Source organism: Populus alba, chromosome 18, assembly GCF_005239225.2.
Source record: "Populus alba chromosome 18, ASM523922v2, whole genome shotgun sequence".
Classification (NCBI taxonomy): domain Eukaryota; kingdom Viridiplantae; phylum Streptophyta; class Magnoliopsida; order Malpighiales; family Salicaceae; genus Populus; species Populus alba.
Genome location: NC_133301.1, coordinates 10063804 through 10133909, shown reverse-complemented (window position 1 = coordinate 10133909; position 70106 = coordinate 10063804). Strand labels below are relative to the sequence as shown.

The window sequence follows — 70106 nt, the reverse complement described above, 5'->3', positions numbered from 1 at the left end:
TGTTTTTTATAAAAAACAAAAATATGGCTCAAGAGCATAAGCCTAGGTTTTTTTTAAGGCACTGACTCAATTGCCTCTTATGCTTGTACACCTAAACTCATTTGGCTTTTTTAAAATAATAATAATAATAATAAAAAAACCTTTAACATTGGGTTTTTGATGAATTTTCTTATTGTTTTTCTTTTACAATTGCATTTTTTAATAATTGATTGATTCTGAATTGGTTTTTATTTTTTGTCATACAATTAAAATAAAAAAAAAATTATTGAACTAATTGGAATCCACAACTCAAATCACATATTTATTGAGTTGGCTCGAGTTAACCTGAATTAATCCAATACATAATCCTCTAAATACACGCGCGCGCGCCAACTTCAATTTCTTTTGAAAGTCGAACCGCTTTTTGCTGATCTTTCAAGTTGCTTTTGAACCCGCATGTTTTTTTTTGTCATCTTTTCCTTTGATTTTTTTCTTTGGACCCCTTAGATTGACGAGATCACATCATGACATCTAACTCACAATTTAATTTGAAACCCAGACTTAGTAAGAAGTTGAATCAAGAGTTCTTAGGTTTGACTCACTAGATTTGGTTCAATAATAATGTCAAAGAGTTCCCCACGACTTGGATCTTCTTTTTTTACCTTCAAAAAATGTATCTACATCATAACATGGGAAGTAAACAAATATATAATACTCAACTAGAACCTCATTTCGATTGAATTAGAACATTTAAGATATATATATATAAACAATCCATAAAACCTAAATTTGCTAGGTAAAGTCTAATCAAGAACTTAACTATGTTTTTTCAACCTTTTTTCAATGATATAACATTGTTTTAGAAAAAAAAAATAAACAAATTATTAAATTTTACTGAGCTCGGTCTCACCTAGGTTTGGCTACATCAACATGTTTAATTGAATCAATCTTCAAATCAGTTTGAAATGAAACCCATTTTAAGTTTTAGGTTTGTTAAGTCTACCCTAAAATGATGTTTTATTTATTAAAATAAAATGGCATATGTTAAAAAAAAATTAAAAAAAACTTTGGAGTTCACCCAATTAATATCAAATCAATTTTTAAATTGATTTAAAATAAAACTCAGTTTAGACTAGACTTTGAGTTAATAAATTATCAGGCCAACCTGTCAAGTCAAGCAAGGTAATAGTTATAATTATATTATAATAGAATGAATTTGTCAAATATGACAAAAAAGGAAATAAAAAATAATATACTCATTTTTTGCCCATTCTCATGAAGCCAAATTTATTGAGTTTGATCTTCTTGGAGATATATAGTATTTTATGCATGGATATAACTAATTAGAAGTGGTAAATAATTAAGAGGAAAGTTTAAAGAGGAAACTCATGAGTTATATAGTGCGAGCTTTCAAGGTAGTGGTGATAGTAAGATTGGAACGGAGCAAGGCATCGTTGTTTATACTCAAGCTATCCACCTTCTTCTGGTATGGATCTTGGACCTCCATCATTTCTTTCATTCGATCTTTCAAGTTCTTTTTCTGCTTCAGTTACTCTAGAACTTTGCCTTTCAATCTCAATTTCTCTAGCAAACAACTCAATCTAAAGTTCTTTGATGCGAAGGTACAGCCCAACTATCCATTTCTTAAGCTTTTCTAACTTAGCTTTGATGTTTATGAGTTAGGTCTTCTTCTGTCATTCCAGCTCTTCTACTTTTTCTGTAAATTATGTGTGGGCACTCAGTTCGATCTCTTCCCAAAGCTCAACCTTACTTTTATAATCCTATCTTTCATTTTCAGCTATTGTTCGAGCTTCTTTTTAGTTTCCACCTTTTATCACATCTTTCCTTGGGGCTGGTAGCTGGAGTTTCTGGTTTTTGTCCCTGGAGAAGAAGAAGAAGAAGAAGAAAGGGATGAGGGTATATATATCAAAGCTTCAAACGACATCATTTGGCACTGATAAAGTTCAAGTTGGTCCTTGACTGTCAGCGCGTTTTCATTTTTAATCGTCCTGACCTGAAGTTTTGATTATCCAAAGGGTGCAATATGAAGCCAAATTAATAAACTCTTTCATTTGAGTCCTTGACTGAAATTAAATAAACCCTTAAGCTTCTATGATTTTCCAATACGGCCCCTGGATGCGTAAAACATTTACATTAAAATCAAAATCAGCTATAAAATCATCAATTTATTCAATTAAACCTCTAATTGAATTAATAGAACCTCTCAAATTATGCTAACTTGACAACTTTGCTTCTTAATACTTTAATTTCTTCAACTACAACTAATTTCTTTTTAATTTCAATTATTTTAAAAAAATTTATCATGTTCAATTAAAACCTCAATAATTTCGACCAATTAATTTAAACAAATAATTTCTGTCTTCTTGTTTGGAAATATTTTGAAATAAAAATTGTTTAAAATAGTGGAAGGAAAGGTGATGGTGAAAGTGATAGGAAAAAAAAAGATGAGATAATAATGGTGATTATTAAAATAGATAGATGATATTATAAGTGAATTATTATTTCTAAAATATCTAACAAATTTATTTTTTAAATTAAAAATTAATTATAAAATATTTTTTATTAATTAATTTTTCTGTGAAATATTTGATTTTACTGTAATTACATTATAATAACGAACGACTGATTTCACATCATCCATAAATACCGCCGGCTTTCGTCGTGTTGTAAAGTTGACTGAGATAATCTTCATCCCTGGCCAGAGTAAAAAGCCTACGCTCCATGTGACCGATCGAACGCGAAAAGAAAAAATAGAGGGAGGGAGAGATTAGACTGGAACGACAGGTCAAACAAGAAGGAAGGGCAATATCGTAACTCTGATCGCATAGACCAAGATAGTCGTCCACATGGCAAGCACTACCATGCCAAGATAACTACAAGAGCGGCCACCCACTCGTTTTACACCGGACCCCAAAACTTTTCTCAATTCCCTTAAATGCAAGTGTCCACCTTTTGCTCATAAACCCTCACTCGATCACACGTTAAGAGTAACGTAAACAATACCGTCGATTCGATATGGCCCCGATTGCTGTTGGTGATGTCTTGCCTGATGGAAAGCTCGCTTATTTTGACGAGCAAGATCAGCTCCAGGAAGTGTCCGTACACTCTCTAGCTGCCGGTAAAAAGGTCATCGTCTTTGGTGTTCCCGGTGCCTTCACACCCACCTGCAGGTAAAAGAGTTATTATTTTTATGGTACCGATTTAAGTATATATATGATTGATTTTGTTGTTTGGTGATGTGTAGCTTGAAGCATGTGCCGGGGTTTATCGAGAAAGCAGAGGAGTTAAAATCAAAGGGCGTTGCTGAAATTTTGTGCATCAGCGGTATGTCCTTGTAGAAACTCAAAATTGTGTCTACAGTCTTCATTTCCATTTGGGGATCGATTTTTTTTAATTAATTTGATTTTCTTACTTTTGAGTCATTTTGATTAAAAATCTGTACAGCAACTAGGGTTTCACCATTTGTTGCGAATAAATGTAATCTGGGTTAAGTTTTTGTAACTAAGTTGACCAGTTGTTCTAATTGAAATTGGAAGGAAGAGCAAAGCTGCTCGAAATGCTGGATTTGTTTTTCCTAATTTGGTAATCTGTCCGAAACACCTAATCTGCTACTGGTATTGGTGTTGGAGGAAAAACTAAAATGTGTGCGGCCCTACTTCAACTCGCATTGTTCTTAAGTCTGCGTCTCTTTTTTTGGTTGGCATAAATAATATGTATGTAACTTAGCAGCTGGATATGTTATATTCTGATGGAATTCAGACTAATTACAGGTTTAGAAAACCAAAAGAAAGCGATTGGTTTCCATGTTTTTTGAGTTTTGGTTTCTTATTCATTTGCAGTCAACGACCCCTTTGTGATGAAGGCATGGGCCAAAACTTACCCTGAGAATAAGCATGTCAAATTCTTAGCTGATGGGTCTGCAACTTACACCCATGCTCTCGGCCTTGAGCTTGACCTGCAAGAGAAAGGGCTTGGCACCCGTTCTAGGAGGTTTGCTCTCTTGGTTGATGACCTTAAGGTGAAAGCTGCAAATATTGAAGGTGGTGGAGAATTCACTGTGTCCAGTGCCGATGATATCCTCAAGGATCTTTGAATTTCCCTTCTTCGTTTGTTTCTGGGCCATTGAGCCTTTTAGTTTCTGGACGCAAAGGATGTCATGAACTTGATATTAGATGATGTTGGGAATAATGGAGGATATTTCTTTTTCCTATATAATGTTATTTTCGAGCTATATAATCTTTGAATTTCCCTTCTTGTTATTTCCCTTGTTCTTTTAATTAACAACATATATTAGAGTTGAACTGTGAAGTTAGGAGGAGATTCTGTAGATGCCAGCATTATGCTGCTAGTCAAATTTACTGTTAATTGGAATAGGAATTCTAAGGTGTGTTGTGGTGAAGCACAGGATGACCGTTTACAGGAGCTTTTCGTGCGCTGGAGATGATGTGAATATGGTAGCCTGCTCCGCAATCCCTGGATGTTTGGTAGTGTGGTAACGATTTTTTTTTAAATAATTTTTTATGTGAAAATATATATTAATAATATTTTTTTATTTTTTAAAAATTATTTTTATATTAACATATCAAAATGATTTAAAATATATAAATTATATTAAATTTTAATAAAAAATAATTTTTTTAAATTTTGTGAGAACATGATTTTGTAAACGCATGTGAAGATGGCTTCTTGTTCAAAAAAGTAATTTTGATGGAGCGGAAAAGACTTTTTAAAAAATATCGTTATTTTCCGTTCAAATCCATTGCGAATGTCTTGTGCCTTTACCTGAATTCACTTGTTTGATGAACAGTGTTGTTTTTAATTTATTTTTTCAATCTTCTTCAAGAAACTCTTTTGTTTTAAAATTTTATCCTTGTGTATGTTACTGATTTTTTTTCTCTCTGTATATTCTTGCAGATTCAGATTATTAGATAAAAACTGAAAATTGAATTAGTTGATAGTTGAATGGAATAGGATTTACACTTATAATATACAAAACAATTATCAAATTAAGAATAAAACAAAAATTTTCATTTTGATGGATAAAGATTCAATTTATGAATTTTTGGTCCATGTAGTTTTTTAATGTATGTTTCAATTCTAAATTGTATTTATTTAATGTCTTTAAATTTGAGAAATGAAAGAGAATAATGGGAAAGAAAGGATAAGAGAGAGAGGGGTTGGTTTGTCACATTCCAACAACAAAAAATGATCGTGTTAATATTGCTGAGAGGAGTGCCAATGAGATGATTTTAGAACTTTCATTCTACCAAAAGAAGTAGATATTGAAAATATTTTTTTTATTTAGTTTAATTTTGACTCTTTTGAACCAATTAAAGGGTGTTTTGAGATTACAAATAGATTTAATATAATTTTTAAGATGTTTATTAAGTGTTTTTAGGTAAAGAATATTAAAATATAGGTTTATAAATCTAAAAACTCGGAGCCCGACTTTCCTACCACTACAAGTGGCTAGAATATGAACCACCAAACATTGCATCGTCTACTAATATGTATAAAACACGTTATATTTAATTTTTTTTTAAAAAAAATAATAATATAAATAACATGTCATTCATTTATAAAAAAAAATCATGCACGCAAGGGTTGACCTTCTTTCTTTTGATATAGGTGCACAGACCCAATCTCTTGGGCCTAGGCATGTGGTCTCTTTCTATAAATCTTTATATTTTTTTAAAACTGTTTTTTTTTTTAAAATACACTATAAATAAAATTATTAAAATGATATTTAATTATTATTTTTTTATTCTTCAATAGAATTTTTACATGATTTTACAATATTAGTTTTCTTTTCAATCACATACAAAATGTCAAAGCATTTTAATTTTTTTTATTAAAACTTGCTTTTAAAATCATAATATTTTTTAAAGTAATTCAAGAGATATAGTTTTTTCTAATGAATGAAATTATTATGAACCTTTATTTTATTTCTCGTTACCTTTTATTAAAAAAATGAGCTATTAATAAAAAGATATGTTTATTCAAACAAAAAATACATGAATAAAACAAAATTGTCCAGTAAAATATATTTTCTTCATATAGAATTTAAATCATTGTCTTTCATATAATTATCTATTTTAATGGTAAAACAACTAAATAAAATGAAATTTCAAAAATTGGCCAAAAGTGTCGATTGATAAAAAAAGTAGAAAAAAAAAAACTAAAATACATATATTTTACTATTTATACGTTTGGCAATCTCTAACATTTAACTGTTCATGTCATTATTCATTACCACTTTTTTACTTTTAAGTTCTTGAATATTTTTTACACTTTGGTTTTTTTTAATGGCATCCTTGCAAGTTATGCTGGTATGGTTTTATGTGATGGGATCAATTTAGATTTACATGCTTTCATGTATTTGATTTGTTATAGAAAATTTCAATCTTAAATTAAATATTGATTTTACAAGATAAAATTTTAAAATTGCATTTTTGATACCTATTCTTTTAGATTTTTATAATTTGATTCTCAACTTTATTTTTATTAAGTTTTAGTTTTTGAATATTGAGAATTGAGAGAAAAAGTTTCTTGGCAACCCAAAAAAAAAAAACAAATTTAATGTTATTTTGTTTATTTTAGATATGAGAGTGGAATTGAGATTGTTTTGCCTTTCAAATATAGTAGAAAAGTGGATTATGATTTTTTATTTTTGTTTTAATTTTATTTGATTTATGATTTTAAAATTGATCAAATGGTGTTTTAAGATTGTAAATGGTTTTTTTTATAGAAGATCCTAAAATATTTTAGATGTGTTTTTAAGTAAAAAAAAAGAGTTGAAATTAAAAAAAAAAATCCAAAAAACCAATGACTAGAATTTGAACTAAAAAAGGATATCTCGTCTGTTCTATTAAGAAAATTTGGGTGGAAAAATTTAAAGAAGAAAAAGAAAGTCGACAATACTCCTGACCTTCAAAGTTTATATGTGTGGACCTTTTCTTTTTGATAAATAGACCCTAATTAAAAAAAAATCATCTTTAAATACTTGTTAATATTCAATGAAAATAAAATATGTATTTTGTTATTTGTAAAAACATGGGTTTAGGCATGTATTGTTGAATGAAATCTTGTGATTTGATTCTTTGAACAATATCATTGATTTATCTTGAAAATATTGTTAAAAAACTCTTATAAATTAGGTTTGATCGAACATAATTTTATTTGTAGACTTTCAAGTGTAGATGAAAGAGACATAAGAGTTTTTAAGAGATTCTTTACTTGAAATGTCTTGAAAAAAAAAATTGTATCTTCAAGAATTTTTTTTTTTTTTTTATTTTCATCTAGAGTAATTCCTTGATTTGCCAAAGCCACATTGCATTATTTTATTGTTAATCTTTATTATCTTAAATATATCTCACCATCATATGTATCAACCATCCATTTATTTTTCATGTCATTATTTTTATTTTATTTTATTTTCTTATATAAAAACAAAATAAAAATGATATATTGTGAAATTTGATTGTTAGAATTTTTTTTATATCTACAATCCTGCATTAGCTTTTCTAGGTTAGAGATAATTTATCTTCAAGTTTAAATTTCTATTTCCTTTATCTCGTGGATGTTTAGTCAAAAGTTATCAACCATTTACATGCTTAGCCTTTTCATTGAAAACATTGTACTTATCAGTAACATGCTTATATAGATTATAATATCCCACATCGGCGAGTGAGGGAGTAGTAGCTGGCCTTATTAAGAGTGTTGGTTGCTGACTTGTTATACGTGTTTTGATACGTCAGGCTCAGATATGGGCTCGCGTCACCAGGAACAAAATTTTGAGGGCAGTAAGGCCCAAAGCTGACAATATATATCAGGTTGGGTCGAGCTGTTATATTTGGTATCAGAGCCAACCTCATTGATTTTCCGGTTGTGCCAATGGGGTTGTTGGGCTCTTTAAAGGGGGTGGATTCTAATATCCCACATCGGCGGGTGAGGGAATAGTAGTTGGCCTTATTAAGAGTGTTGGTTGCTAACTTGTCATATGCGTTTTAGAACATCAGACTCAGAGATGGGCTCGCGTCACCAGGAACAAAACCATAAAGACGGTAAGGCCCAAATCGAACAATATATGACAGGTTGGACCGGGTTCTTACATAAATACTTCAAATTGTATGTTGTACTAAAGGTAAATATGTTTCCTCGTTAACCAGAAAAGTTTTTCTTATTAATCGGTGCATGTGACAAACCAAAATATCCTTAATGGGTATTGAATTCAAAACCCAACATGACATTATTGTCCTTAATGGCAACTAGGATGGAAATTGTCCTTAATGTGTATAATTATTGACCATAACAAAATCATCTTAAAACTTTTCAAGCATTAACTTTGAACACTTGATTGTTGGCTGTCAATAATATGCTGAGAATTTCTATTGCTCTGATATCTTTAAAATTAACTTTAAAGAACTCTTTTAAAGTGTAAAAAATTATTTACTTTATCGAAAATATCCTTATAGATCCTAATTTACAAAACATCTAGGATTTTTGCAAACCTTAAACCTATTGACATCTTGAATCTCTTTCTCATTGATTTGTGGTGGTTGATTCTCATCTACAAGAGAATAAAGGTTGCATATTCTCATCACGCCTCTAAAATAGTCTCTCAAAACTAGCTAAAGACCATAGTCACTCTCTTTATGATCTCTTAGGTTTCTCTTTATTAATTGACAAGTTCATTTAGCAACTTGTCTTTACAATTCTTGAATTAATTGTGCTATTATCTTTACAAGTCACCAATTATCACAAACTAATTAAAACAAAAACCCAAATGTTATTTGAAAAAACTATCAACAAATCCATTGTATTTTTAAAAAAATCAAATTTTATATATATAAAATGAATCCTGCCAAGCATTGTTGGGCCTAGTATATAATATCTCATATCGACGAATGAGGGAGTGGTAGTTGGCTTTATTAAAAATGCTGGTTGCTAACTTGTCATACGTGTTTTGGGATGTCAGGCTCAAAGATGAGCTCACGTCACCAGAAATAAAACCGTGAGGGGGGTAAGGCCCAAAGCGGATAATATATGGTAGGTTGGGCCGCCGATGTGGGATATTACAATCCACTACCCCTTTAAGGAGCTCGACGACCCCGTCAACACAATCGAAAAACCAGTGAGATTGGCTTTGATATCAAATGTAACAGCCCGGCCCAACTTGCTATATATTGTCTGTTTTGGGCCTTATCACCCTCATAGTTTTGTTCCTGGTGACGCAAGCCCATCTCTGAGCTTGACGTCCCAAAATACGTATGACAAGTTAGCAACCAACACTCTTAATAAGACTAGTTACCACTCCCTCGCCCGTCAATATGGGATATTACATACCAGGCCCAGCAATGCTTGGTAGGATTCATTTTTTGAAAATACTTTTCCAATGTGATTAGAGATTCAAACCACCTCCATTGAATACACCTTTTAAAGATGAATAGCTTCCATGTAAGGATTGGCATTCTTTTAAAAGATCAACCAAAAACTTTCTGTTTTCTTTCAACATTCAAAGATTGGAACTTAATAAAAATAAAGTTTATGATTAAAACATAAATATTTAAAACTATAGTGACAAATAAAAAAATAAGGGATCAAATTGTATTTTTACATCCTTTAGGAATAATTTTTTTTTGCATTATAAATGCATTGTCGTAGTCTACAATATAAGGTGGTGTTTGAGAATATGATAGCGATTGTTTTTCAAAGTATTTTTTATTTAGAAATGCATCAAATAATATTTTTTTGATTTGTTTTAAATCTATTTTTGATATTAACATATTAAAACAATATAAAAATACTAAAAAATTTTATTTGAAGTAAAAAAATTTAAATTTTTATAAAAAAAATAAGTTAAATCACGAATTCCAAATCGACACTTTAATATCTCTTCGTTTAAAACAACTGCTGCAACAGTAAATTAGCTTGCTCTTTTAATTTATTTTATGATGTTAATGGTAATATGAAGAGTAAAAGAAGTATTCACAATGAAGTGGGGGCATAAATGATTCAATTTATAATTTTTGTTCTTTTTTGGAGAACTTTATTTAAACTTTCGTTTACCTTTATGCGAAATTTTCAACTCGACGACGGTTATTGGAGTTCATTTTACAGATTCTTTTATAATTCACGAGGACAATTTAAACTTTAAACTTTTAAATTAAAGCGACTGTAATGAAAGATTCACAATTTAAAAACACGGTTGTAATTATTTTTTAAAATATTTTTTATTTAAAAATATATATAAAATAATTTTAAAATATCAAAAAAATATTAATTTGAAATAAATAAAAAAAATTAAATTTTTTTAAAAAATATTTTTAATAATAAATTGCATTAGACAAGTAATTAATCATGTGTTTGGTGATTATCCGTGAAAATTTATAATCAACTTACCTGTGCTAGAATGAAAAATTAATCAAAATCAGTTGTTGAATGTACAGTAACACCATGTTTGATATCAGGATAGAATTTTTAAAAAAATATATTTTTACTTAAAAATACATTAAAATAATTTTATAAAAAATAATAAAAATAAAAATAAAATATTTAATTTTATTATTATTATTTTAAAAAAAAAAGCTTTAGTTATAAATGATTTTAGTATAATGGATCTTTGAGAGTACTATCCTAATGATAAATTATTAAATCTGAATGATTTAGATTTTAGAGCCTGCTGCAAATATTTATTGAATAAATGCTAGCATGGTTCTCTTTATTTTTATGCTTGAAACTATATTTTATGATTTTTTTAATTAAAATTATTTTTTAAATATTTTTTGAATTATTTTAATGTTTAATATATTAATATTAAAAATAAGTTTTAAAATATAAAATAACATTATTTTTTATATATTTTTTTAAAATATTTTTAAAAAATAACTACTACCAAAAACCACCTAAATCAAATAGATGGACGGCAATGCATGAAAGGACCACCACCCCACTAGTCCTTGCATTTGTATTATATTTATTAGTTCAATATTACCTAACGGTCGCATTTCAGTTGTCGGGAAAGAAACCAATTTTTAAACACATGTGCTGTTTTTTAGCAAGCCACTAGTTGACTCTTCATGCTTGAGTAATAATTATTTTTTAAAATATTATATATTTAAATATATTTTTTTAAAAAATTTTATTTTTAACTTGATAATATAACATTAAAACAGTCTAGGAATACAAAAATAAAAATTAAACAAAAACATTTCAAGATTTTTGGAATAATATTTTTTTAAAAAAATATTTTTTTCATTAACCCATCAAAACAATAAAAAAATTTTAAAAAATTAACTTGAAAACAGAAAAAAATAATTTTTTTAAAAGCTAAGCACCACGAAAAAACAAAACAGTGCTAATAGAAACGCTGGCTACTGCTCTGTTTTTCTCGTTGTTGTTTTCTTGCTTGCTTTCGAGTTGAAGTTACCGAGACTTGTTTTTCTTTTTTATATTATTATGCGATGGCACATAAAGAACAGAGAGTTGTTCTTATGGCTTGATGGATCCTTGGCTCGTATCCTCCTGTAGTGTTGAGATTTTGCCAGCAGCATCAAGTATTTTTACTACCTGCCTAAAATATTCATCTTTCTTTCTACAGCTTTAAGATTTTGCACAATGATTGCTTATGTTTTTTCCTTATTATTTATCTATTTTGTGTCATTTATATTCTGCCCTTAATTAATATATTTAAAAAAAAAAAAAAACATTTTAAACCAAAACGCTGCTCCGTAACATTGGAGGAGGCATCAAATCCATCCAAACGGCAGGGATCGAATAGTTCCCGTTTGAGAGAGGGACCCAGTTTTCTGCATTTCAAAAAATATTTCTGTTGGCTTTGAAATTTCTTGAGAGGGACGATAAAGAGCGATGGACCTTTGACTAAAGACAGAAACTCCCTCTCTCTCTCCCTCTCTCCCTCCAACAAAAATAGAGACCCGAGAGAAAGACCTCTATTATATCATCCCTTCAGCTTTCCACATTCCAAGCTCGCACTTCACTTGCTTTTTTAACATCTTCGGTTCAACTTTTCCTTCTTTAAGCATCTTTCTTTGCTTTAACTCAACCTTTTAGAGGGTTTAATATATCCCAAACTCTCTCGCTGTAGTTAAAAGAAGAGTTACTGTGCAAGTTGTTCTCAGGTTTAAGAGGAGATGAGTGCTTCCAAGTTCATTAAATGTGTTACAGTTGGAGATGGAGCTGTTGGCAAAACCTGTATGCTCATTTGTTACACCAGCAACAAGTTCCCTACTGTAAGAAGTCTTTTTTTTTTTTTTTTTTGGTTTTTAGACATACATCCCCATCCTCGCCCAACCACTTGACATTAACAACCCTTCTCTCACTGTTTTTGGCTTTGCTGCTTTAATTGGCTCCATTTATGACTTCCCGTGACATATCTCCGTATGGGTCTATTTAAAGATTGCTTCTTTTACTTCTTTTTTTGGTTGGGTTTTGCATCTTCATCGTTATTGGTCAAGGTTTCAGTAAGAGTTTTTGAAAGTTTTTGGTTAATGGCTGTATAAGGATATTCCTCCCTCACAGACCCATATTTCTTGTTTGCTCTTCGCAGGATTATATACCCACAGTGTTTGATAATTTTAGTGCTAATGTGGCTGTGGATGGGAGCATTGTCAATTTGGGACTGTGGGATACTGCAGGTATTTGGATGTCCCCCATAAACCAAGCCTTTTTTAAGTTCTAATGCTGCCTGTCATAATTTCAGAGTCTGTTGTTAGGTTCTGGTTGCAACTAAATTTATGACTAATTACTTTAACTTAATCTTAATTGAAGGTCAGGAGGATTACAGCAGGCTGAGGCCCCTCAGTTACAGAGGTGCAGACATTTTTGTGCTGGCTTTCTCATTAATTAGTAGGGCAAGTTACGAAAATGTTCTTAAGAAGGTACAAACTTTAATGCTTGATGTAGTGATGTCTTTTCCTACTTTTCTTTTTCTTATCTTTTCACTTTGCAATTGTCAAGGATATTTTAAGATCATTCTTGGAAAAAGTCTCATACTATTCATTTCAAATTAAACCCTCTTGTACTGTTGTTTACTCTGCGCTCCCTCACCTGACATTAATGTAATTCCTGGACTGGACTCTAGACATTGGCTATTTTCTTCAGGAGCTTTTTGTTTCTGAATTAGATATCTCGATACATTAATAACTGAGGCTTTCCATCCAATTTGATTTTTCAGTGGATGCCTGAACTGCGTCGATTTGCACCAAATGTTCCGATTGTTCTTGTCGGAACGAAATTAGGTAAGCAAGTTCGAAAAATAGAAATTTGATCCTGACCATGTGTGTCTATTTAGATAGCTTTTCGTGTGTTTTAATATTTTATCTGTTACAGACCTTCGTGAAGACAGAGGATATCTGGTTGATCATATGAATTCTAATGTCATAACATCTGCTCAGGTATGTATTTGTTGATTTTTGGCTTCAATTGTGAGTTTATTTTTCTTGTGTCGCATACAGTTGCTACAAAGAACTTATGTTATATAACTAGGGGGAGGAGCTCAGGAAACAGATCGGTGCAGCAGCATATATTGAGTGCAGCTCTAAGACTCAGCAGGTAGATTACTTGCGTGATTCTTAGCTTTGAGAAATGTTTTATATGGTGCTCTGAAGGTCCATTTTTTCCTTTTCCTTTCCTTTTCCTTGCGATGATTAGTGCATGAAATGATTTGTGGTTGATCATTCAGAATGTCAAAGCTGTTTTTGATACTGCAATCAAGGTTGTTATTCAACCTCCAAGGAGGAAGGAGATGGCAAGGAAGAAAAGGAGCCGAAGTGCTGGTTGCACCATTGCGTTAGTACTTCATTCTGCCTTCACTTGTTTGATATTTCTCATTGCTCTACTGCATTGCTTGTTACCAAATAAAGTAGAATTAGGTAGTAGATGATAAAAAGGGAGTGGGAAGCAATAGAGAAGCTTGCAAAGGGAAGGTTTCTCGCAACCAATTACAAGTTAATTAGCCTTTTTTCTTCCCGCATTTGATTGTAGACTATTCGGACATCTAATCCTGACATTGAGAATCCAAAAATGGATATTGAAGTCCAACCCTTAGTGGCTTACTTTAGCTGGTAAGTGAGTTTGTCTCCCCATGTTATCGTCTAGATTTTGAATCTTAGAGAAAGCCACAAGGAATGCGAATGCAACATTCCATGTGTGGATGTCCTGTTTGAAACCCAACATGGAAGATAAGTATTATTCCATGTGTGGATGTCCTGTTTAAACCCAACATTCTGGGTGTGCAAAAGGTAGCTCGAGGGGATGCCTTTACTGTTAAAACAGATATATATTAGTATTTGATTTTGGTGTCAACCATGAACAAGTCAGGACTCATGAGTAGCTGTGGTCTTCTCTTCATCATTATGGTCAACAACCAAGGTTGAATCCATTATATTTCTGAACTTGAGCAGTTGAAACATCCCTTTCCTCGCCTGCAATATCTTAATTACATGCATGGATACTTGAGCTTCTCCGTTAAATAGGCTAGTGCTTTTTATCTACTGCAGGAGCATCGTGTGTGGAGGTTGTGTCGCATAGGTTGATGACGGCAGGATGGATTGAAAACACCACCCCACTCTTGAAGCATCGTTGTTTTGAAGGGACTTTTGGGAATTCAATGCCTGGTTCCTAGCAGCTGATTGCAACTATAATTTTCTTTTTTTGGTGTGTATGGAATGTTATGGAGGAGCAATTTTCTTGTCTTACAAACTTGATTAGAAGCAGCATGGAGGGAATTGTTCATTCTCTCTTGTAATTTTAATGTAGTGAAGTAAATTTATTTCAAGTTTAGTATAACTTGCTTGCCTTTTTTCAACTAAAAGGAAGGTATATATAATGTTTCTTTAGAAGACAAAAAGAAAGTAAGAAAAAAAGTTATTGGAGCTGGCATGGCATGCATTGATGCTTGTTGATTGATTACTCTCTATTTTACATAAACAGAAAATCCTTGATGAAAACCACTGGAGTATAATCAAATTGAGCGTCTTACAGATTTTACATGAATTAGTGGACACAAATTCGAAAACAAAGTTTGGAACTCCTCTTCAATAAGCAGGAAAAGCAGGTTGTTGATTCATGAACGTGGCGACGGTATCACCTCGATCAACCACCATCCCTGTCTGTTGCGAGCAAGACCATAAATAAGAAACCTCTCGAATTAGATGGATCATGATGGCCCCACGGCCATGTTGCACACTTTTTCAGGCTACTCGCTTTCTCTGCCGGTCTAAAATCAAGTACGTAGACCCGCGAGAGCAGTGACTGATATGGTTTCATCATCATCATTTAATATTTTTTGTACAGAAGGCTGCATCTGCATTTACCCCAGCGATCTGTCCTGTTTTAGGGTTATATTTGGTTGTAGTGAGGACACCATATCTATATTACGACAAAGACGATATGCGGTGATCCCGTCGTTGAGCTCATTTGGATATATTATATTGATTTATTTTAAATAGTTTTAATTGATGTTCTGATCGGATGTTTTAGAATTACGCTGTTTATATATTTTTCTTTCACTTTTTTTATGATTAAATAAAAAATGATAGTTTTTTTTTTTCTTGAATTTTTTTTTTCTTAACTTTATTTTTTAAAGTTTTATTTTATTTTAATTCTTTTTTTTTTAAAGAACGGTCACGGAGTCCACCATAGATCCTTCAACCAACATCATCTATAGCACCAACCACTACTGCCATGTCAGCCCTCACTAGACATGCCATCACAACAGCCACGTCAGATCCAAGTCGCCATGTCTCATCTGCAACGTCAACTTCATATGCCACATCAGTTCCCGCTGTCATATCAACTGCCATGTCATCTGTTGAAATTCCAGCGTGCTCCCTTTGCAATCGGGTCAATAAACTACCATAAAATATGATTCCTAAAGGGAGAATTGTGTTCACCCTTCACAAAATTTACAACCCGCAACAAAACACAGTCAAATAACTAGTTTATATTATTAAAGTTTCATAGAATAAAAAAATATATTCTTTTTTATTTATTTTTTATATTTAAATTTAGGAGTGCCTCATTTGAAAAAAGGTTAATTTTAATTAACATGCAGACTCATTTAGTGTATCTTTTAGTCTAAAAAAAAGTGGGAAAAATGATTTTATCAAAAAATAATTTAAAAATAAAACCACTTTACATATATATATATAAACCCAAAAACAACACAACGAAGTTTCCGACAAAAAGGAGAGAAAGGAAGAACTCCAATCAAAACCTGCCACAAAACCCATAATGGACCGATCTCCGCCGCCCGCAAAGAGCTGGAGCATCCACACCCGACCCGAAATCATATCCAAATACGAAATCCAAGAACGAATTGGCTCCGGCGCCTACTCCGACGTGTACAAAGCCAGGCGTCACTCCGACAATCTCACGGTGGCTCTCAAAGAAATCCACGACTACCAGTCTGCATCTAGAGAAATCGAGGCATTGCAGGTCCTCCAGAATTGTCCAAACATCGTCGTTTTGCACGAGTATTTTTGGAGAGAAGACGAGGATGCTGTGCTTGTTTTGGAGTTCTTGAGAACTGATTTGGCTGCTGTTATTAAGCAAGGGGAAAAGAGGGATGATGGTGTTGGCGTTAGTGTTGGAGAAGTTAAGAGATGGATGGTTCAGATTTTATGCGGGGTTGATGCGTGTCATCGGAATATGATCGTGCATCGTGATTTGAAACCTAGTAATTTGTTGGTTTCTGACGATGGGGTTCTTAAGTTGGCTGATTTTGGCCAGGTAAATAATGGGTTTCTTTTCTTTTTCAAGGAGATTGATTGATTATGGTAGTGTCTGTATTGGATCTTGCTGCAGTAAACAAATGTTCTAGATCGAGTGTTTTTTGTATCAGTATCCATTTATGCATAAAATATTGCTTTTAGCGGGTAAATGTTAAATCTTTGATGCTTTAGGTCTGCCTTTTGAATTGGCTAGATCAGTTTTTCATGGTCTTTGATGCATTTTGTTTGAATGGAAGAAAGAAATTCAGCAAAAAAAAGGGATTCGAACTTCTTATCTTACTTCAATGATCATTTGAGGTCGGTGCATTCTTCATAATCTCTACTCTGCTTTGGCATTTCTTAATGTTTTGGTGAGATTGGTGCTCTGTGTGAATGTTGATGCGGTGACGAGTTGAAGTTTTTCTATCTATAGTTTTTAAGTTGTGAAAAGCTAATTGTTACTTTATTTCCAGGCGAGGATACTCATGGAGCCTGGGTTCGTTGCAGCCGATGAGAACATTCAACCATATGAACAGAACCCATTATTTCAGGAACATGCTACTCCACCAGCTGAAGTTGTTCCTGAGATAGACAGCTCATCTCAAGAAGGACAGAGAAATGAAAAGCAAGGTATGATTAGTAGAGAAGAATCATTTCGAGAGATGGGCAACTACAAGTTTCAGGGTTCATTAGATGACATTGATAAGGAAATGAGTATTCGGGATGGAGATACTTCTTGTTTTGCAACTGGCACTGCAAGCGACTTAGGAGATGATATGTTGAAGAGTTATTGTTCATATGAGGTTGAGGATGCTGAAAACGATGGGTGTGGTTCACTCACTTCATGTGTTGGAACACGGTGGTTCCGGGCTCCGGAACTGCTCTATGGATCCACAGACTATGGCCTGGAGGTTGATCTGTGGTCTTTGGGCTGTATTTTTGCTGAGCTTTTGACCCTCAAACCCCTCTTCCCAGGCACTTCTGATATAGATCAAATTGGCAGAATTTTCAGTGTCTTGGGAAATTTGACCGAGGAAGTCTGGCCAGGCTGTGTAAAACTTCCTGATTACGGAACAATTTCTTTTGCCAAGGTGGAAAATCCCACTGGCATAGAAGCCTGCCTCCCTAACCATTCCCCTGATGAAATCTCTCTGGTCAAGAAGCTTGTCTGCTATGACCCAGCTAGTAGAGCTACAGCCATGGAATTGCTCCATGATGAGTACTTTAGCAAAGAGCCTCTTCCGGTTCCCTTCTCTGATCTCTGGGTTCCTTCAACTAGTAGTGGGCAGGATGACGATTCCCCTGGTCTGTGGCATGATTACAATGATAGGGAATCTGATTCTGATTTTGATGACTTCGGCCCCATGAGCGTCAAAACCACCTCGGATGGTTTCTCCATACAGTTTTCCTGAGCTCAAAGAGCATGAGGTACTTCACATTTTGAAATTAAGTTTCTGTTTTGTTCAAGAATACATATGAATGCTGTCCTAAATCAGTTGGGCGTTGTGTGTTTTTTTATTTAAAAAGTTCCATCTTGTAAAACCATATTCTAATATTATGATGTCCTCCTCCTTGTGTTGCTGAGTATTTTTGGTTCTATTTCAAACGGATGTGGTGAGTTGACGTATGAAGGAAGAGGAGGGCGCGCGCGATAATGCATGCCTCCTTTTGGGCATGGCAAAGTAGTTTTTGCTCCGTGGATTTCCAGAGGTTTTTTATGGCAAAGACGACCCCTATTTTAAACGTTTGGCAAGAATAGCTGCGCACCTTGTGTTTGTTTTTATGTTTAAAAAGTATTAATTTGTTTTTATTATTTTAAATCATTTTAATAAAAGTGGAAATACGTTTAGATTGATGTGAAATCAGTGAAAAACAATGATTCTTGTCGTCAATGTGAGTTTATTCTGTCCATCATGACAGGTGTTGCCCCGCTGGTCTAGTTGCTGTATCTTGATTTTGCGTGTCATTGCATTATGGTTTAAAAAAAAATATTTTTAATTCTGAATTACATTTAATTAAATTATTATAAGTTTAGTTTTTATATACAAAATAAATAAAAAATTATTTTAACTTATGAAATTAAAAGTTTGAAACACCAGTTACACAAAATAAAAATAAATAAAATTATATGCTTGATTTTGCAATAGTTTTTAAGATTACTATTTAATAATAAAAAAAAAAAGGTCGAAAAAAGGGTAGAAATTATAGTCTTTTCTTAGCAAAAATTAAATCGTGTAAACATGTGGTAGCAAAGATTAAGGGGTGTTTGGTTAGGAGGTGTAGGTTTTTTTTTTTTTTTTTTTTTGTAGAACCCACATAAAACAGATGTATTTTTTATTTTTATAAAATATAATTTGCATTTAAAAAAATTATACCTTTACCACCACATCTCTAATCTAAACCACCAAACACCGACTAAGAGCACGTTTGGCATTGCTGCTAAACCGGCGTTTTGTAAAAATTCAAAAATTTTTTTGTTTTTTTTTTTTATTAAAATTGAATGACGGTTGTACTTTCTGGATCGTTTTGATGTGCTGATGTCAAAAATGATTTTTAAAAAATAAAAAAACATCATTTGCATGCTTTTCAGCACGAAATGCTATTTAAAAAGCAACCGCTACCACACTGCCAAACACGCTCTAAAACAAAGAATCTCCAACCTCAATTACAAACTGAAGCATGTCCGTAGCATGGTGCGCAACAGAAAATCCCAAGCCCATCAACTCCAAGCAAAATATAGTTTGATAAAACAAATTGAAAGGGAAATAAATGTGAATAGCAGCCTCCTGGACCTTAGTGCACAATCTTCATCTTTTGATATGATATAAACACGAATAGTCAATTTTAACTTCAAAAAGATAATAAATTTACCATACATATTTATGCGCTCATAATTTTGCGAAGAACCAAGTCCCTAGGTTATGCATATTGTCTTTTTTGAAGGGTGGGGTACCATAAACCCACACCAGTAGAGCTTTACATGAGAGCTTTCATGGTCGACGGAGGTGCCAACGGAAACTTCACGGTCCCCTGTATGCGTAAATGCTCCACGATGCATGGACATCAATGCTAAAAGCTACTGATGGAAGGTAGGATTTTTATTAGTATTACCCTCTCCCTCCCTCCCTGTAGTATTGTTTAGCTCTCATTATACAATCACCCAACTGAGGTAGCTGTACCTTAGAAACTTTTAAGCAGCGGCTTCACTCAACCATGGAGAATTCTCCTGGCGGCGTTTTCAGAAGAGATCCGATCTCATTCAGGGGGGAGCAGGGCTATCTCAATTTCTTGGAGTGATTTTCCTTTGGTTTCCATGACATTCCTCTTCACAAAAACCACTGCCATCAAGCAAACTGTACCAAAGATAGTGTACAAGAACCGTGGTCCGAGTTGCTCCAGCAAACGCAAGAACAGCAAGCCAACAAAGAAATTTATTACCTGAATGAAGAAGAGCAGTTAAAATACAAAAGGTAATACTTATCCTTGAAATGATGCACTACAATCCTGTTTCCTAATTCACTCCTAAGAAAATTGATATTTGGCATGTCAAGTTTCATAAATATAACAAAAAAATGATTTCAAAATTCGTCCTCGTCAGGGAGCAGAGAAACAATAACGCAGAAGAAGAAAATTACCCAGTGCACAGACATGCAGACTGCCATAGCTTTTGCCCTGATTCGACTGGGGAAGATTTCTGGTAGGAGGAGGCCTGGAACTGGACCAGCTCCGATAGCAAAAGTGAAGACAAACCTGAACAGAGAAGTTCTCAGTTATGGAACACGTAATGACATTGTCAATCAAAACGACTTATTCATCATCTGTTAACCATCGCTAGCATTTTATATTAGCAAATTGATGGTTGGTTCCTACTTCCTAGTCGCTTCCATAATGAATCTGTGAGTGAGGTTTGAACTTCATACTTTTTATGGAAAAGGGGATACTAGTGCCAGTTGAGCAAAGCTCATTGGCATATCATTGTTAGATATTTAATTCATGCATGCTCAAAGCTTATTTTTTTGGGTTAGGGTCATTCATCTAGGTTCCCAAGCAGTTGGACGTACCGCCAATTAAAATAACATTTTCCACATAAAAATGATGATCACCATGCTCATAAATGAAGGCAACAACAACATCCATCAACATCGCATTTGATACCTTTCTATTTGAATGCACTAACATAATCAAATTCATCTTCAACATTTACAAGAAAAATGAGTACTCACATTAGCATGCCACCAACAGATAGGTACAAAGTTCCAGAGCCCAACATATTTGAACTTGCTGCAACAACTTGAAGGCCCATGGATACTGCCTGCATCGTTAAAATGCACAATATGGTAAATGACAAAAATTCAACATGAAGCCCCTGGTTTTGTTCTAGAGCGAGAAACCAAAAACACCAACGATCACCTAGAAATGTCTAGAGTGTGATTTCAAGTATATCTAATTATGTGCTCTGGCACATAAAATTTCCTTTTCAATCCCAATTTAATGAATGCATTCTATTCAGCTTCATTATGCTAAAAAATGATACTTACACTGGAAGCTTCCAAGGAAAAATGATATGCAATTGTCCCCAACAGGATGCCTGAGAAGTTATGACCTGGGATTTCACTTCCAGGTCCTGGGTGGAAACCCAGGGAGGAAGGGGAAAGGGTGGAGTGGGGATGTATAAAATAGGAATTTTTTTTATTTATTATTATTATTATTTTTTTTTTTTTGGGGGGGGGGGGGGGGCACCACATCGTGTAGCTCAAGCCCCATTGCATCTCCTAATGAATACAGAAAAAAAATGATACAGAATTATAATTTACCATTCCAGAGAAACTCCACAGAAGCAGCACCTTCCTTCCCATTTTATCCATCAAAACCATTGCAATAACAGATCCTGAAGGCAACCAGAATAAGAAGTGGAGATAAAAATAGCAAAAATCCTCGTACAAGAAAAAAGTTGACAGGGAATGAAGTTGTACCTGATAAATTTGCTATTCCAACAAAGACATTCGCTAGGTCTGATGGAACTCCCGCATTTTTAAACACAGTTGAAGAGAAATAAAATATAGCGTTTATGCCAGATAGCTGTTGTAAAGCAAATAGGGATGACCCAATAAAAACAACTGCAAAAGGAACATGTGAATAACAAAACCTAAAGAAAACATGAGGGAAGATGAAGCAGAAGAAAGAAACTGATGGCGACAATAGCAGCTGTATATGCCAAAATGAAGAATAAACATACTCACAAAGTCCGTTGGAGCATACCCAAAAATAAAAATACATATACCTCTAAAACATCGACCATAAAGCAATTCTGAGAAATGCACATCATCTGAATCATCCCCCCTGTCTAATTTGGATAACTCTTGCATTGCAAATTTGACATGTGCTCCACCTAAAAGCCTCTCAAACTCAGCTTCAGCTTCAGCAATTCTTCCTTGCTGCATACATCAATAAGAAACTGTGGGCATGTTCCTTCAACACAAACACTCAGAGAGACAGTTTTGTTTTTAAGGATTTGATATCATGCTGCTGTAGCTGTGCATACTTTACAGTGTTTCTTAAAGCAAAAGGGAAGAAGTTAAGAAGAGAATAAAGTGTGATGAAGTTCAGATGACAGAGAACAATTCAAATATTTTCAACAAATCACGACATTTTTCCTTTTCAGTGGGTGATATATATAAATGAATTAAGTACATTGACTGACAACAAAGACGATGTGAATGGGAGCAAACCTTGTACAGCCAATGTGGACTCTCTGCGCAAAACATCATGGAAAGAGCAAGTATTCCAGCAGGAACTGTAGAAACCCAAAAACATATGCGCCACCTGGCATATACAACATGAAAACTCAGCTTCAACAGTTCAATAAGAATCACACGCATCACAGGTTTAAATCTTTCTTACCAGCCTGCTATTTCTCTGACAGGGATTCCAATAAACAAAGCTCCCATAAGTCCAAGACATGTTGCAATCTGGATGAAACTTCCATAAGTTCCCCTCACAAAGGATGGAGAAACCTGGTTTCCAATTAACATACCCAGATAAAAAGTTTAAAACTTCATTTACTGATGTAGAAATGGACTCGATGACATCTAGTGCAGCAGATATAAAACAACATGCATACCTCTGTCACATAGAGAGATGAAACAGGGGGGCCAAGGCCCATTCCAGTTCCAACCAGCAACCTTCCTAAAAGCATACCAGCCAAAGTTGTGGTTGTTGCACTGAAAATGCAGGTCATTCATTCAGATATAAACACAAACATAGATATTTAGAACAGAACAGAGAAAGGATTTAACAAACACGCTAAGGCCTTGTCTTTCTGCTGGAATGGTAATTAAAACTGAGGTTTCTATGCAAATGGAAAGAGGGTGCAAGTATAGCAGTTCAAAGCAGATATTGATCTGTGATCCTTGAGCAAGTAATGGTAGTGTGATACAGTTTGTTCGAGTTATGGATGCAGTTAGCAATAGAGAATTAACAGTTAGTTTGGGTCTTCATCCCTGTTTTGTCAGTGTCTGATTTTGTTCAGATTAGCAAAACTTGTTTCTGCATTGAGTTGTTTGATTGTTCCAGTGCGGCAACAGAGAAGAACGCCCATGAGCTTACTTTTTACATTTCTTTTTCTCAACAAAGTTCTCTTGATTTTCCCATCTCTAAAAGGAAGATACAGTAAAATGGTAGGAAATGGGTTTGAATAATTGTGGAAGATAAATAGTGGCTGTATTTTGACGTTATACATCCCAGGAAGAGAATCAATGTTCAACCATGAGCTGATAGGATAGGATATATTGCTAAAGCAATATTGCTTTTTCTCAATCATGCCTAACATATTTCTATTAAAATCTAAACTCCACCCAACAAATATAAATAAAACCTTGTTATTGCTTACAAACTAACATAAGCCTGAAGGAATTGCAATAAAATGAAGCACGTATATAGAGTTCATCATTTTATAAGCATTTGTTATGTGCAGGAGAATTATTACCTTATAGAAGCGCCAACAATCATGGGCAAAGCACACAACTGAAAAGCCCTACGACGGCCAATCCCATCAGCAATCCAACCACTGAATAAAGATCCGATCAACGCACCACCCAGACATGTGCTAACCACAAGACCTTCATTTTATATCAATTTTTAGTCAGAGATACAGATAACAAAACAGGTATCAGATTATAGGGGGGGGGGGATCCATTATGTGTCACCTTCTGCCAAGGTGTTTCCATTGAATCCAAGATCCAAAGAAATGCTCTCCAGTGGTTCATTTACCACACTGCAGGAAACAAAAATATTGAAATCATTATTGCCATCACATTATAATCTACCAGGAGTGAGTAAGACGAACTAAATAAGGAAAAAGAGTCAAAGAAAGTGCACAAACCCAAGATGATAGCCAAATAGGAAGGCTGATATGGTTGCAGCTAGTACATGTGGAAATGACAACCTCCATGAAGGATTTGTAATTTCTTGATCCAGAATGCTCTGTGAAACAACTAGAAGAATGTATACAAATTACGCTCAAAGATCAGCACATAGAATCACTCATACACAATAAAATAAATCATAAGCCAGAGTGCAAAATATCCAAAGAACTGCGAACATTCCATACAATTGAATTGAAAGAATGATACAAAATTCGATATTTATTAATGCCACCAAAGTAAAATATGCACTGAATAACATGGGATGACAAGTAATTGGACTTACCAGAATTATCCTCTACATCAGCAGCAACAGTGAAATCTCTAGATGACATTCTCTTGTACATAGAGAACTCTCCCGTTCGATGTCCCCGCATGCCAAAAAAATGCAGCCAGCTTACCTTCCCAAATCACCCAATTTTTAGAGATTAAAGCAAGAGAGTCAAAATAATCATCGACACTCAATCATCAAGTCAAATCAAATGAAGCGGATTTCCATTTTTACAGTTTCTATATATACCGCTATATAAAAAATTTTAAGAAAAAGCTAAATTTGAAAACAATTCGGAATGGCACCAGAAGGAAACAGGAAGACGTCTCTCTTAAATACCTGACAGCTTCTCATGCATTGATCCAATTTTTTTATATAAATAGAATCTGCCTATTACAGTGTCAATCAAATCAAGGCATAAAAAACGTGTTTCCGCAGCGTAATTAAATCTATAAAGAAATCGGAAATCGGCTAAGATTGACAGTAAAAAAAAAAAAGGCTAACTTAGTGTGGTTGCTGAGGAGATTAAGAGTAAGAAAATGATCTTCCAAATATTAAAATAATAATTAAAGCAATTAGTTTATTAATACGTAATTATTCAATTCAAGTAAGACTGAGAATCATGCTAACTTATTCCTTTTGATTTCTCAACTTTCTCAGCAGCCAAACAAAATGAAAGAATAAAAAGCAACTGCAAATAGATAGATAGATAGATAGATAACAATAACACAAAAAGAAAAATATAAAAGTATCAGATACGTAAACAAAAAAATATATGATACGCTCGCTACCTTGATTGCTAGTGCTAGCTGTTATGTTTCGATCGTCCAGAAGGTTAAATCAACAGAGTTGTTTACTTTTCGCTTCTCTCAGTGAAGAGAAACGAAAAACTATCAGATCTAAATTGAGAAAATAACAAACTTATACTAGAAACAGTAGCTTAATCAGTACGTATAAAGGAGGAGGAAAAGCGGGTAGGCGTGCTAACGTGCGCTGGGAGCAGAGCGGTGCGATTGAACGAGTTTGTCTTCTGGTGTAGAAGAAACAGAGCGCCACCATTAACTTTAATGATTTTTTACAGAGAGGACAACTAGAATTTATTTTTTTTAACCACCGAAAACCAGTAATTAAAATTGGGAAAAGAAATGGTAAGATTGCGTTTTCACATCGCAGGCGTGTACTAGGTGTTCCTCTCTGTGCTTACCACATCTTTGCCTTTGTGTAGAAAGCTGAATGGACCGATATATTATTGACACGTTTAAAGAATGGATTGGGAGGGTTTTTTTGTTAATAAAAATTTTCCACGGGAGGGGTGCTCGAGACGAGGAATCATTTGAAGCAAATATTCATGCAGCACGACTGCAGCTTTCATCGTGACACGTGGCGAAGGTGGATGGAGGTATTCTGGGGTAATCTAGTCGTTTCAAGTAAGGCAGACTGTCAGTGTCAGCTGGTTTGATGGAAGTTAGGAAAGTTGCCCGGTTATGCACGTCCCTGGTTGTGAATAGTTCAATGAGTCGTCGTCTTCTATACGTTATGATATTTTAATAAGAAAGTGTTTTAAAATAATTTTTTATTTAAAATATATTAAAATAATTTTTTTATTTTTTTAAAATTTATATTTAATATTAGCATGTTAAAATAATCTAAAAATTTTAAAAAAAATTTAAAAATATAATTTTTTAAAAAAAAATTACTTTTAAAACACAAAAATAAATATTCTCATAACTCATATTCAACTTGTTTAGTATTATATGTTTTTGAGTATTTTTATCAATTTTTCTTTAAAAATTATAGTTATTTTATCAATTTTTCTTTAAAAATTATAGTTATTAAACCTGGTCCATGGTTAACATAATCAAGAGTCGGATCAATCTAAAAAACTTATAAAAAAAATATTTGATGTTTTAATATCTCACATTAAAAGTTAAAAAACAGTTTATGTTGAAGTAATTTATACATGTTATAAATAATAATGTTTAAAATGTCATTTCAAAAAGTTTTCTTAATCATATTAGAAATGTATTATTTTCTCCTTTCAAGCTGGAATATTTAAATAAAAAAAAATTATTTTAAATTAAAAAAAACACAACTTTCTTCTCTTGAGTAAAAAGTATATATAATAATAGACTTTAAATCATAAATTAAAAAATAAAAACTTTTTTTTAAAATTTATATAATAAATTTTGAAATAGAACAATGACCATTCAAAAAACAAAATAGATTTATGCACATAAAACTGGATCTATATTGCAAGGCAATGCATATGGTGAAAAAATATTACTTTATCTTAGGGAACACCTACTCAAGCAAATATCTTCTACTTCTAAAAAAAAAAAATATGCGAGTGTAAGGGTGTGTTAAGTAACATAAAACAATTTTATTTTTTTCAGTTTTCTTCTTTTTTTTTCTTTTTTTTTCTTCTCTAATATAAAACTAGAAAACATATTTATTTTTTAAAAAAATAGAACGTTTTTCTAACTTAGGAACAGAAAAATATGTTCATATTATACTTTTTTCTATTTGGAGAAAAATAGCAAAATAAAAATCATGTTCGAATCAAACATGTTTTTCTATTTATATGATATTCTTTTACATTTTGATATGCACAGATATTTTTTTATCATTATTTATTATTATCATAAGAGAAATTTTCCACATAATTATATGAAATGAGATATAAAAGTAAACATAATATAATATTTTCACTGTTAAAGCGTATTAATAATAAAATTTTACACCCATGAACAATATTAATTGAGATACAATGAATTATCCACTTTCTAGATAAAAAAATTTCATCAAAAGTTACTTCTTGAATCTGTTGAATAACTTGTATTGATATGCAATATTTCTTCATCTACTCACTTTTTTCTCAAAAAAAAAAAAAACCTCTCCAATTTCAGGACCCCTTGATGGTATCTGCACTTGAAACTCCTCATCAGTCAACTTTTTTAACGGTCCGTGAGTTTTTATTTGTTTTTATATTTTAAAAGTATTTTAAAAAATATATAATTTTTTATTTTTTTAATTTTAAATTAATATTTTTTCAGTATTTTTATATTATTTTGATATATTAATGTTAAAAATAATAAAAAAAATATATTATTTGAATATATTTCAAAGTAAAAAATATTTTAAAAACAACTACAATCACACTTCTAAACACGCTTAAAACCTTTAAAGATCAATTATCCAAATTCCTTGAATAGAAAATTATGTACACAATAAATAAAGAAGTTGTTGACTAATTTAACAGTAAAAAAAAAAAAAAAAAAATTCTATTTGAGATATCAACATTATCCCCACAGGCCAATGGAAAATGGATCCATCATAGCTCCTACTGACCAAGTAAAAGCCAATGCTAGAAATAAATAAGTTATGTACCTCATACTCTTGTTAAAAGAAATTACAAGAAACAATTGTTTAGTTCACTATTAAGTTAGCATGAGCATGTCCTCCCGATAGCCCATATTTTCAAGCTTAATGATCTCAATAAACTGCATTGGACATTCTACATGAAAATAAAATAAAAGCAATTTCTTGAATTGCTAGTTTTACAAAGAAAGATTTGGTCCAAAATCCAAATACACCAAAGGCGTGAATAATATTACCATGTGAAAAAAACTGTTTAGACTCTTTATAACAATAATTAAAAGGGGTTATTGTCCCTCACGTTTGTTTATCTAGACACAAATTATTTTAAATTAAAGCAATGTAATGATAAAATTATCCTTGCTAAAAAAATTTACTAGGAATACAATTAGAAGTGTGATTGTCTTTTTCATAAAATATATTTTGTATTAAAAGAATGATTTGAAACAAAATAATTCGTTCAGAGTTTTTTTGGTTGTAATATAAATACTCATTTATCCTTTAGAGGATAAAATTTTAATCTTTGGGTTGGGGGCTATTGTTATCCTTTTTAAAAATTAATAAACAGCAAATATACAATCATGCCTCTAAAGGGAAGCAATGTACATGTGTTGAGGGGCTTCATTTTTATTTTTTTTTATTGAAATAGTTCAAATACAAAATTATCCTTATATTTCAACAAAAACAAGGCTGTATGTATGGGTATTTTCATCATTTCCATATAATTGTCAAATTCAAGCACTTAGGTCTAACATAGTTGCTATACAAGAGTTTTTTTTTTTTTTCCATTCTTCATGTATAATTAAAACAAGTATTTGACCTTAGAAAAGACAAAAAATAAGGTTTGTATTCAGGAGTATTGTTGTACTTGCACATGGATTTATTAGGGTAATCACCAAGGTTATCAGGGGTACTTTAGTATTTTCACATTGATTTTTTAATTTTTAATCGAAAAGGTTGCTAAAGTATGCTAAGAACGCGCTAGCGAGTGGATGACGTCCGCAACATTTAGGTGACGCTTTTGATGCCACCCAGTGACCAAACTTGACCTTTTGACATCTCTTTGTTTACGCCACAATGTCTTATTCCATATGGTATGGTGTGTAACAATGTATGATTGTCGAAATTTTATCAGTGGTTATTTTTTTCTTTTCTCTCTCATGCTAGATAAAGTGCATAATTGTCCTTTTTTGTTTTTGATTTTTCAATTTCAATCTTTGTTCTTTTCATTTTTTATTTTGTTTTTACTCATTTTATAGAAGTTTTTTTTTTTTTCAATTTAGTCATTCAATCATAATTCCTCACACCCACCCTTAAATTTTTAAGATCCTTTTATGTTATTAATTTTTTTTTTAGTTTTATCTTTCGATATTTGATTTATTGGGTATTCGACTTTATGTGATCTTATTGTTCCACGTTAATTTTTTTTATATATAATATTGGTTTTGTAATTATCTTCAATTTATTTTCTATGGGTTTATTTTAGTCTCATGATCTAGGCCACATACTTAATTTGCACTTATTTTTTGAATATAAGTTTTTTTAATTGTTTTTGTTTGAGTTTGTTTTTTCAAGATATTATTCTATTTATCTTTTTTTTTTGTTTTATACCAATGAAATTTATTTAAAAAAAAAAATAATTCAATTTTTAAATAATATTTTTGATATGTTTGCCCTTGCATGATATTTGTTTCTAGGGTGTAGGTTTATTTAATTAGTTTCATTTTTGTTTATATTTTAGGTCACAATTTTTTTTTTGTGTGGATTTATCTTTTATTGATTTAAATAAATAAATTTAATAAACACAATCGAATAAATATCTCATTATGTGTGATTGAATATCTTAATTTACATTCATCTCTTAATTTTTTTCAATTTGTCTTTTGGTTATTGTTAACGATTTGTTTTTGTTATTTTAAATAGATGATTATCGATTTAGTTATAATTTTTTTTATATAAATTTTTCATTAGATCATTGCATAAATTTTTTTATTTATACATTTAATTTTTATATATAAAAAACACATTGAAATAATCTGTTTATCTGATATTTTTCTAAATAAAAAATATATATAATGCATAGCAAAGCTTGAGCTATATTGCTAGTTTCTGAATCGTGTGTGTCATTTTAATCTGTACCTTCATAATTTATATCATAGTTTTTTCCACTGTAAAAGCCATAATTATACTGAGTAAAGTTGTCTTTTTTTTTTTAACAGGTTATATACTAGCATAAATAGCCCTGGGCTATTATAGTTGTATTAACACATCAATTTAAATTATTTCATCAACTCTAATTTAAAATAATTATAAATTAATTTTGAGAATTGAAAGTACAAATATAAAAACCATTTATCCCAACATAAATGAGATTAATCTCACACTTACATGTATTTCAAAGGTTACACACCACGCTTTTATATCGAAACTAAACTTATAATATTTTTACGAATGATATTAATTTAATGTAAATATATCACTTTTTTAAGCAATTAATGATGAAACTTGAATTCAACAGGTTGAATAAGCCCTTTCCCACCATTTAAGTCATGTATTGAAGAAATTTTATGCTACTTTAAGAACAACGACTATTATTTTGTACATGAGTTTACTTTGAAGAGAGAAACAAACATTAAAAGAAAAAAATCCAATCAAAATTGATATTTTGACAAGAATATTTTTAATTAGAACTAAAAACTATTTTCTTTTTTAGTTTTTTCTTTATTTCATAAGTCCGTGTGGCTAGTATTATTAAACTCCGACTATTCCGGCGTATTAACTGGAAACTTGATGACCCAACCATTTGGCCAGGTCAGGTTGACATCAAAGACTGAAACTAGTCCAATAGATCCCACCAGTTGAATCGGTGGTCAATTACTGATCTAGTTAAAAATAAAAAAAATTGCTACTCTTGAGGCTTTTAAACTTGGTACTTGTAGGTTCTAAAAATTATGCATTTACCACCCTATAATATCTTGTTTATTTTTCATATATTGTAAAATAAATTTATATTGTAATACAACCAATGACCTATTAGTTGATCCAGTAATATAATAGCTTAATAAGATTGTTGTTTAATTTAAGTTTTTTTATTAATTATGTTGTTTGAATCAGTTTATTTGTATTTTAATTAATTTTTAAAAATTTTAAAATTAATAACGATATAAATCTTGGTTATCTATTTTCTATGAAATAACTATAATTATTTTTTTCAAAATAATATGAAATCCCACTATAGATATTGTATAATTTTTTAAATAACATGCATTAAATTTAATACTGAGGATTATTTTCTCTACTAATTTTAAAGAGATATATATATATATATATATTAATTTGGATCAGATTCATAAATTATTAATATATAATAAGATTATTCATTATTCAAACTCTAATTTTTATTATTATTCATATATAATAATAAAGTGGTATTTTTCTTCATTATTCAAATAATTTTACATCCTAGCTGTTGATTTAGTAAACCAATCTAAGCTCGCCCACACCCAATCAAAACCCAAATAGATCACAATCGTAGGTTCAATTTAGAATCATTTAGATCTGGATCGTTGGATCATATCAACCACGATTGAATTGTCAAACCACATGAGCTCATGGATCCACCACGCCACACCTGAGCGTAATCCATGTCTCTTTCTCTCTTCTTGCTACCGTTTCTCCTATGTCCGACCAGCATACGCCTCGATACCACCATCGAAAGATGTGCCTTCACTCCGACCAAAACTCGAGGAGTCCCCGTCGTCAACATCGCCATTAGTAGCAGGTAAAAGCAAGAACGAGCTTCATCTCCGCTGATCTCCCTCCCTGGTTGGTTGTGATATACACGACCATTAACGGACGAGAATGAGAGCTCGGTGGTGGGTCGTTCGATGCGCCAGCACCTTGTTAGAATCGATGTCGAGACACGGAAAGTGGCGGTGCATGACACACACGCCGGGTAAACAGTGCAGGTGCACAATCAGTGGCTTAATCGTAATTTCGAAGTCTGAGGGCAAAATAGTAATTTCACTTAAATACGGGGCATTTCCATGATTCATCATTCATCAAGAGAGACAAATCCTATATATTTAATTTTAAACTTATGCAGATAAAAAGTTAGAAATTTTTTTTATTATAGATTTTTATTATTGATTATTGTTTTTAGATTAATAAAATTAACTAAAATATGTTAAAACAAATTTAAAAAATAAGCATGGTAAAGAGTCAGATAAGATATGTTTTTTTAATTTAGTTTTTTCCTTTTAATTTTTTCTTTGTAATTTTTTAATAATTATCTAAGCTATTTTAAACTGATTAAATTAATTATATTATATAATGATAACTTCCATACTTCTAAATTTTAAATCTAAATTAAATAAAAAATCAAGTTAAAAAGTTTTAATGTTAATTTGTTTGGATTTAATAAGTGTTTAAGATTATGGTTTATAGTGTTTTTTAAGATATATTTTTTTAAAATTATTAAAATAATTTTTTTAATTTTTTTATATTATAATATTAAAATCATAAAAAATATATTAAAAAACATCAATCTAATATTTTTTAAAACTAAAAATATTAAAAAAAAGCATTCAAAAGCAAAAACAAAGCATTTTTAAATACATTCTCAGCCTTGATTAGGCTGTATTTATATATTAAAAAATAAAAAAAAAATATTATTTTAATATATTTTTAAATAAAAATACTTTAAAAAAATCGCCAGATATTTAGCTTTTTATTTTTTTCTGGGTTATGTTTAACCCACAATGAAGTGGTGACACGTAAACAAGTAATTTGCTACAAAATGTAAAACAATAAGAGGCTGACAAAGCAACAAAAATCACCTTTGAAAGACCAACCCAAGACAAAAACAAAACAAACAAATTACCCGACGCACATATTTATGGACGCGCTTGCTTATCAGTTACTACTTCAAACAGAAAGAGTAGAGCGACAAAACGATGGGGTCCAGAGACAGGGACCAAACGACACAGCATCACCAGCCTCTCCTTAGCAGCCTCGTTGTACGTCCATCCGTTAGAGACGGCGGTGATGGCGCTGGAGGTGGAGGCCTCACAGGTGGTAGCGATTACGAGCCTGGAGAGTTCCTCCGTAAACCCCCATCCTATTCTCGCCCCGAACGATACTCTGATGATCCTGGTTCGTCTCTTTTTTCTTAATTTTAGTTTGTTTACTTATTTTTTGTATCTCTTCATATTTTAATTAAGATGCGCATATACGAATTTTTTTTTATCATGAAATCTAGATCGAAGTAGTAGAGTTATTTGAGTCATAATATAATGATACAGCTGATTAATTCTTCCGGTGATATTTTTATTTGTAGATTTATTAAAGTTCTTGACCTAGTGTATCGAAAGCTATGTTTTCTTTTGTTACTTGATTATTTTATGAATTACGTTTGAAGAATTGGACTAAAGAGTGATTTGAAGAGGCACTTTCAGAAAAATAATAAAATTCATGACATTAATGAAATTGCTATTGTTATTTAAGGTTGTAATCTGCGCTTTTTATTTTTTTTATTTACGGAAAACAACTTTAATTATGTGTGAATTCTTCTATGATTGATAGTGGGACTAATATTAATTCACTGGAAGGCTTTTTCTATGGAACCTAGCTTTTATCTCAAAGAATGAGAACATGTTAGTGTAAGTGAGCAACTTTTTGGATATATCTTAGTTATCCCGTGGTGCTTTTCATTTCTCTTTCACTCTCCTTGTTTCGTTCTTAATTTTATTTTATTATATATATATATATATATATTTCCAAATAATGGTTTTGTAATCATGTATTGCTTCGTTAGTTGCCTTCATAAAAGCTGATAGTGGAAATCATTTGACAGTTTGATGTCAAGCTGCCAAATAATTGAAGTATGGGAAACTTACCGTGGATAATAGCTTTGGGTATGGTTAAACATTTCCTTCTAGCATATGATAAAAGTTTTAAGCATTAAAATGGGAACGCTGAGTATTTTTGCAATATTTGAAGATTCAAGTAGGATGATTAATAGTATGTTTGACATGACTTTTTAATTATGATTTTTGAAATTGAGTTATAATCCAAAAGTTGTTTTTCATAAATAATTGATGATAAAAATAAGTTAAAATGATTTTTTGTTAGAAATATATTTGGTGAAAATGACTTAAATCAACTTTTTTGAATAATATATGTAGTCTAAGCTACAATCTATAAGTTAAAAGTTTTAACTTTTGACTAAATAAATAAATTGACTCAATTATGTAACAGATTTTTGATTCAAGTCGAAAGTTATCTCCAACCAAACATGGTTTTGACTTTTCTATGCATCAAAAGTTAAAGAACAACGCATATTGACCTTTTGTTTCTACTATATACCTCATTGTTATCATCTCATTCTTTCTTTACTATACATATGTGAATGTTGTTTCTAATTTAACGAATGGACATCTAATCCTGTAAGTGAATGTCTTAATCACATTTAACTTTTCAGAGGTTAGATAGATCATTGAAAATATCGAGGATATGTTGGAGACTTTTGAAATTTCAGCTGCTACTCAAGATAGGTTTCCTGATGTGGGGATCTCTATATCTAAGCATGATATTGCATTCTTAAACCATGAAAATTACTGCTACATATACCTTCACTTTTTACTGAATATGAACTGGGGTGTGGGAGTGTGTTTATGAGACTTAATTGTGTTCTATTACCAGTATTCGTCATTAACATTTATAGCTGAAAGGAACCTTTAAACATGAATGCGTGGTTGAGCTTTACCAGGATCCATGGCATGCCCATGAAAATGTGTGTGTGTGTTTTTTTTTTTAAATTTTAGATTTATTTTTCTTCTACAGTTGTTTGAGAGGCTGTGCCATATATGGTCATGCTTAACGGGGAAAGTTTAATCAACTTCCTTATTTCAATTTTCTTTGAATGCCTTGCTGTACTATTTGTTATTGAAATGCTTCTTGTAACACTTTATGGTTTATATTTCTCCTCATTTGATGTGATTTATTTTCCTGATTTTTGCCTTTTCACTTAGAATATGTGCAGTGACTTCTTGTCAACATTTGATATTTTGTTATATTTATAAAATTTTCAGATATAATATCATATTATTCACTTCTTTTGGTCAGATGGGATCTGTGTCCCCCCCCCCCCTAATCATTGCATTTCATGTTGAGCTTGTGGATCTACTACCATATGAGTGTTGAATTGCAAGTAAATTTTGCTGTTGTGTGTTACAGCTTGCCTACATTAACTTGGTCTCAAGGAAGGCATGTTGGTGTGAGTGCACTCTTGGATCATGATCCCTGGGGATTTGGTTCCTGTATTATGGCTAGTATATTCATGGGAAATGCAACTATCATTATTTTGAGTGGTATGGGAACTTTTGAATGCTGTGTCATTTTGCTGGAAAGCCATTTTTGTGTACGTGCAGGGATGTTAGGGAACTACGTGTTATGGTTTGGTATAGCATCGGGAAAACAAATATTGCATTTTACAAGGACTTTTCTCTCAAGGGTAACTGAGATGCAAACATTGCCTGTGAGTGGCTTTGGAATACCCACTATTCTCAAGTGCAATTGTAACCTTGATTTTACATGGCAAGCAACAAAAAGGGTGGCATGTTTGGGGTGTGATCAAGTGTGTAGGCTTTGTTTTGACACGTGGCATTTTTGCAGCTAGCTGATGGGTATTTGGCGCTGGTTCTGTTTGTTTGCAATTTTTAAGTTGGTGTTAAATTGCTGGTACCTGGTAAATTCCAGAAGGTGTTTGTATTTGTGTTGGAATTATTGTTGTGAGAACCAGTGGCTTGATTGGGCTTTTCATTATTGTAATGTACTCTTCAACATTTGGATGGTTGAATCGGGTTAAGTTGAGTGGTTCTTAGTAGCTACTAAGGAATTCTACTTTTCAGTGTTGTTATATCAAGTCTTAAGTCCATAAGAATTGTGGAATCCCACTATCATCCCATTTTTCTAGTCTCTGCTGTGCTGTTTAGGTCTTTGTTATTTGTTGTTGTTTAATGGGTCTAGTCTGGGATGTTGCTGCATACCTCTTTAAAATCTTGGGTGGTCTCTATTGGGTTCTGATTTCCAATTTAGTTTCACTGGCTGTTCGGGGTGAGTACAGACGGTGCATATTGGACATGACAAAGTACCTTGTGGGTTCAGGAAGATAGTTATGGCTCCTGTCCACCATGTTGCTTTAAACTATTGGGTACTGTGGTTGCATGGAATATATAATGTTACATTATTTCTAATAATTCACAGTTGGTTGTGAAGATAATCGGATTAAATTGGTTGCCACTTAATTTGTGAATTATTAAGCTACTGTGAACCTTGCTGTCTTCTACTGGTGGAATGCTTGTTGGTCTTGCTGCCCTTGAAGCTTGTTTTTGAATGAAGTTATCGGGACATACTTGTGCTTGGGTTATGGTGGTCTGTGTTGGGCTTCACATATCAACCAAGTTTCATTCCCATTGCTATTGTGAAGTTAAGGCTGATCCTGATAAATTGATTTGGTGCTGTTAGTTCAGTACTTAGGTTAGAAACATATCTTTAAGGATGCTCTGGGTGATGAAATGGGAGGACATGACCTGTTAAAGTAGGAAAAAATGGACTTGTTGGTCATGTATGTAGATTTTTGTGATTTCAAGTAACTGGTTTTGGTTTTACTTATGTGCTGCTCCAGTTGTATTCATTGTAACGGGTGCTATCATTTGGAGAGACAGCAATAGGCCATTATCATGTGAATGCCTTACTCTTCCACACTTGGTATCTATACCCACTTTTTATGGGGAAATGCCCTGACTGATGATTGATGTCATTGCTATTTTGTTGGATTGGTTATTTCACAGTTTTTGGGTCAAATCTACAGCTAGCATTTCTACTTTGCACTAACAAAATTTCTCCCTTGTTTTAGGGCTTGCTCATCTTTAGACTTCGCTGGCTTTTTTCCAGGATATAGGCTTCGTGCAGGTTCTGGTTCTCCTGTACGTCGTAAGGATGCAGATCACAGATACAATTCTGATTTTGATAATTCAGTGGGGCCATCTCGAGGTCGTGATTTTAGCAACAGGAAGTATCATGGTAGATTTCAAGATTCTTCACCCCCTTATGCTCGAGGAAGAGGTTTTGATGGGCCTGGACTTGGTCCAGGATCTCATAGAGGGGAGGGCATGGGTAGGAATAATCCAAATGTACGCCCAAGGGAAGGTGACTGGATCTGCACCGATGCTTTGTAAGTTCATATTTCATAGTTTTTTATTGTATAGTTTCACTCTCCATTCCTCCATACCCTTTTTTGTCTTTTCTTGGTACCTGATTCTGGAACTTTTGGGTCATTAAATTTGAGTTGAATAAGACTTGAAGTTGGTTATCTCCTCCGTCTTAATATCACTTCCTAATTGTATGCAAATGATAGAAGGAAAGGGTTTTACCTTTTAACGGTTGATTTTGTTTAAGCATGTTTCTTATGATACCATGCAGATGGAGCATCTTCAAATCTTATGTCATTTTTCCCTTTCAGATGTGGCAACCTGAACTTTGCAAGGAGAGATTTCTGTAACCATTGCAAGAGGCCTCGCTATAGATCTGGAGGGAGTCCTCGGCGGGGTTATCCTGGCCCCCCACCTCTGCATGCTCCTCCAAGACACTTTCCTGGTCCTTCATTGGATCTCTCTCCAGGCAGGACTATGAATGGCTATAGGTCTCCTCCTCGAGATTGGGCCAGAGACAGACCCAGAGATTATGGGTCTGGTGGTCCACCTCCCAGGCAAGGGGCCCGGTTCTCTGACCATGAAATGCGGAGAGATCGATCTGATTATGCAGATGATGAATACAGGGGGAGGAACAAATTTGACAGGCCAATGCCAATGGATTGGGGTCATAATGACCATGGAAGGGATAGCTTTTTCCATGAAAGGAAAGGGTTTGAGAGACAACCACCCTCTCCACCTCTACCTCCGCCTTCACTTCCTCAACGTGGGAGATGGGGCCGTGAAGGGAGAGACAGGAGCAGATCCCCAATTAGCACCACCAAAAGAGTTCATAACATGTACATGGAGCAGGGGTGGCGAGATGATCGGCATCGTGTTGGGCGAGGCAGAATGAGAGATGTGTATTGAAAGAAGTGAGGCTATGGAGTTTGCATAGTTCATCGTTATTGTTTGATTTTCGTTGGTAGTTCTGTGCTCTTCGCTGGGTGAGGATGGATGTTATTGCACAGCTCAAAACTTAAATAGGTTTTCTGACTATTATCGTTATTGTTTGATTTTCGTTTATTAAAGGTTCTTTTAGTAATGGTGCATGAACGCCGGTCTTCAAGTTTTTCTTTCCTTTTCTTCTTTCCAAAAAGAAAGAAAATAATAATAATAATAATAAGAAGAAGAAGAACTTGGAACCAGTGTTGCTCTGTCTGTATCACTTTTGGCACTAAAACTGAACTTTAGCTGCTCGTATGAAAATCGACCCGTTACAATTTAGCATGCGGCCGTGACCCATGGTTCCCGACTCTGATTACTTGAGAATGGAAGGATGGTTGTAGGAATCTTATTGGCAATCACTTTATATTTGAATTTGGATGTCACGAGCATCTCTTTCGCAAGAGAATTTTCCAACTCGGTGTTTCTTTTTCAAATGCTGATAAGACCCGTGGATTCATGTTTTTTAGTGAAACACAAAATACAGGTTCCTTTTGTTTTGTTTTCAAATGGTCGATTTATGAACACTTATTGAACACAGGACATCGTGTGTTGACTCGGATTCAACATGGTGCTTCTTAGCCCAGTCCATCTGATAAAAAAGTTTATCAAAAAGTTAAATCTGATTTGACATAATCATTTCCGCGGATTAATATATAATTTAATTAAAATTTGATTTTATATAGCTTATATTTTTGTTAAATTTTTTTTTGGCAGTTTGAATCTTATACCAAGTCAAGTTTAATAATTATATTACAAATCAAGAATTAGACAAGAAAATAAATGAAACTCGATGCTGGGTGGGTATTTCTGAAGCCGATTTTATCATATAAAATAATTTGATTTATGAAATGGAAGAACATTTGCAAAGGTGAAGAAGTTGCCTATTTTAGCTGAGAAATATTTAGTGTCAGACAATGTCTTCCCCTTGTATTTTTTTTCTCGTTTTAGTTACAATCACGTGCTCATATTCCTCTGTGTCTAGAATAGATCTTGACCATCCATTAGTTTCCTTGTAGTGCTGAGATTTACTTGGGAAATCTGTCACCAAATCTTAAAACTTTACCTTATCTCCAACACTAACTCCAAGTCAACAGTTTAGCGCCAATTTTATATTTTATTTTCACTTTTCACGGAGTAAGAAGAAGTGAAGAACCCACTAAAAAAATTCCCTCCTCTTTTAACTCATAACCCAACCATCCAATAACACGCTGCCAACTAACCTTTTCCCTACGTGGCATGAATCCGTGGGTTGGGACTTGTAAACTCTTCGCAACCCGCACCACAGTGTACACTATCCCATTAGACAAATGGAGTCACACCATTAATGTTGAAATTTTAGAGGATAGTTAATCAAACGGCGAAACAACGATACCTGATTCTCTATCTATGAAATATGACCGTCAGATCATCGAATTCAAGAAAACCGTCAGATTAGAAACAAAACGGAAATCCAACCATTGAATAAAGAAGAAAATTGAATTTCAAAATCACTTGAGAGAGAGGGAGGAGAGACACTCGAAACGAGAGAAGAAGAAGAAGAAAAAGAAGAAGAGAAGAACAACACCGCCAGCCAAACCAAAACCAAAAACGAAAGCAGAGCACAAAACAAAAACACTCCTTTGCTAACCTACAGTAACTTTTTTTTTTATATATAATAATTACACTCAAAACCGCGCCTTTTCGCTCTCTCTCTAGCCCCCCCTCTCTTCGGTTTTGGATCAAAGTTATCAGTAATTCTCTTTTTTGTCCAGTTTTGGTTTAAATTTCCTGTTGGGATTTATTTTGAGCTGATTAATTTCACATTCGTTAAGTAATTGTGTTTTCTGGATTATTTATTTTCATGTTTTTGGATCTGAAGGTTTGAGGATTTTTCGAATTGGTGTAATTATTGAGAGGGAAATTCTGTGGATTCATTATTTTTTTTTGTTAAAGAATCTGGGAAGTAGTGATTTGGGGAAAAATTGAATATAGATGGGGGAAAGTGAGGGAAGCGAATTCCCTCCAAAAAAGCAGCAGCAGCAATCGGAGAATGCATATTTTCAGACCAAGAAGCTAGCCAGACAGCTCGATTTTACACAGGGTGTACTTCCTGACCATCCTCAATCGCAGCCGTCGCCACTGCAGAAGCCGCCTCTCTTGGTTTCCCCGGCGGCTGCGCAGAGCCAGAGCCAGAGCCAGCCCCAGCCCCAGCCCCAGCCCCACCCACAATCCCAACTGCAACTGCAGCCACAGGTGGCTGAGATACAAGTGGTACCGCAACAGCAGACGCAGCAGCAGCAGCAGCCAGTCAGGGCTGTGTAAGTTACAATTTGTAATTTTTGAAAAAAAAAATTGCTTTCTGAGATGGTATGTGTAGCTTTTGCTGTGCAGGTTTCTAAATTTGCATTTTTCTTGGAATAATTCGTTATGGAATTTTACCAATCTGTGGGCTTAATTGAAATTTTTGTTTGAAAGTTTTGATTTTGGACTTGCAAAGTTTTCATATTTGCGAATTTTGGAGGGTTCTTATCACTGCTCTTTCTCTCATTAATTCAATTTTGGATTTTTCATTTTTTTTTTTGCTTCAATTGTTGGTAATGAATTAGAAACCATAAAAATTTTTCGTTTTTGTGGAGGTTTTTAAATTTTTTCCCAGGAGATAATTTGCTTGCTTAGTTTTCTTAAAAGAAAGGAACTCTTTTTTCCCATTGAATAATGAAAAAAAGAGACAGTCTTGTAAATGTGATTCCTCGCTGGGTTAGTTGTTTTCCCTTTCCTATTGATGAAGATATTTTGGTGCGTTTATTTTCAAACTGAGATGCATTTGGTGAATAATTGCCCTAAACATGAAGTTTAGAGAAGTTTTGGTAGAGACAGACACGAAATTAGTTACTTTGCAACTGTTTTCATTGTTTGAAACTCTGCATTGATCAAGACACACAATTGGTTTGCCATTATGACATTCTTTCAAATTTTCATCCATTCATTTCTTTCCTAAGAGTCTAAGAATGCTCCCCCCCATGTTCAGGAAACCAGAATCACCAAAATCAATACCAATACCGAACACTGAATTGAAAGATGGTACTCCAAAGAAGCAAAGACAGTGTAACTGTAAACACTCACGGTGCTTAAAGCTGTAAGTACATTATTGTCGTAGTAATGTTTCATCAGTGTGATGATATTGAGTTATGCTTTAGAGTCAGTTTTACTGTTTCTTTTCTGATGAAATTTAATTCAAATACATTTTGGTACTCTACTTATTTGGTCTTAGGATTTAGTGCTTGTTTGCTTTTCTATTTAAGAATTTAAAAAATGGAGTTACATGTGTCGATTTGTTATAGAGTTTTATTTCAACATAAAAAGAAACAATTGAATTCCTTTTCCACTCCTATATCCAGGAAGTACACGTTTTAAGTGCAACACTGAAGGTCTGGCACTGCTCGTCTCGTGCCATATGCTTGAAATGATTTTCATACATTTAAACAATGCCTAGGAAGCTTGCTTAAATCATTTTAAACATACAGTGCCTGCTTTCTGTGTTTCAGTTGCGCGATATCCTAGCATTCTGTATAATGGGTTTCGGGTTTGCTTTGACTTTCCTGGATTTCTGGGAATTTTATGTCAATTCTTGTTCTGCAGTGGTTGGTACAAGATATTTGCTGATATATAACTTTTTTCATGTCTGGAGCAGTTACTGTGAGTGTTTTGCCTCTGGAACATACTGTGATGGGTGCAATTGTGTTAATTGTTATAACAATGTTGAAAATGAGGCTGCCAGGCGGGAAGCTGTTGAAGCTACTTTAGAGCGTAATCCAAATGCATTCAGGCCAAAAATTGCTAGCAGCCCACATGGAACACGGGATAGTCGGGTATGTTGGTTATGCCTATGTAGACTGCTTTTCAGCTGAATGCTTTTATGAAGTTTATTAACCAATATCAAATCATGATGTTGTTTCCTTTTGTTTTAATTTAGTTCAAAAAATAGAAACAATTGTTATGGTATTCTCAACATTTACTTCACAAGGGAGTCTTTGTCATGTATAGCCATTTCTTTACCTTTGTTTTTCCTTCTCTTCTTTTTGGAACCAGAGCTCTTTCCCATTTTTTGATGGAATTTAAATGACAATTTTTGTTTCTGAAGCTATAGTTAGGTTGTATTTTTTATTGTGAAGATTTTGAGTGGTGGTTGTCTTTTTCCCTTGTTGTGCATGAAGGTGTTATCACTACTTGAGATGTGACATGATTTTCAATATTAACAAAATAATATTCCTTTTGTCATTTTCCTTTTGCCTTGAATGACTTTTCAGTATGTAATACCAAATAATCAAGTCTTGGACAGTGGGAAAATAACTGGGGGTTCAAATTTTGACATTCGAAGAGACAGAAGGGCTCATGACATTGGAAGAGATTGTAGGGCTCTTATATTCTCTCACTTCGTTTCCCATTCTCCGTTTTGATGGATGACTTATTCTTTATTTTGTTATCCTGTTCTTTTTTCATTATTAATAAAATTTTCTTCTATCAAAATATTCAGTAGATATCAAATCTTTTTCCTATGAATTTTATCTGAAATAAATCCTCATATGCTGAACTTTGTAATGTGGTGTTTCTTTTTATGTATGTGGAATTTATTCATTTAGAAAATTAGCACAACACCATTATGATAGACACATAGGTAATAATTAATTTCTTCTTGCTTGTTAGTTACTGTTGAATTTAAAGAATTACCTTTGCTTGGAATTCAATTGAGTTCTTTTTTTTATTAGATAACACTGTTTTCTGGTGTTGTTGACCATCATATGAAATGGTTGGAAACAATTGCAGGAAGAAACTGGGGATGGATTGGTGTTTGTAAAGCACAATAAGGGATGCCACTGCAAGAAATCTGGATGTCTCAAAAAGTACTGTGAATGTTTCCAAGCCAATATTCTTTGTTCTGAAAATTGTAAATGCATGGACTGCAAGAACTTTGAAGGAAGTGAAGAGAGACAGGCACTCTTTCATGGTGACCACGGCAACAACATGGCATATATTCAACAGGCTGCAAATGCTGCAATAACAGGCGCTATTGGATCATCTGGTTATGCTTCCCCTCCAGTATCTAGGAAGAGAAAAGGTCAGGAGCTTTTCTTTGGGCAGACAGTCAAGGATCCATCAATTGACAGGCTTGGACATTTTCAACAGGTAAATGTCCTCTTAGCATATTTGTTTAATTTGATTTCAAAGATAATTTTTTTTATTGCAACTATGATTTTTTAAAGCTACCTGATCTTAGCTGTTTACAATTTGATGCATAAAATAAGCTAGTATTTGTGGAGTCAAATCAGAAAGAAGAAGAAAGATGTTATCATAAAACTTGCTTCTTTGCCAGTCTTCTGTATCATGGTTCACATTTGCAAAATACATCCACATTGCTGTTTGTTAGATCCGTTGATTTATCACCACATCATCTTATTTGGGCCTGGTTTCACAACACATGACAGTGTTACTGTGTGATTTTTGTGTTCATCAGGGAAGCCATACCAGGCCTCCTGCACCCTCCTCTTCATTGCCCTCCTATCCCGTTGCTCGTGCGGGGAACGCTACAATATTGGGCCCTTCAAAAATCACATACAGGTATAGTGGCTGTCTTCATGAAAACAGTACCAATTTTCTTGTCTTCAAAACTAACCTTCATGTCATGATTGCAGGTCTCTCTTGGCAGACATCATCCAACCACAAGACTTAAAAGAACTTTGCTCAGTTTTGGTGGTTCTGTCCGGAGAAGCTGCCAAGACATTTTCAGGTATAATGATGCTCATATATGTCCAAGACAAAGTTTTTTCTGGTCCAGAATGTTTAAGCACAACTTTTCATTATGCTTCTATATTGCATCTCTTCATTTGCATGCCTGAATGACTGCCTATGGCCATATATCTTTGATGAAAATATCAGAATAGCTCAAAATTGTTTGTCATGGTTTATCTATTACAACTCTTGATCATGTTTTCCAACTCCTGACTTGTTCTAACAAGTGCATGCCTTAATTTGGCTGACGTTTGCTAAGTGTAGAATGCAGAACATTTGCATGGGTGAGTTTGGATATGCCGGTTGCTTATATGCATTACTAGAAAGAAAGTTAATTGGACAAGGAATGGGTTTCATGATGATCCTACAACTCCTTAATTGTAGCATCCATGGGTACCTGTACTCTGCATTACTTACATGCAAGGTTGTCAAAAATATTTTTTTGACATGACATGGAAAATACAATGTAAACTCGGATCGTAGAATCAAAATTAAATTTTTTTAACTAATTATATATCGACAATTTCAGCCAAGAAATTAAATTGAATTAAATTTTGATGAAGAGAGTCATCAACATTATAATCAATTAGTGATCTAAATAAAATGAGAGAGATAGACAATATAAATCAAGAAATTAATGACATAGAAATAAAATGTCTCGGAACAAAACTTCCTAAATATAAGGGGGAATCATTGAATGGTAGAAAGTACATAAGAACCTAATGACAACTTCCCATCACAACAAGTCATGATGGATCTCTTTTGGGTTGCAAGCTAATGAGCCTAAATTACTAATTAACTAAGATAAGTCTAATAATGAAATAAATCCCTTGACAATGTCTAATGCGTTAGAACAAGCCTAAAATAAAAATAATTATTGAACTTTAAATAAATAAATAAATAGAATAGAATAACAAAAACAAAGTCTTCATGCTAAAATTCCTTCATGTAGCTTGAATCTTCAATTTTCGTACATTCTTGGCAGATTTTAGTCCTGATTTCAAACACGTTGTTCTCATTTGTTTGGATGAATTATTGGGCCTACTATATATGGTGGGAAAGCTTGAGATGTCTAGTTTCCAGCTCAACTTGAATTGCAACAACATTCCACTTGTAGCTCCAATATGTTCCGAATAGTACACGAAGTTCTAGTTTGACAGATTTGACAAGATTCGTCTAGTAACTTCGACCCTCTGGAATAATACGTTCCCGAATTCCATTGGACCTGAAAATTTACCACAATATAGTTTCATGTGTCTAGTTTTTCCCTGTAAAATCTTAGCTTGATCCGATGTATGGATTGAGAGATATGTCCAATCTCGCAAAACTGGTCAGCAGACATTTTAAGGTCAAATTCAGACCTGACTTGATTCATATCACAAATTTAGTAAACTTATAAAATTGGACCGGGTTTACCGAATTTGCACGTTATATACATGTTGACTTGTAAAATTATATGATTTTACAAGTCAACTCATGATTTTGTCAACAATGCTTGCATGTATTGTGGAACAAGCGAAAGCATTTTATCATTGGGAGGCTTATGTGAAGCTTTATACGAATAATTTAGCCATTCCAAAAACATCAATATGATATAAATTTCAGCATTCAGTACATGTTTCCTTCTCTATGAAGCTATTGAGAGTTCATGATTTGCATAAATGTCGAACTGAGCTGGCCTGGGAAGAGAGGAAGCTTGCTAGGTTCCAGAAGATGGTTTTTGCTTCTTGGTTTGGGAAGAGGAAAGGAAATTTGTTATGAGATTGATAGTCCCACTAAACTGGGGAATTTGGAGATTGTCCTACCCTTCAGAATTTAAACATCAAGTGGCTGCTCATTATTTCTTAAAACGATAAGTGCAGAAAAGAAATATAGAAATGCCACATGTTTTTAGCTTTCTGAGCTTTCTCTAACAAGTCAGTGATATAACATCCTGGATCTCGCTCTCTTTAAAACTAGAACCCCCTCACTTTCATACAGGGGTCTCCATTATCCACTTGCAACAAAATATCATCTTCCATGTCTGCATTCCACTTGATATTCCATGTAATAAGTGTCATTCCCATTTTGCATCCCTTCTTGGCCTCCAAGAGCTTTCTGAGATGCTTGCAGCCATGCCAGCTAAGTTTCTTTTGACTGCATATTTTCTGAACTGATTAGATTATCTATCATTTCTAGGTCCAGTTTGGTTTGCTTTATCTCTCTGAGCTGACTATGCTCTCAGGGTTAGCTTGTGATACATGAACCCCTGTCCGAGATTTTCAAGACATTTGTTTCCTAGAGGAAGAGGACGGGGACTTTATGTGATTTATCACATTTCCTCCACCATCTGACAAGAAGTCAGCTTCATATTTTTTACTATTTGCAATTTTTTTATGGTATACTAAGCTCCGCTAACTAAATAGATATAAGAAGACACCCAACTACTTATCCATTGTAAATATTTTTATGCTCTGTAGCCTTTCCTTTTCTCTTCTCGAAAGATAAAGAGTGAATTAAGTAGAACTATATCTGATCTGACAAATGGGCGTTCCTTTTCATTATTTAAATGTTAAAAAAAATAAAATGTGAGTATTACAACCAATATCTAATGAATGGGCCTCCTTCAATATTTTTGTATGCCCAGACCAAAGAAATTCAATGGAAAAGCAAGTAGAAGATCAAAGAGAAACTTTGCTTGCTTCGTCTGCTCATGAAAGGTTGCAGAGCCACAAGGAATCTGATGCTGATAAAATTGTTGCTAATGATTGTTCTAGTGCAAACCATGCTGATAAAGTAGGTCCTGATGATTCCAGCTCGGATGGTGCTGATATGCCAAAAGGAAGACCAATGTCTCCTGGGACCTTGGAATTGATGTGCGATGAACAAGATACAATGCTTATGGCTGCTGCTTCCCCCAATGGGTTGATGGGCCGTGGCTGCAACACTTCTTCACAGCTGCCTTGTGGACAAGGCATGGCAGAGGCTCATGCAGAGCAAGAAAGAATTGTTTTAACGAAGTTTCGAGATTGCCTTAATAGGCTCATCACATTCGGGGAAATAAAAGGCAAGTTTCTCTTTCCTTTCTCTGATTTTTTACACTAATGGTTCTAGAGATGGAAACTGCCAGGTCTGGTATTTTGAGATGATAAACTCACGTTTAATGATAAGAGGCTAGTATGTCCTAATATGTATTGCCAATATGCAATTTTATTAAACTTTTTCCCTGAAACAAACATTGCCTTTTAACTCCTTTTGTTTGTGTAGTTTGATATTATATTGCCCTAATTGAAGTTGGAAATAGTTGTTTTCTAATAGTGTATACTAGACAAATTATCTCTTTGCAATCAGAAAGTTGCATTTACTAGAATTTCTACATTAGGAGGCACATTGGTCCTAGGGTTACACATTGGGAAATAGCCCTCTTCCACCCGTACAATCATTGTCCATTGGCTTTGAAGTTTGAACTGAGGACCTCCATAGTTGGAACAGGAAGATCAAACCATTGGAGTGTACTCTTGTGTATGTGCATTAACTACAATCAGCTACTGTAATTACATATACCACTTGTTGCATGATTCTCATTTTCCACTCAATCAATTGTGATTGTTTTAAGTTTTCTTACTGCAACTTGCAAGGGCTGTCTTTAGTTGCTCCATTGTAAGGTGACATGGATTTCAAATTCTCAGTTGTTGTGATCTACGCTATTCTGATTAGTGAAATAATGACAAGATTTAAATTTCAACAGAAACAAAGTGTTCATCATTAGCCAGAACTGAGTTAGGGAATCAAAAAGACCGACTCAGCAATGGTATAGGAAATACCAGAACTGGAACTGGGAGTCAACGAGGGCCCTTTAGCAACGGGGTTGCTAAAGCTGTTCCACCAACTGCCAAACCAACCCAGATGGTTACTTCTATAGTTTCCACCTCTGGCAGTGATCTTCAAAAAATCCCAGGCCTCCCACAAAATGGAGATAACAAACTGAAGTCTTGAAAAGAACTGTAAAGATATTTCAGCTCTGAAGACTGGCCCGAGGTATGCTACAGAATTTCTGTAATGCTACTACAATGCCCATGATGCTGATGCAGTCTCTACGTAGTATTGGGCCTTGGTGCTGGAACTGACCAGGATTGAATTTATTTCTCACGTAATTAATATATCACATAGTAGTGTTTCTGCTTCAACCATAATTCAACTGGTGTAAATTTCTGAGCCTTACAATTTCACAGGATATGGTTTAATATTATTACTTGCAGTTACCATCATAGGTTGTATCTTTAGATACTAGGAATTATCTTGTTCTTTTCACATTGTTAAAAACAAAGAGCAATCTAACGAGTTCTCATGGAATATGAAATTTCAAGTTTGATCCATGAATTGCCTGCAGAAATTCATTTATTAATTGTGTAATGATACTGTTCCTACTTGCTGAATGTCTTCGCAATCTAGATGCTACATTCAATACCTTGGTAGATGGAGTTGCCTTTGTCTCAATTGGTAGCTTTTTATACCTACACATTATCTGTACATTGTTTCTCGTCTGTGATTCTACTTTTGGCAAATACCTGATGCTGCGCACAAGTTAAACGCACTGGGGACAAAATACTGATAAATTTGGCCAAAACCCTGAAATTGTTGTGCCCGATATGAAATTTCTAAGCTCGTGTCAATAGAGGCCATAAAGAAGTATGCATATGAATGTATATTTTCTATATACGTTGGATCTCAATTTTTCTATATTTTACTCCGATTTTCAACAAATTCTCTTCCCTAAGCTATGAGCTGCGTTTTCAATGATTATACACTAGCTGATAACTAGATTTATTGCTAGTGCTATGCTGTGGCCCTGGATATGATCTTGGCATCAAATTGGTTGCCCATGATGTCCCCTTGTTTTAAAAAACAGAACCAGATCTGAATGCTCCAGTAACTTTTATTTTTCATGGGAAAATGTCCTGTACAAGTGTTGAAGATGGAGATAGTTTTGTTCTCGTGACATTGCAGCTTAACTTCTTTTTTGAGATTCATGAGTACTGGACCTGCATGGTTTGGACACGAAAAGGCTAAGCATGGCTTAGACAAAAGATCTCAAAGTCTGGATTCAAAAAAAAAAAAAAAAAAGCAGCTGGATCAGCTCCAGCGAAAAAAACACTTGTTTTATTGCAGCAACTAAGCACAACATGCACAGGACACCCTCGCCAACAAAGTACACAAACTGGTCCTGCAACACAGCGATCATGTCAGCGTCGACTTCTTAAGAAAAAAGGAACAGATAATGCTACAGAGCTCTAGTTTCTCACGATGTAAAAGATCATCTACCCAGCTGAGCAAATGATTTGGCCTGGCTGCTTGGGTGAATAAATCAAGCAATATGTTATTTATCGAAAACCTGCCTCTTTCAAAAAAACAGAGAGAAAAAAGGTTGGGCGGACTTTATCCCCAAAAATCTTGATAGCGTTTTCTTTCTTCCTTTTTTATTTTTCTTTTCCCCTTATTTCTTTCTATTTTGGCTTCTTCTTCTTCTTTTATAATCTTTCTTGATTTTGTGTTAAAATATGACATGTCTAACATGCTGGACACATGAAACTTGAACTTAAGGAACATGATAGCATAGAATTAACAAAACTCGACAGGATCAATTGATTATAATATTTTTTTCTTTTAAGTTTTCACTCTCAAACAGTAAAAATAAAAGTAAACACATTCAAAATGATCAATTCTGATATTTAAGGGTGTCATTCGATGAGAATAAGTCTTTTAAGCTATTATTTCATCTTTAAATGGCCTGAAAAAATAGATATGATCTTAGGATGTTCGTAGGTTCCAAGTTGATTTGCTGTTTTTGGATTGTGTTTTGGGATATTTGATGGCATAATGGATTTATTTGGGTCTTTATGGTGCTTTATAGTTAAAAAACAAATGCTTGAAAATGAATTGTTACGCGTAAAACACCCCTGCCCTGACATTATAGCAACCTATAATCCGCATTGCTTGCTATTGTTTTTTAAAAAAATATTGTTTATCTCATAAAAAACAGAAAAATAAAATAAATAAACCCAGAGGCGTGGACTGCCCCAAGCCCGCAAGCCATTACTTTTTTTTTAAAATCTTTTATTTGTTTTTTTTATTAGTTATTTTTTCAATTAAATCCTTCACACTTAAATTTTATTTATATATATATTTTTAATTTTATCATTTAATATTTTATTAATTTTTAGTTGGACAATGTGATTTGTTTCAGTTTAATATTTGTATGTTTATCATAATTTTAAACAAATATCTTAATATTTATTAAATTCTCAGTTTTGCTAACATTTTTTTTATCATATAGCTAAATATAAAATTATAAAAAAATATTGAATTTTATTGAGTTTATAATTTGAATTATGAGTCTAACTAATTAAGAATAAAGTTTTTAGTTGAATAAATAATTCTTGATTTATTTAATTAAATACAGATATAAACTTTTAAATTCATGGTTGAAATTTTTTTTATGTTAAAAAGTACATTTTAAATGCCATCATATTCATATTTTTTTTTTTTGGTGTTGAAACATAATGATAATTAACCTAATCTACGCGTTCTTACGTTTTGAAATAATTGTAGAAGCTCGAGGAAGGAGGGAAAAAGAGATCCATGAACTTGTGCCTTGGAAATTCGAGTCAGCTCTATGTCAACACCTACTTGGAACCAGTATCAGCTGTGCTTTTCTTTTTCTTTTTTTCTGTATAGATCTTACATTTGTGATGGCTTAAATACCATTATTGCATGTTTTTGTTTTTTTGTCCGAATAAAGAATTAGAAGAAAAATAATGCCCCGGCATTAACACACAAGGAAGTTGAATATTAATTTAAAGATGCAGCAATAAATGAAATTATTACATATTACATTTGCCCAGGATTTAAAGGGAATAAAAAAGGACAAAATGTCTTTGACCACACAACGCGTCGTTTAACCATAGAAACACAATCACTTTATTTGACCATCCATCCACGAGGAGTTCCGAAACGATTACCAACTGACAACAGGAAAAGTTTCTTGAAAGATTTTGAATTTATTACTCTTGATGAGATTATGCTTGACGTCTGGGCTAACCACTCAACATAGAACTGTAGACTACATGCGTGACCTTGACCCTGAAGACGATGAAGCGGGCGCACTCTGCAGGGAAGAGCAAGAGGTTGTCAGCGGTCCTTTACAACTAATGTCGTTTACATCTCCACGGTCGTTTTGACAATTAATGCACTTGAGGGTAAATAAATGCATAAATTGAAGAAGAAGAAGAAGAAAGATGACAGTGCCCTTACCAATGGAATGCCTCCTGTTGCTCTTTCTTCCAAAAACTTTGATGGTTTGTAGAAATCGCCAAATCTTTGAGACCATTTCTTCAGGCTATCGTATACATGTTTAGGCCCAACCAGGTCAGCCCAAAAGACGATGCCACCACTGCCAAATAAAAACACTTGCCATTAGATACAAGTGCCAGGTTTATCCAAAAAATTACGGGCAGTCAAATGTCCAATAAGAAACTTGCACGTGGATTCTGTAAGACATTAGAAAAGGACTTCAACATGAACGGGTGCATGCACGCAAAGGAAACGTGGCTCATTAATGCAAAAAACAAGGACTTGCAACTCATCTTCTTGCTGACAACCACACGAAATTAAAAAAAATCCTTGTATCCCTCGAGCCTATATTCCCCTCCTGGGAATCTGTTCAGTAAGATTGATTACTCTTGTAAGAGCTACTAAACAAGGGGAAAAACTTGAGATTTGGACAAGTACTCACCGATAAGAAGGGAAGCTCATTCCGAGAACAGATGCGGTGTCGAGGTCTGAAGCTCGGACCACAACGCCCTCATCCAGAACACGGCATGCCTCATTCACCACTGGAAAGAGAATCATCTCCACTATCTCTTTGTCGGTGATATTTATAGGCTGCCACGTAATCCAGTAAAAAGTAGATTAGGAAGTCTTCAGCTAAGCAACCGAACATGTACTTGTGACATTGTCTCCAGCACTAGTGCGTTCTCGATGTCATCTTAAAAGACTACTATAGAATCTCAACATAATGGTTTTCATGGCAATAAAAGTACCTTTCCATTAGGCATAATATTTGCGAGCCGTCTCGACTCCTCAATAACTGGTAGGACTGATGGATCAGGCCTTGGCTTGCTTCCTTTCTCATATATGTAGTATCCTTTTCCATTGGTTTTACCTGAAATGCCAAAAAAGAGTACGAACCCCGACGCAAGATTAATATTTAGAAGCAAATGTCATTTGAATGCTGATATAAATCTATACAAATATTTTATTACCATTTCTTCCATCTTTTACTAGAAGATCAATTAATGGAGACTGGAATGTACGATCAGGGAATGCATTAGCAAATTCTTTCCCAACTGCAAGGGCAACTCCATATCCAGATAAATCCTGAAGCCTGCAAGAGTAACCATAGAGCGGTGCAAAAAATTATGATCCCCTATTTAAAGTACCCTAAAAGTAAATGCGCTTGAACACATTTAGAGACAACTCTGTTAAGAATATGATTTCAATGATGCATGAATGCACAAATACCACACGCCAAAGGAGACTTCACCCGCTACCAATAATTTATAAAAGATGAATAATGGTGGAATTTTTTTTTTCTGAATTTTAAATTCAAATCAATTGGTTTCACGGTTGATAAAGGTTTGTTATGAATCTCTACCCATTAAAGCATTAGATCTGGAAGACTTTATGTTTATGCAATTCATTGTGACAAAAATGTATGTTTTAAATCATCCTTAAAAAGGAAAAAAAGTGATGCAAATGCAAACTATAACGTTAAAGGATAAAAACATTACTGGAAAGGACCCATTGGGAGGCCAAAACTGCTGATCAGCTTGTCAATCCTGAACACGTCCACTCCTAAATGAACCAGAATCAGTGCGCTTTGGGTGTATGGGAAGAATGCTCGATTGACTGCAAAGCCAGTGCAGTTACCCACAACAACTGGAACTTTCTTTATGGTTTTACCAACGGTCATGAGATCAAGAATTGCTTGGGCAGAAGTCTTCTCAGTCCGTACAATCTCCAGAAGAGGCATTATGTGAGCAGGACTGTCCATAAAATAACATGTCAGAGATACCATATAAGAAATCCATTGCGGTAAAAAAATATGCTTCAAAATAGTTGACATAACAATAAAAGAGTCATTTGAATGGATTATCCAATGTCACAGGGCACCAATAAAAGAGTCATTTAGTATCTTTTCATATCATATATTCTCCTAAAGAAACAAAGACATAGGAACAGTAGTTCTATAACTTCTATTCAATAATCCTCTCTTCTTTTATATCTTCACTTTTACAAAACCTAAAAGGCAAATTGCCACAAACTAGTCATGTCATTGTTTTTTTAGAATTGGGTGAAATTCCAAAACATCATATAGCACAAACAAAGCCCAATGGTGTTACAAAACCCTCAGCATGCAGCTGCTCCTTGTACTAAATAGATGGGTAAGGGGTGTGATATTTTCACAATTTCAGTAATCAAACAACCAAGAGTTCATATAAAGTGGGAGATAAGTTTAAGAAAAATAGGAAAAAAAAAAAAAACCTTCACATGTTTTCTATTGATTTCTGGATGGCTAACATAATGATAAAGAGTGAGAAAATCAAAATGAGTATGACCTGAAAAAGTGGGCACCAATAATGCGATCTTGAGAGCTGGTCTTTTCTCCAACCAAGTTGAGGTCAATGGTAGATGTATTTGACGCCAAAATGCAGTGAGGAGGACAGGCTTTTTCAATCTCACTGAAAATTTTTTGTTTCAAAGGAACACTTTCAATTACTGCCTGCAAATCAAAGAAGCTATTTCAAATGGCTTTCAAGGAGACCATAACCATGGAAATCCATCCCAATGTCATTGAACAGTAATATAATGAAGAGAATCAATTTGTGAATAAACAATCTCAAGTGTGGACTGATCAAATTCAAAGCAAACAATCACCCCATTCCAATGGCAGATTCCAAAATATAACCAAAATTTCAAGATTTCATAGTCACAAGGGACGGCAAGCTCTGCTCACCTCTATGACCATATCCACATCTTTGAAGTCTGAATAGTCCAATGCACCTTTGAGCATTGAGAGGGCTTTATCTGCCTTATCCCGTGTCAACTTTCCTCTTGTCACTAAGCTTCGAACATTTGCTGTGAAGTGAAATAACAAGTTATGAGTTTTTTTAACCATAGAACACAAAAACAAGAGTAATACATATCAGAGTAGTTTTCATATTCTGGAAAACATTTGACCAAACTCAACTCAAATATTCAGTTTGAAGGATTTGAATTCAAAAGGGAAAAGGTAAATTTTCAACACTGGCCATCCTAAAAAGTGGCCGAGGTTCTTCCACTGTGTCTATTACATGTTACAATTAACTGCTCTGTGGACCATTGACACGTCCCCTTGCTGCTAAACTCACCAAGATAGCCAGAAAGTATGTGCAAATTATATATAATCAGAAGAATCTTATGGAAAATCAATATGGAAAAACAAACAGAACAACTTTCCCAAATAATAACTATATGTAGGATGTATCAGGATATAGGATTGTTTTGTCAAACACTGTTCTCATTTTTTTTTATATGAAGTCCTTCAAAGATGGAGACAAGATAGCACTAAATCAATAATTTAATGGTCAATGTCAGTCACATTTGTGTACCTTCTATTGTTTTTGTTCCCTTCTGAAGATATTCAGAGTTGATTTCTTTAAGAACAACGTGTATGTTGCTCACAATAAAAGCAGTAGCTATGCCAGAACCCATTAGACCACCACCAATAACAGCAACTTTCTTTATATGTCGTGGTTTGAGCCCAACATCAGTGACTTTAGGTATCTGTCCAAGTTAACAATGATGAGATTGAAAGAAAGAAATTGGATATACTGATTGCTTATTTGAGCATATCAATAAGTTCACTTCAAGAGTCAAAAAAATATACATAGAGAGAGAGAGAGGTAGACATGAGACTCCCGTGCAGCGAGAACAAGAACGCAGAATGGAGAACAAACATAAAATTCAGATGTTATGTACTGCAAGAATGTTTTTAAAATCTATGAACATGCAATGTTATCTAAACTACTTAAGAACAGAGTATTGATAAGGTTACAATTATATAAATAATTCTTAAACCAAGCATGTTCTTATGAATAAGCCCCCAAATAAAGAGAAATCTACTAGAACAATCCCTTAGTGGTGACAGGATGCATCAATAGAAGTCTATATGCTAGCACCTCAAGTATTTCACAATCACAAGCTTCATCATATCGAGCAATTTCATTCCCTTGAAACCTAGATTTTCCCTTTAAGTGGAGGAAAAATCAAAAGATGTTTTTAGAATAAGAAAGAGAATTAAATATTTTCTGGGACAACACAAAGAAAGCACTTACCACAAAAAAAAAAAAAAAAAAAAAAAACCACAAAAAGCAAACAATTCAAATTGTGAATTTATGTTGGATCACATCTGAAAATCTTTAGTGTATCCACAAACACTTTAATATGATGAATCCGTTGATTTTCATAAATTATTAAAATCTTGTAGACCTTGATTCATATGGTGTACCTTTGATGTCATACGCTGGGCAAAAAAGACATGCACAAGACCTTTTGAAGTTTCTGTCATAACTAACTCCTTGAAGACTTTTGCCTCCTGCAACAACAACTCTGTTAGAATGTGCTTGTACAGATCCCACTTTTTTTATGAAATGACACGTTCTTGGCAGTACAAGTACAAATAACAAAGGTCAATTACTGCACAAGCTAACACCTCAAATAAAAACTTAATAAAAAGGCCACGTTCCAGAGAAAAACAGCCACAAACCACTAAAAGCAAAAGCATTTTGCTCTCTAATGAAGACTTCGCACCTATATCTACAAACAGCAAATCCTGAACTCAAAAGTACCTTTAGAACACCATTATATCCTCCATGAATGATGCCTTCCTCCATTACATCAAGACATGCTTGATGCTGCGGCACATTTGGGGCAATTTTCTTCGCTTGTTGTCTAGCAGCTTTCAGTACCTCACGTGCTTCAGACAGTGAGCCAATTTTGTCTGTCCTATGAAGAGAACGCAACCATGGTTTGCGCCTCTCTGAGATGTCTAAAGCCCATTGTCGAGATACTTTCAGCAGTTCTTGAGAAGGCACAATAGCATCAATTAGACCTAGCTTCTTCCCCTCTTCAGACATGATTGGTTTGGAAAACTGCAGAGAGTTGAAAATATGTTGAATAAGCATGCAAAGAAGATATAGTTCCATATGATAAAGAAAATAATATGTTGAATAAGCATTTCTGAAAAATGTTGGACATAGCAAACCATCAAGTTCCAAAGGATGAAATTAAGCTTTGGTTTTCTTTCCCTGACCTAATATTAAGCAGTTTGAAGTTTTGTAACTTTATTGAGGTCTGTCATTTTATTTAACATACACAGGAAGCCAGGTAAATTAAACAAAATTTGCTTATTCACTTTCCCATCACTGGGAATAAAAAAAATGTTATAATGGTGATTTTTACATATAACTTGTTTAAAACTCTCTTTCACAGGCTAACAGCTGACCATTCAGGAAAAATTAGTTCTTCAATTTACCTTTTCCAGGTATAAGTTTCCTTATAAAAAAATATGAAGTGGCACCTCATCTCTAAAAACCAAAGAACTGAATTACCTGGAATTCTCCAATACGAACGAGCCCAAAAATTAATGAAAACCTTCTAAAGTGAAAGGCTATTAAATTTAACTTCCAATGTGAACATTAATAGAAGGGGAAACCAGGTCTAAACAACAGCTCAAAGGTTGGCTTTTTTTCTCATTCTTTCTCCACCTAAAAGGAATACCATAATCCCAAGAGTCATTTAACAGGTTTTCAAGCATAAATTAATAGAGGATTTACCAGCATAATTTCAATGGCCTTCGACAGCCCCAAAAGCCTTGGAAGACGTTGTGTACCTTAAAAAATTAAACAGGGTTTCACAAGTTTAGTCCATTGTGGTAAAAAAAAAAAATACACAGCTGAACTTGAAAGCATGTGTTCATGTCAATGCATTCGAGTTCTACATAGAAAAGTAGCCAGACCTCCAAATCCAGGAATCACTCCAAGTGTCAGCTCTGGCAAACCAAGTTGAGTTTTTGGAGCAGCAATACGCGCATGGCATCCCTTCATGAAGATAATTTAGATGATCAAATGGGAAAAGATGATGACAACCAAAACAAAGTTCTTCAAATGCTGCTTCATAATAGAAAACACAAACCATTGCCAATTCCAAGCCCCCTCCAAGTGCTAGTCCTTCCACGGCAGCAACAACAGGCTTTTTACAATCTATAGTTGTGAAAGAACAAAAAAAAATCAATCAAACAAATAAATACAAACACCGAATTCCTTATAAGAAACTTGCCGTATTCTCATTTAAATATTCAAAATGAATGAAAAAAGACTCCGAGGGTTAAGTCGGATAAATACCTTCAATAGTGTTGACCACAAGCTCAACAGATACATCAGGCATCAATGAAATATCTCCTGTCAAGCCACACAATAAAATCATATCCGCAAATACTCAAAAAAAAAAAAAAAGGAACTAATTTGAATTTTTTTAAAAAAAACCTCGATAGGACATGAAATTATTATAAAAACAGGCACAAATATACCTGTCGCATGAACTTTCTGGAAAACATTGATGTCAAATCCACCGGAAAACCTTCCACCCTTGCCTTCAACAAGAAAAAAAAATAAAAATAAGGAAAAAAAAGAGAAATGATTATATATTTTAAACCAAACCTCCAACAAAAAAGATAAAATAAAATAATCAGATAATTTTGTTTTCGCAATTCGTTATTAATCCTTTATCTTCCAAAACAATTAAATATATAAATAGTCCGTCAGTGTTATAAAATAAATTACCAGTAAGAACTAGAGCCTTGACGTCATTTCTCCGGGTGGCTTCATCAAACTTCTCTTTCAATCCCGCAATGACTGCATCACCGTCAAACTCAACACAATCAATCACAAAAAAACCTCAAATTTATAGTTAGAACAGATAGAGGAAGGAGGAGATATTTACTTGGAATAGCTAAGGCGTTGACAGGAGGATTGATAAGAGTCACCACAGCAACGCCGTCGTTTCCAACCTCCATGGTGACGTGAGGCTTAGCCATGACTCTCTCTCTCTCTCTCTCTCTCTAGATCGGTTGTTACTACTTGCTCGCAGAAAGTAAAGGAAATGATTGTTTGAGTGCAACTTTCTCTCTCACTACTTTATAGATAAACATGAATGGTTAAATACTAGATTAGTCCTTATATTATTTTCATGTTTCAATCCAGTCCCAATCAATGTAAGCCCTGGACTTAATGACTTTTTCTAATAGTAACCGTTTCGCACTAAGGTTGTTAACCATTTACAAGTTAGTAAAATTTATATTATTTTCATTGTGTTTATTTGGTCACAGGTGAAAAGCGATGGATTTTATAATTTATTTTATTTTATTTATTTTAATTTTATAATTCACGTCACGGGTTTGATAGGTTAACTTGGATAATTTTATAGGTTTTTTTCTAATTAATTTTTTTTAATTTCATCATTTAACATATATTTTATTAAAAATTAAAGCTTTATAATTTATTTGATTCATATTTTATAAGATTATTATAATTTTATGACTTGATATATAGATTAATAGATTAATCCCAGGTTAGCTTGTATCAAACCAATTTTTAATGTTTGTTAAAAAAAAAATTATCTTAAAGGGGTTGATTATCTAAGTTATTTTAAAATTAATTCACGTATAATTTATTTTTTTCCTATTAAAATAACATGAATAATAAATAAATATTTTTCTTACAGTAATTGTTTTTTTTTTAACCCTAGTCGGTGGGGGCTAAAGGTTGGTGGCGCTGGAGTAAATTCAACAAATCCAGAAAAAAGAATACATTAATTGCCTAATTAATTACATGAAGATTTTGTCTTAATCATTGGAGTGATCATCTACGTATGAAACTGAGATAATAATTGGTTGGAAAGTTTGGTAAGAGAAGCAAATGGATTGATCTGTGAAAGTATTGGCTGTCAGACGACCGTCTCAAGTCTCAACCCTTACCTACCGTAATTTTGTCTCAACCTGGTCAACGTTAATATTAATAACATGTATGTACCAGATACGGTTGTTATTAGGTAGAGCATTAAGAAAAATATATTATTTTATATTAAAATATAGCTTTCGTTTCTGAACATATAAAGAATATTTTTAAAGACCAAAAAAAAAAAAAAAACTTAAATACTAATAAGTCTTGCAGTCACGTTGTGATTAAAAATTATTTCAAAAATATGCCAGAATGGATGATTCTCGTTCTGGGATGGAAAAACTAAATTGCCTATAACATGTCATCGCATGGGTTGCAAGAATTCGCTAGCAACGAAGGTACTGTTTGGTGTGGTTGATATTATAATAGTTTTTATAATTATAATTTGAAAAAAATTATTTTATAAAAAGTAATTTTAATTGATATCGGTTTGATATTTATATATGTTTGGTTAAAATTGTGGTTGAAATTAAGGTTGAATAAAAAATAGTTTAATGTGTTTGATTAAACATGCTTTTCAAATTGAGGTTATAAAATAACTATATATATATATATATATATATATATATATATTAATATTGATAATTTTTAATTTAAATAATATTTTATATCAAATATTTTTAATTGTTCATTAACTTATCTACAAATTCATCACGCATGAAATTTATTCGATAAAAACTACAGTTTTTATAGTTTTTTAGCGTGCAAGGTAAAATATTATTAGAAATAAAATTAGAATTGCGATCAAATAATACAAATGTTACATTATCATGTGATCTTTTTTATTTATATAGTGTTATTGAATAATATTAAAAACTAGTTTTTAAGTAAAATATAATTAAATAAACATGGAATTTTTTTTTGGGTCAGGACACAGGTTCAATGAATAGTAAAGTTAATGTTCACGTGAACAGTAACCCGTGAATTAATTCACCTAGCACTATTCACGTGCACAAATCAAAAACATATATTTTGGATAATAGCCTGTTGAATACAATTACTAATTATAGAGAAAATCAAGCACCAAATCAAACGATATTTTCATGAATCTTGAATAATTAAATATTATAATTTATTTTTAAAATTTTTTAGTTATACTCTTGTTTATAATAAGTTGATTGTAACAACATATCATATTGAAAATAATATATATTTTTAACATTTCCAATCAATATTCTCCTCTTTTTTTATATATGCATTTTTTTTATTTAACAAAGCAATGGCTTTTGTGTCAATAACATTGGTTTTTTTATATATATAAAAACATAAAGCAACTAAAATAAAAATTTAATTGATTTAGATTTAAGAGAAAAAATATGTTTCTTTTCCAAAAACCCTTTTTGTTATTCATTTATTATTTTTCATAAAAAATATCTTTCTTTATCAAAAGCATGGTTTTTCATATAACAACTTCTAATAAAAAAAATAATGTCTTGATTATTTTCACACAATTTTAGAAAAAATTAATTCAAGGAAAGAATATAAAACATTGACAATAAAAAAAAGAAAATATATATTTATTTTAATTAAATATTCATGTGCGTAGTATTTTTTAAATATTTTACACATACAATTATTGAAAAACATTGCAAATATAACCCTAAATATCTTTAATTTTATTTAAAAAATGTGGCATAATTGAGTAATTTTGTATACATCATTGTAATTTTTTTATTTAATTTAAAGATAATTTTATTTCAAAATTTATGAAGATATGTTTGTAAACAATTGACATTTTAACTATAAGAAGTTATTTGGCCTATATATGTTATATAACACCAACTATCTTTTTTTTCTCGTGATTTAAATTCTAAAAAAAATATTTTATAAGCTATGTTGCAATTAAATTAGACATTTGTAAGAAATTTCATGATTCAAATTCTAAAAAATATTGTTGTTATTACGTGAGGTTTTGTTTTACGATAATAGGTCTTTTTTATTAATAGATTTGTTTTTAATAAAAAAAGTAAAGGAAATTAAAATAATATTCATAAAAATTTAAATCACGGTTTCTCTTAAATCAAAACTTCCTTTCTTTTTATACGCATCCCTGACAAAATAATTTTTTTATGAGAAACATTATTATTTGTTATTCATGAGCATATTTTTTAAAAAAAGGTTTTGCATATTAGTTTTTATATAATAATTCACAAGTTATTGTCAATATTACCATAAAAGCTATAATCTTATTTGAAAATTAAGGAGAAAAAATCATTTTCAAATATCAGTTTAATTATAATGAATTTTATTAAAAAATTTTAAAAAACTAAGAGCAATATAAAAGAAGTTATAGGCTTAAAGCAAGGAGGATAAGCTCGCTTGTTGAAAAAAAAAAAAAACCCAAATACATTTCGGCCAATTAAAATAAATTTTCAATCATTTGAATTAAGAATGAAAAAAAATATTTTTTTTAAGACAAAACTTTATTTCCTTTTTCAAGTACGTATCTCTCTCTTTTTTTTAATTTTTTTTTTATAAACAGCATTATTTTTTTTTTAAAAATAAAACTATATCAAGATCTGAAAACAAAGTTTCAATGAAAAACATAAAAAAAATCATGAATCAATAATTTATACATGATAGGAAAAAAAATAATTAATCTAAAAATTTATGCAAAAATCTTATGATAATAAATAAATAATATGTTTTTTATTCTAAAATAATATTTATGATCATATTTTTTAAATAGTTTTGCATATTAATTCATAATATGCAAATTCATAAAGTAATTTTTAATATTACCATAAAAGGCTATAATCTTATTTTACAACTATGAAAAATTATATAACTTTTTAAATGCTATTTTAATTATTTTATTTATAGTGAATTTTATTGAAATCTTAAATGGATAATGTGAAAAGAGGCCAGACATTTAAACTTAGAAGAATAAATATAGGCGCATGACCTAAAAGTAGAAGGTTAGTAGCTTATGTCTGGCCTCTTTTTTTTTTTTTTTTTTAATGAAACTCCTTAATTATTTTTAACAAAAATAAACATATGACATGTTATCACCCGGTTCAATTTCAATTTATTAGTTGGATGAAAAGTTAGGTCTTAGACATATGACAATTCTCTTAAAATTAATTATTGATTTAGCTTTTTCTTATAGTACCTCATAAAATTTATGAAGGCACATTTGTTACTTTTTAATTGAAAGTTGATCTTAAGTTTTTTTTATAAATAATATTAGCATGAATAAAAATAAATCATGTTTTTTTTTCCAAAGGAAGCTTTTAGTGAAAAACAAGGAAGAATTAGCTACATATGAATCTTTTCTAGAAAATCATTAAATTAAATGAAAAATATTTGAGTGGACCTTAATGTGTAAAACTCGTACTATTCTTTTTTTTTTTTTCAAACACCTCCATCACTGACACCCTCACCCCATTACTACGAACTCATCACCTCCAACTCCATTATAGTAATTTTTTACATCATTACTTACAAAAACATCATAAATATTTTTCATGTATATTCATAAAATATTTATGAAAAAAAACACTCCCTACATATAAATAGATAACGTTAATTTAAAAATCTTATACAAACTTCCATAAAAAAAACAAAAAAATCCTATACATTCACTAACTAACACTCACTTTTACTATTGAATCTCGTAATTGTATATGTATAAATAAAACTTCCTCGGGAAGAGAAAAAATATTTAGATGGCTTGAGTATCATTGATAGAAATATGATATTTATATATAGTTGAAAACGAAAAGTCTTAATTAAATGTATTTAATAGGGGTGATTATTTTTTATTTGGTTTAATTTTTATAAAAAAAATAATCAAACCAAATTAAAAAAAAAAGAATTGAAACTGGTTTAAACCATTGGTTTCTCTTTGGTTCGGTTTTTTTGGAAAAAAACCGGTTCAAACCGGTTTGTCTCGGGTTTTTTTGGTCTGACTCGGTTTTTTGATTTTAGCTTGGTTTTTTGTTTGGGTTTTTTTTTAGTAGGGTTCGGTCTGGTTTAGTTTTTTGGTTTCAAGTTTATAAAACTGAAACTGAACTGAACCGGTTATTTTTTTTCAAAATTTTAATCGTTTAATCATTTTTTTTTACGGTTTATTTTTTTTCAGTTATTTTTTTCCCGATTTTCTCAGTTTAATCGATTTTTTGAATTTTTTTTGCTCACTCTTAGTTTTTGATTCTTTATTTAGTATCCATGAGGAATGCAAGTAAGTTTATAATTTTAACCTTTAAAACTTAAGCATCTAATTTGTCAATAAAAAGATTATCCTTTTCAACACATACACCCATGTCTAAAACTAATATATTGAGGTAATTACAATAATAAATTAAATTTTATAAAATGATTATAATTATAGAGTAAAATAATGCATTACACACGTCAATCACTTAAAATATTTGTCTAATTATCACTAAAAATAAGGCTACATGAGACAACTTAAGAGGTAATTTAATTAAGGAAAAAAAAATCACAATGCCATAGCATTTGGTATCCCAAATTCCTCTCATTTTAGAGGAAAATTTAATTCCAAGGTTTTTAAGCAATATAATATCCCAAATTCCCCTCATTTTAGAGAAAAAAAATATCTCATCTCAATAAACAAACAAAAAATATAATTATTTTTTCAATTTAAAAAATATAACTGTGTTATCCCTTAAAAGAGAAGTAAGAGCTGATAAATTGCATTATCTAAAAAAAATTACTAAACCAATAATCCAATATTTCAAAAATCGTTCCATACCCTATATTTAGAAAATTGAATATGAATTATATACGTAATCATGCTATGATTTGATAATGAAGGAATTGTGGACTGATTGTTATCTTTATAGCTAATGTTTATCGAAATTGGAAAGAAGCTTGAACTTACAACATACAAGGTGGTAATAGAGAAAGGATCAAAGTTTAGGGGTGATTGTGCAAAGACTGAAAGAACTGTGGAAACGACCTGCCGTTGGCTTCTAAACCAGGATACCATCCTCACGACTACTTGGCCCTGTCTGGCACGTAACAAGTAAAACCCTTGTCAAAAATCAAAGGCCTAAGAGACAGAGACAGGCAAAAATGGCTTCCACGAAGGTAGTCTCCAGGTTATCAACAAGGTTACAGCCTTTCCTTTTCAAGCTCAACAAGAAATCGTTATCTGCTGAACTCTCTTCACTGAAATCCAGCTCTCTTCCAACTCAGGTTTCTGTTCCTGCAACAACAAGACGCCTCTCTCGCTCCTCAAGGTGACATCTTTTCCTCTCCCTCTCTTAAAAGCCTTTTCGATATTCTCTTTTTTTTTTCTTACTTTTGTTTTAATGGATAGATTACCACTGCAATTGAGTTGCGTCGAATCGATGTTGCCATTGCACAGCGCGGTAGCATCAGCGAGGTTGATTTCGAGCTTGTCTAGCGAATCTGACTCCTGGGCTTTAGTGCCTCAAGGTGGGTTTGGTTTTCCATTCCTATCATTTTCTCCCCAGCTTTATGCTCGCCACCTGTTTGTTTATTTTACTGGCCGAAAATGGTACATTTATATTGTTCTCCATAATGTAAAATATATCAGCTTGTTCAGTGAAATCATTGCGGTAGACTATAAAGATTTTTTTTTTTTGCAATAAATGGACTTGTGAAAATCTAATCCGGAAACAACTCCCACGGGGAGCCATGCTCATGACCAATAGAAAGCATAAATTGTTTTGGATTTTTTCACAGCCCTGTGAAGTGGTCATTTGATTACAACTGATGGTCTAGGCTTTTCTTAGATTCAGAATCCATGGGGTAACATTATGTTGTAGTTTCTGGATAATGTCATACGAAATGACAAACACATTGGAATCTGCAGACGATTATTAATGGTGTGTGATTAACTATATAAAATGTGAGGTGGTGGTATGGTGGGAAGAACAACACATTGTTGTGATGATGCTTGATTATGAAAATTGAAACGTCCATTGGTGTTCGATGTTCAACTTCAACAGTGTCTCTGGTTATAGGTTGAAAATTTCAAATCTGAAATTGCTTTCTGCATCAAAAGAGCGTGGTGCTATGGTGGCAAGAATGGTATATGGTTTTGACTGAGCCTGATAAGGAAAGAAGAAATGTGTATAGGTAATGGTCTGAAGAAGAGAGAGGGAAGGAGAGGCACATATGATTCTAAATGCTTACATATGCTGGAATGATTTTTATTGATCTCAGTTATTAGGTAATCGTGATTGATGTGAGTACATTCAGATTTTGGCTGCAGTTTGATTGGTTGATTCAGTGGATTGATGTCATGTTTTCTCAAAGAGAACTTCTGTGAAAGGAACAGTTGCAAGCCATAAATTAATGATTGGTTCTCTATGAAAGTCTTGTTTTACTATTCAAAAGGCTGTGCAAGCTACTATTTTTCCACGCTGCTTTTGCTAGTTGTTACTATGAACTGAACTGTCACTTTTAACCCCTTTAACTGAGATGATCTTTTTGTATTTGCTGAAAGAACTTTGTTTTGTAGTGAGTTAGATAGCGAAAGTGGCATTTATGCTCTCTATTGTCAATGCTAAGGAAATGAAAACTATAAAACAAAAATGAAAATAAAATCACCATTCACATGACAGCCTTTTCACTTTATTTATTTATTTTTTGAATTGCTTAAGAACCATGTTACTGAAACATACATGTTTTCCCAGTCTGAGTGAGATGTAACCATGAGATTTGTTTCTTTAGTAACATCAAACATGGCATTACATTTGTCATTTCATATGACGTTACCACCTACCTGACTACTTGTTTTGTATATATTGTAGGTGTCTCGATGCCTTTATGACAGTCTCTTTCATGGGAACATTTGACAAGGTGAAGATGAGTGGCTGTTTCATGTTGCATTTCTTTTCTCTGATCTTACAATCACAACATTGAAAAGGAGTGTTTGTTACATGTGAAACTGAGTAGGACATGCTTCGTTATGTTCATCCTTCATTGTTTTTGCTGTACTCATTTGTTACTTCCTTTGACTGTCTATATCCAGGAGGCTGGATGATTTTTTGTTCTCTAAATTAGCTTTTATGGAAACTGAAGGAGATAGCGCTTCTCTCTTAAAATTTATATTCAGCTGCAAATTTCATGTCATGCATGCATGCTTTTGATTGATAGATAGCTTTTGAAGGATAGGAGCAACTACCATTAGGCTATGCCTCAGACAATTACAGATCCTTGTATACTGAGTTACAAGAGGCATTGATTTAGAACTCAGCCACTAAACCATACCTTGCCAATATATCTACCAGTCGACCTGTACCACTGTTATAGCAACCACTACCTCCTTGTATTGTTAGTAGCATTCTGCAAAACTGGTGTACTTGTATGCTGTGAAATTCGTTGTTTGCTCAGCCATTGCAACTTGGTAATTAGATGTCTGGGAAGCAGAATTACCATATGCAGAGAGGGTTGGTCAAACTGCATGCGTTGTACAGTTTGAGCTCGATAGCAGAAGAATCCTAATAAATTTGACACTAGACTGATCATGCCTGGAAAGTTTCTTTCAAATGTAAGTAAACCATAACTTGAATGAAACTGGACATGATTCTTACGATACGTTCTATGAAGAAGCTCTGCTCAGATTTAGGGTGTGTTTTATGTTGTGATAGCGATTGCGGTTCAAAGTATTTTTTGTTTAGAAATACATCAAAATAATATATATATATATTTTATTATTTAAAAATTATTTTTAAAATCAGCACATTAAAATGATTTAAAAACATTAAAAAAATAAATTTTAACAAAAAAAAAAATTTAAAAATTTAAAGAAACTGTTTGCACGGTGTTTTTAAACATGATTAACCAATTTTGTCAGTGTCTGATGTCATGATTGTTTCAGCTTTCTTATTGGAGTTGGTCATCCAGAAGTAATGGATTTGAATATGAATATATCCCCAGATTCGAGATTTGAGAAAGTGAACGTTAAGATGTTCCCCCCCTCCTTTTGGACGAGTTTGAATCTGTTGCTGAACGTGAAAAATGTTAGAAACCTATACCGGAGATACCTGAGAATGCAAACCAGCAAATAGAATATTTGAATCTGTATTAGGTATTGTTAGAATATTTGAATTTATATTTGGTATTGTAGTGTATGATGTTTTTTAATTGAAAATGCATTTAATTGATGTTTTTTCGGATTTATTTATTTATTTTTTATATTAACATATTAAAACCATTAAAATACAAGTGCAAAAGTATCAATTAGGCAAAAAATAAATTGGAAAAAATACAAGCAGGTTGTAATATAAAAACAAACACTCATGAAATCCCAATAAAGAATATAGTTTTTTTCTAGATTAGCATATAGGAGAAAATGTTTTTGAAACTATCACAACTAACTGAAAAATAATCCCTAAACTAGCAATATATCCATGTTTTACAAAACATTTAAATATACAAAAGTTAATATACATGTTTTGTAAAGATTTAAGGCACTGTCTGGAAACGCGGTATAAACTGTGTTCCTTTAATTTTTATTTTTTTGCATAAAATTAATGTTTTTTTTGTGTGTTTAGATCATTTTGATGTGTAGATATCAAAAATAATTTTTTTAAAAATAAAAAAAAATATTATTTTAATGCATTTCCAAGTAAAAAACATTTTGAAATGCAATCACAACTATATTTTCAAACATCCTCTTAATAGTCATGAAAGAAACAAAGATAATTCAATAAACAGTGAAATAGAAGACATGACACAAAAAGATAAGAAAGGAGAGAGAACAAAAAAAAAAAAAAGATAAAAAGAAAGAAAGAAAGAATGAGATGTTAGAGATATCACAACTGTAATGAAGACATTCTCAATATCATTAAAAGATTTTGACAATACAAATTTATAGGCACCATGAAAAACAAATTTTGGAGCAGGTGATGAGATGCCAACAAATGGGTATACCATCATCTTTAGACGATATATGTGGCTCACCATCAACTCCAAAGTCAGCTTTTGATGGTATTGATAAATTCATCCCGTCGAGATCTTTTTAATTATATTACGAGTATCCTCGTAAGAAATCTCTAATGTCTAATTCTTTATTGTTTTTCCCTTCTTCTCTCCATCTCTTGTCTTTTTATGCCATATAATCTTTCTTTTTTTTTAGCCAATGGATTATTTTTGTTCCTTTCATGATCTGTAAACCACAAATATGCAAGAAGAAAAATTAAATTTGCTAGTTGCAGAGGTAGCACTTGCACAACACACATAGTTGTGCAGGCAATACCCACATGTATTGATTCTTGTATTATTTTAAAAATTATTATTTTTCAAGATGTACTCATTTAAGAAATATTTTTTTATTGTACCAGTATAGTAAAAAACTCTTTAAGAATATGCGTGATATTGGGACAATGCCCAGCAAACCTACGTCAAAAAATAAATGGAAATCATTGCTTAACAATGTCAGCATTTAGAAATGTTCCTAAAGTCAGCATTGTTATTCGAAGATTCATGGGTTTCAACCTAAAATATCAAACTCATAAGTTAAAAATTACATATAATTCTTCGGAATACATCCCCTGTCCTATTATTTCCTACAAAATTTATTTTCCCCTTCAAATTCCTTTCCAAATTCTTGACATTCTTACTTGAATTCTGATGGTATATATAAACTTTTCCAACCATTTGAGCTTGTTCAAACAATTGGAGTTTACCTCTCTTCTCTCCTCCTTCCCCACCTCTCATTCTGTTTTTTTTTTTTTTTTGTTTCTTTCTTACCAAGCCAGACTATGCCTAGCACATACCTTTATGCATTTTTTTATTTCCTAGAACAAGCACTACACTTTTCTATTTAGATTTTCTAGCCAGCAATCACCTCCATATATTTTTCAGTTAATAGAACTATGCACACGACATTTCTACGCTAATAGTTGTGTTTTTGGTATTGAAAATCACCAACTTCTTCATCAAGCACCATAATTTTCATCAATTATAAAACTCTGTTCTTCACTGATTGAGATATTTGTAATTGCAACTGAATATAAAATGTAAATAAAAATGACCAAGATCTATAAATACTTTTATTATTAGAAAAACTAAAGTAATTTCTTGCGTAATAATCAACCACCAAACAATTTCAAGAATTACCATCAACTACCAAATAATTCTAACAAGTCATACAAGTTTATAGATAGAAATACAAAATATATAAATACACACTCTACAATTTCATTATGTTTTCCCTTGGTATATTTTATTTTATCCTTTGATATTTATTAATTTAAGTATTAAAGTATCCTTATTTCCACAGGAAACTTGTTTTGCAAGAACCACTCTAGCAAAAAAATAAAAGCCTACATTCAAGTTAGTCTCTAGCCTTGGACGCAACATGGGAAGTCCAATTCCTTAAGTAGTTTTTTTTTTTTTAAGACTTCATCAAATTCAATGCTGTTTTATATAAAAATGACACATCATTTGATTATTTTTCTTGACTTTGGTTAATACTTGAATTGTTATTTAGCATGCTAGCACATAAGTTTATGAAAAAAAATGAGATTATTAGATGTTTTACAAATATAAAAATAGATCACATAAAATAAAATTCATGATTCATGTAGATGTGGAGGCAATATATATATATATATATATATATATATATATATAGAGAGAGAGAGAGAGAGAGAGAGGGGTAACATTGTTAGTTTTTAATTATTATCTATGATCTATTTATAAATATATATTTTTTCTTGTCTATTTTTTTTACGTGTGAGAATGTATGTTAGGAATTTTTCTCAAGTCTCGAGATATATTCCTTCCTTGTAAGTAAAGTTGGGTCAATGTAAATTTTATCAAGCGTTTATTTAATGCAAGTGGTGGCCTTCGAGTGTATTTTGAAGTTTTTTTTTTTTTTCGATTTATGTGGGTGTCTGGGCCAGCTTGTGCGCACCACGACTAATCCCACGGCCCACTGAACATCCTGCAAACCCAGTGAGTATGTAAGGTACTGCGGGGTGACAGACATGCACAATGAGGTTTGAACCTATATGCAGAGAAAGGGAACAAACCTTTTCTACCGCTAGGCCAAGACCTCAAGTGCGTTTTGAAGTTTTAATTAGTATTCAGGTGGTGGTGGGTGTGTTAATTCCTTCGTGATTTGACACTTTTAACACTTGATTCATGGATTTATACAGTATAATTTAAAATCCATATAAAAGTTTATGTAAACTCCTTGATATTGAGGTTACTAATATTTATCTTAATTATATCATTTACACAAACAATTTATCCACATGGTGGATATTTTATTGATGACTCCATAATGAGTCTTAATT

General features: G+C 32.7%; 8 protein-coding genes across 20 annotated transcripts; 6 read left to right on the top strand and 2 right to left on the bottom strand.

Annotated features, from left to right (window-relative positions):
- Positions 1-2886: 2886 nt before the first annotated feature.
- On the top strand, positions 2887-4259 carry LOC118051646 (peroxiredoxin-2). The gene is made up of 3 exons (XM_035062348.2): positions 2887-3170; positions 3245-3324; positions 3840-4259. Exons 1-3 carry the CDS (start codon positions 3016-3018, stop codon positions 4091-4093), a joined length of 489 nt encoding a protein of 162 aa, XP_034918239.1. The 5' UTR covers positions 2887-3015; the 3' UTR covers positions 4094-4259.
- Positions 4260-11882: 7623 nt separating this feature from the next.
- LOC118051647 (rac-like GTP-binding protein ARAC7) lies at positions 11883-14833 on the top strand. The gene is made up of 8 exons (XM_035062350.2): positions 11883-12251; positions 12569-12656; positions 12790-12899; positions 13196-13259; positions 13351-13415; positions 13507-13572; positions 13703-13809; positions 14520-14833. The coding sequence occupies exons 1-8, from the start codon at positions 12153-12155 to the stop codon at positions 14548-14550; spliced, it is 630 nt and encodes a 209-aa protein (XP_034918241.1). The 5' UTR covers positions 11883-12152; the 3' UTR covers positions 14551-14833.
- Positions 14834-16174: 1341 nt separating this feature from the next.
- On the top strand, positions 16175-18320 carry LOC118051648 (cyclin-dependent kinase F-1). The gene is made up of 2 exons (XM_035062351.2): positions 16175-16752; positions 17207-18320. The coding sequence occupies exons 1-2, from the start codon at positions 16255-16257 to the stop codon at positions 18143-18145; spliced, it is 1437 nt and encodes a 478-aa protein (XP_034918242.1). The 5' UTR covers positions 16175-16254; the 3' UTR covers positions 18146-18320.
- Positions 18321-19526: 1206 nt separating this feature from the next.
- On the bottom strand, positions 19527-25622 carry LOC118051649 (probable plastidic glucose transporter 2). Of its 5 annotated transcripts, none has more exons than XM_035062355.2 (15): positions 25414-25570; positions 25217-25324; positions 24441-24550; positions 24115-24226; positions 23939-24006; positions 23719-23851; positions 22855-22954; positions 22635-22747; positions 22463-22556; positions 22015-22168; positions 21707-21850; positions 21548-21621; positions 20957-21045; positions 20369-20483; positions 19527-20171 (listed from the first exon to the last, which is right to left on the bottom strand). In XM_035062355.2, the coding sequence occupies exons 3-15, from the start codon at positions 24529-24531 to the stop codon at positions 19989-19991; spliced, it is 1470 nt and encodes a 489-aa protein (XP_034918246.1). In that variant the 5' UTR covers positions 24532-24550; positions 25217-25324; positions 25414-25570; the 3' UTR covers positions 19527-19988. The 5 variants fall into 5 exon arrangements, with proteins under 5 accessions (XP_034918246.1, XP_034918244.1, XP_073262370.1 ...); XM_035062353.2 differs by having other exon boundaries at positions 24441-24555; positions 25414-25569; XM_073406269.1 differs by lacking the exon at positions 25217-25324 and having other exon boundaries at positions 25414-25622.
- Positions 25623-32669: 7047 nt separating this feature from the next.
- LOC118051650 (uncharacterized) lies at positions 32670-38107 on the top strand. Of its 7 annotated transcripts, none has more exons than XM_035062358.2 (4): positions 32812-32954; positions 35037-35170; positions 36756-37035; positions 37324-38107. In XM_035062358.2, the coding sequence occupies exons 2-4, from the start codon at positions 35125-35127 to the stop codon at positions 37919-37921; spliced, it is 924 nt and encodes a 307-aa protein (XP_034918249.1). In that variant the 5' UTR covers positions 32812-32954; positions 35037-35124; the 3' UTR covers positions 37922-38107. The 7 variants fall into 7 exon arrangements, with proteins under 7 accessions (XP_034918247.1, XP_034918248.1, XP_034918249.1 ...); XM_035062359.2 differs by having other exon boundaries at positions 32937-32954; positions 35037-36543; positions 36718-37035; XM_035062360.2 differs by having other exon boundaries at positions 32937-32954; positions 35037-36569.
- A 1266-nt stretch (positions 38108-39373) lies between these two features.
- LOC118051652 (protein tesmin/TSO1-like CXC 5) lies at positions 39374-48120 on the top strand. Of its 2 annotated transcripts, XM_035062367.2 has the most exons (9): positions 39374-39729; positions 39858-40296; positions 41007-41114; positions 41670-41847; positions 42803-43162; positions 43491-43594; positions 43669-43763; positions 46392-46811; positions 47493-48120. In XM_035062367.2, the coding sequence occupies exons 2-9, from the start codon at positions 39971-39973 to the stop codon at positions 47738-47740; spliced, it is 1839 nt and encodes a 612-aa protein (XP_034918258.1). In that variant the 5' UTR covers positions 39374-39729; positions 39858-39970; the 3' UTR covers positions 47741-48120. The 2 variants fall into 2 exon arrangements, with proteins under 2 accessions (XP_034918258.1, XP_034918257.1); XM_035062366.2 differs by having other exon boundaries at positions 39374-40296.
- A 2450-nt stretch (positions 48121-50570) lies between these two features.
- On the bottom strand, positions 50571-58017 carry LOC118051653 (peroxisomal fatty acid beta-oxidation multifunctional protein AIM1). Its single transcript, XM_035062368.2, has 18 exons — positions 57845-58017; positions 57685-57756; positions 57432-57494; positions 57247-57303; positions 57038-57105; positions 56862-56943; positions 56680-56735; positions 55693-55995; positions 55353-55439; positions 54454-54628; positions 53820-53941; positions 53422-53585; positions 52594-52848; positions 52066-52187; positions 51844-51965; positions 51537-51685; positions 51056-51194; positions 50571-50909 (listed from the first exon to the last, which is right to left on the bottom strand). The coding sequence occupies exons 1-18, from the start codon at positions 57936-57938 to the stop codon at positions 50865-50867; spliced, it is 2175 nt and encodes a 724-aa protein (XP_034918259.1). The 5' UTR covers positions 57939-58017; the 3' UTR covers positions 50571-50864.
- A 5804-nt stretch (positions 58018-63821) lies between these two features.
- LOC118051654 (uncharacterized) lies at positions 63822-66698 on the top strand. Of its 2 annotated transcripts, XM_035062370.2 has the most exons (4): positions 63822-64067; positions 64148-64266; positions 65610-65658; positions 66680-66698. In XM_035062370.2, the coding sequence occupies exons 1-3, from the start codon at positions 63901-63903 to the stop codon at positions 65627-65629; spliced, it is 306 nt and encodes a 101-aa protein (XP_034918261.1). In that variant the 5' UTR covers positions 63822-63900; the 3' UTR covers positions 65630-65658; positions 66680-66698. The 2 variants fall into 2 exon arrangements, with proteins under 2 accessions (XP_034918261.1, XP_034918260.1); XM_035062369.2 differs by lacking the exon at positions 66680-66698 and having other exon boundaries at positions 63823-64067; positions 65610-65907.
- The last annotated feature ends 3408 nt before the right edge of the window (positions 66699-70106 follow it).

Coding starts and splice junctions, on each gene's coding strand:
- LOC118051647 (XM_035062350.2), top strand. CDS start 12,153: ATGAGTGCTTCCAAGTTCATTAAATGTGTTACAGTTGGAGATGGAGCT. Junction 12,252..12,568: donor CCAGCAACAAGTTCCCTACT/GTAAGAAGTCTT, acceptor TGCTCTTCGCAG/GATTATATACCCACAGTGTT. Junction 12,900..13,195: donor ACGAAAATGTTCTTAAGAAG/GTACAAACTTTA, acceptor TTGATTTTTCAG/TGGATGCCTGAACTGCGTCG.
- LOC118051646 (XM_035062348.2), top strand. CDS start 3,016: ATGGCCCCGATTGCTGTTGGTGATGTCTTGCCTGATGGAAAGCTCGCT. Junction 3,171..3,244: donor GCCTTCACACCCACCTGCAG/GTAAAAGAGTTA, acceptor GGTGATGTGTAG/CTTGAAGCATGTGCCGGGGT. Junction 3,325..3,839: donor TGAAATTTTGTGCATCAGCG/GTATGTCCTTGT, acceptor ATTCATTTGCAG/TCAACGACCCCTTTGTGATG.
- LOC118051653 (XM_035062368.2), bottom strand. CDS start 57,938: ATGGCTAAGCCTCACGTCACCATGGAGGTTGGAAACGACGGCGTTGCT. Junction 53,942..54,453: donor GGGAACAAAAACAATAGAAG/GTACACAAATGT, acceptor TTCACTTCACAG/CAAATGTTCGAAGCTTAGTG. Junction 51,966..52,065: donor AGTAAAAGATGGAAGAAATG/GTAATAAAATAT, acceptor TTGGCATTTCAG/GTAAAACCAATGGAAAAGGA.
- LOC118051654 (XM_035062370.2), top strand. CDS start 63,901: ATGGCTTCCACGAAGGTAGTCTCCAGGTTATCAACAAGGTTACAGCCT. Junction 64,068..64,147: donor CGCCTCTCTCGCTCCTCAAG/GTGACATCTTTT, acceptor TTTAATGGATAG/ATTACCACTGCAATTGAGTT. Junction 64,267..65,609: donor CTGGGCTTTAGTGCCTCAAG/GTGGGTTTGGTT, acceptor TATATATTGTAG/GTGTCTCGATGCCTTTATGA.
- LOC118051650 (XM_035062356.2), top strand. CDS start 32,756: ATGGGGTCCAGAGACAGGGACCAAACGACACAGCATCACCAGCCTCTC. Junction 32,955..36,755: donor ACGATACTCTGATGATCCTG/GTTCGTCTCTTT, acceptor GCTTTTTTCCAG/GATATAGGCTTCGTGCAGGT. Junction 37,036..37,323: donor TGGATCTGCACCGATGCTTT/GTAAGTTCATAT, acceptor TTTCCCTTTCAG/ATGTGGCAACCTGAACTTTG.
- LOC118051648 (XM_035062351.2), top strand. CDS start 16,255: ATGGACCGATCTCCGCCGCCCGCAAAGAGCTGGAGCATCCACACCCGA. Junction 16,753..17,206: donor AGTTGGCTGATTTTGGCCAG/GTAAATAATGGG, acceptor CTTTATTTCCAG/GCGAGGATACTCATGGAGCC.
- LOC118051649 (XM_073406269.1), bottom strand. CDS start 25,484: ATGGTGGCGCTCTGTTTCTTCTACACCAGAAGACAAACTCGTTCAATC. Junction 22,557..22,634: donor GTCAGAGAAATAGCAGGCTG/GTAAGAAAGATT, acceptor TGTATATGCCAG/GTGGCGCATATGTTTTTGGG. Junction 21,046..21,547: donor TGTGGAGTTTCTCTGGAATG/GTAAATTATAAT, acceptor TTAACGATGCAG/GCAGTATCCATGGGCCTTCA.
- LOC118051652 (XM_035062367.2), top strand. CDS start 39,971: ATGGGGGAAAGTGAGGGAAGCGAATTCCCTCCAAAAAAGCAGCAGCAG. Junction 40,297..41,006: donor CAGCAGCCAGTCAGGGCTGT/GTAAGTTACAAT, acceptor CCCCATGTTCAG/GAAACCAGAATCACCAAAAT. Junction 41,848..42,802: donor ATGGAACACGGGATAGTCGG/GTATGTTGGTTA, acceptor AAACAATTGCAG/GAAGAAACTGGGGATGGATT.